Source organism: Sapajus apella, unplaced genomic scaffold, assembly GCF_009761245.1.
Source record: "Sapajus apella isolate SASKATOON/1434 unplaced genomic scaffold, GSC_monkey_1.0 scaffold37, whole genome shotgun sequence".
In the NCBI taxonomy this organism is placed as follows: domain Eukaryota; kingdom Metazoa; phylum Chordata; class Mammalia; order Primates; family Cebidae; genus Sapajus; species Sapajus apella.
The window spans coordinates 9,503,606-9,575,694 of record NW_022436977.1 but is presented as its reverse complement, the minus strand read 5'-3'; the positions used below and the strand labels follow the sequence as shown (position 1 = coordinate 9,575,694).

At 40.1% G+C, this 72,089-nt stretch overlaps 1 protein-coding gene across 1 annotated transcript; it reads right to left on the bottom strand.

Moving 5' to 3' along the window:
- Positions 1-20,688: 20,688 nt before the first annotated feature.
- On the bottom strand, positions 20,689-37,716 carry LOC116564593 (surfeit locus protein 1). The gene is made up of 2 exons (XM_032297874.1): positions 37,684-37,716; positions 20,689-21,498 (listed from the first exon to the last, which is right to left on the bottom strand). The coding sequence occupies exons 1-2, from the start codon at positions 37,714-37,716 to the stop codon at positions 20,794-20,796; spliced, it is 738 nt and encodes a 245-aa protein (XP_032153765.1). The 3' UTR covers positions 20,689-20,793.
- Positions 37,717-72,089: the final 34,373 nt, after the last annotated feature.

The window sequence follows — 72,089 nt, the reverse complement described above, 5'->3', positions numbered from 1 at the left end:
TAAGGGTATAAATAATCATGTCACCCAGGTACTGAACATAGTACCCAATAGTTTTACAACCCTTGTCCACCCCTGCCAGTAGTCTCGCCTATATTGTTGTCATCTGTATGTCCATGAGTATCCAATATTTAGCCCACACTAAGTAAGAATGTGGTATTTGGCTTTCTGTTCCTGTGTTAATTCACTTAGGATAATGGCTGCCTCCATGTTGCTGCAAAGGGCATGGTTTTATTCCTTTTTTTATGACTCCATAATATTTCATAGTGTGTATGTATCACATTTTCTTTATCCTGTCCACCACTGATGGGCACCTAGATTGATCCCATGTCTTTGTTATTGTGAATAATGCTGTGATGGACATATGGATGCATATGTCTTTTGGTAGAACGATTTGTTTTCTTTTGGATATATACCTAGTAAGGGATTGCTGGGTCAAATGGTCTTTTGTTTTCAGTTTTTTTGAGAGATCTCCAAACTTCTTTACACACTGGCCGAACTAATTTACATTCTCATCAACAGTGTATACATATTCCCTTTTCTCTGCAGCCTTGCCAGCAACAGTTATTTTTTGACTTTTTAACGATAGCTATTCTAACTGGTATGAGATGCTGTTTAATTGTGGTTTTGATTTGCGTTTCTCTAATAATTAGTGATATGAAGCATTTTTTCATATATTTGTTGGCTACTTTTATTTCCTTTTTGGGGAAATGTCTGTTCATGTCTTTTCTCCATTTTTAATGGGATTATTAGTTTTCGCTGGTTTAATTGTTTAAGTTCCTTACAGGTTGTGGCTATTAGACCTTTGTCAGGTGTGTAGTTTGCAAATATTTTCTCCCATTCTGTAGGTTGTCCATATAATTTGTTAATAACCTCTTTTGCTGTCTGGAAGCTCTTTAGTTAGGTCCCACCTGTCAATTTCTGTTTTCATTGTAATTGCTTTTGAGGACTTAGTCATAAATTATTTCCCAAGGCCAGTGTCCATAACGGTTTTTCCTAGGTTTTCTTCTCGTAGTCTTATAGTTTGAGGTCTTTAATTTAAATCTTTATTCCATCTTGAGGTAATTTTTTTGTATACAGTGAAATATAGAGGCTTAATTTTATTCTTCTGCATATGGCTAGGCAGTTATCCCAGCACCATTTATTGAATAGGGAGTTCTTTTTCCATTGCTTATTTTTGTCAACTTCATTGAGATCAGATGGCTATGGGTGTGCAGGTTTATTTCTGGATTCTGTATTCTGTTCTATTGGTCTATGTGTCTGTTTTCATTGTGGCCTTACAGCTTGAGGTCAGGTAATGTAATGTCTCTGGGTTTGTTCTTTTTGCTTAGGATTGCTTTTGCTATTCAGGCTCTTTTGAATTTGAATCATATGAATTTTAGAAATTTTTTTCTAGTTCCGTGAAAGATGATATTGGTAGTTTGATAGGAATAGTGTTGAATATGTAGATTCCTTTGGCAGTATGGCCATAATGATACTGATTCTTCTTACATGTTTTTTTTTTTCTTTCTTTTTTGAGACAGAATCTCTCTCTGTTGCTCAGGCTGGAGTGCAACCTCTACCGCCCAGGTTTGAGTGATTCTCCTGCCTCAGCCTCCCAGGTAGCTGGAATTACAGGCATGTACCATTATACCTGGCTAATTTTTGTATTTTTAGTAGAGCTAGGGTTCTGCCATATTGGCTAGGTTTGTCTCAAACTCCTAACCTTAAGTGATCTGCTTGCCTCTCTCTTTCAAAGCGCTGGAATTACAGGCATCAGCCACCATGCTTGGTGATATTTATTCTTCTGATCCATAAGCATGGCATGTTATTCCTAGGTAGTGTGTGTGTGTGGCTATTGTAAATGAAATTGTGTTCTTAGTTTGGCTCTCAGCTTGAATGTTGGTATATAGAAATGGTACTGATATTTGCACATTGATTTTGTATCCGGAAGCTTTACTGAAGTCATCTATCAGTTCCCTAAGCCTTTTTGTGCATTCTTAGGATTTTCTAGGTATAGATATACTGTCAGTGAAGATTTCTTTTTTAGTTTGAATGCCTTTTATCTCTTTGCTTTGCCTGATTGCTCTGGCTACCTGAGGTTTTTTTTTTTTTTTTTAATCAAGAAGGAATGTTGGGTTTGTGTGTTTGTTTTGAGACAGAGTCTAGCCCTGTTGCCCAAGCTGGAGTGCAATGGTGCAATCTCAGCTCACTGCAACCTCCGCCTCCTGGGCTCAAACGATTCTCTTGTTTCAGCCTCCCAAGTAGCTGGGACTACAGGCACCAGCCCAGCTGTTGTTTTTATTTGTAGTGGAGTCGGGGTTTCACCACGTTGGCTAGGCTGGTCTCAAATTCCTGAGCTTGTGATCTGCCTGCCTTGGCCTCCCAAAGTGCTGGGATTACAGGTGTGAGCCACTGTGCCTGGCCGGGTTTTACTGAAAGCTTTTTCTGTGTCAATTGAGATGATCATATTGTTTTTGTTTTTAATTCTGTTTCTGTGGTCAATTACATTACTTGAATTGTGTATGTTAAACCAAACCTTGCATCCCAGGAATGAAGCCTACTTGATTGTGGTGAATTAACTTTTTGATGCGCTGTTGGATTTTGCTAGTATTTTGTTGAGGATTTTTGCATCTATATTCATCAGGGATATTGGCCTGGGGTTTTCTTTTTCTGTTGTGTCTTTGGTAGGTTTTGGTATCAGGGTGATGCTTTGTAGAATGAGTTGGGGAGGAGTCCTTCCTCCTTTATGATTATTTTTTAATAGTTTCAGTAGAATTGGTGTAAGCACTTTGTACATCTGATAGAATTTGGCTGAATCCATGTAGTATAGGGTTTTTCTGGTTGGTAGGATTTTTGTTACTGATTCACTTTTGGAACTTGATACTGGTCTGTTCCCAGTTTCAATGTCTACCTGATTTAATCTTGGGAGACTGTGTGTTGCCAGGAATTCCACCATTTCCTCTATTTTCTCCTTTGTGTGCATAGAGGTGGTCATAATAGTCTCTGAGCATCTTTTGTATTTCTGTAGGATCATTTGTAATAACCACTGTCATTTCTGATTGTGCTTATTTGGATCTTCTCCCTTTTTATTTTGTTAATCTAGCTAATGGTCTGTCAATCTTATTTATTCTGTCAAAACCAACTTTTGGTTTTGTTGATTTCATTTTTGTTTTTGACATGGAATCTCTCTCTGTTACCCAGGTTGGAGTGCAGTGGCATGATCTTGGCTCAATGCAACCTCCACCTCCTGGGTTCAAACTTCTGCCTCAGCCTCCTGAGTAGCTCAGATTATAGGCATGCACCACCATGCCCAGCTTTCTTTTTTTTTTTTTGTATTTTTAGTGGAGACTGGTTTCACCATGTTGGCCAGGGTGATCTCAAACACCTGACCTCAAGTGATGTCTCCACCTTGGCCTCTCAAAGTGCTGGTATTGCAGGAATGAGTCACTGGTCTAAATTTCACTTCGTTTTGCTCTGATTTTAGTTATTTTTCTGCTAGCTTTGTTCTTGTTTTTCTAGTTCCTCTAGGAGTGATATTAAGTTGTTAATTTAAGTTTTTTTCTGACTGGGTGCGGTGGCTTACAGCTGTAATCCCAGCACTTTGGGAGGCCATGGCAGGCAGATCACCTGAGGTCGGGAGTTTGAGACCAGCCTGACGAACATGGAGACACCTGTGTCTCTACTAAAAATACAAAATTGACTCGCTTGAACCTGGGAGGCAGAGGTTTCAGTAAGCTGAGACCACGCCATTGCACTCCAGCATGGACAACAAGAGCAAAACTCCATCTCAAAAAAAAAAAAAGAAAAAGATTTTTTTCTAACTTTTTGATGTAGGCATTTAGTGCTATCAATATTCCTCTTACCACTGTTTTTGCTGCATCCCAGAGATTTTGTTATGTGTGTCTCTATTTTCATTTATTATTTATTTGATTTCTGCTTTAATTTCATTGTTTATCCAAAAGTCATTCTGGAGCAAGTTATATAATTTTCATGTAACTGAGGTTTTCAGAGATCTTGGTATTGATTTCTATTTCTATTCCACCGTGGTTTGAGAGTATGGTTGCTATCTTTTTGAATTTATTGAGGCTTACTTAAGTATATCTTGCTATTTTGCCACTTCTATTTAATAGTACATTATAAAAGTATTATAAATATGACAAAGCATATCGCCCTGCTCTGGCCCCATTTCTTCCTCTTCTCCCCCTCCAGAGGCAACTACAGCTTTTTTTTTTTTTTAAAACTTTTAGTGCATATGCATGTATCCATAAAGAATCCACTAATTATTGTTTGTATCTCTAAATTAAACATAGTGTCATAGTTTATAGGTTCATTTTCAACTTGCTTTTTAACAGAATTTTTTGAATTATACAATTTGATACGTGGAAATTGAGTTTATTCATTTTATCTGTTATTATTCCATTGTATGAATAAAATAGAATTTACCCATTCCCCTACTAAGAAGAGTTAGAATAATTTTGATTTTTTTAAACTAAACAATTTCTATAGTTTTATAGTGCATCTTGACATCTGGACATCTGGGTAGTGCCAGTCCCCTTCAAAATGTCTCTACTATTCTTAGGCCTTTACTATCTGAATTTTAGGATTGCCTTTTCAGATTACATAAAAACCCAAACATGAGTTTGATTTTGATTGGAATTGTATTGCTTACGCAGGTTAATTAGTGATGAACAGCATCTTGATGGCGTTAACTATTCCTACTTAAGAACATGTCTGCCAGGTGTGGTGGCTCACACCTGTTATCCCAGCACTTTGGGAGGCTGAGGCAGATGGATCACTTGAGGTCAAGAGTTCAGGACCAGCCTGGCCAACATGGTGAAACCCCGTTTCTACTAAAAATCCAAAAAATTAGCCAGGCATGGTGGTGTGCCTGTAATCCCAGCTGCTTGGGAGGCTGAGGCAGGAGAATCACTTGAACCTGGGAGGTGGAGGTTGCAGTGAACTGAGATCATGCCACTGCACTCCAGCCTGGGTGACAGAGTGAGACTCCATCTCAAAATAAAAAAGAACATGGCAAACCTTTCCATTTACTTAGGGCTTCTTTAAACTTCAGTAAGTGTTTTACGTGGTATCAATAGAGGTTTTGCATATCTTTTGTGGGATTTATTCATATCTATCTAACCAGCTTGGTTGCTTCTATGAGTGGGATCATTTTCTTTACTAACATTTTCAGATTGTTTGCTGCTAACTATGGAAATGTTTGCTGCTATTGTGTGGAAATACAATGAATTTTGAATATTGTGCTTAAACCCACATTGCTGGACTCTTTAATTAGCTATCATGGTTGTACTATCTTGGATTTTCTGTGTAGATAATTCATGTCCTCTATGAATAGTTACCTTGTGCTCTTTCCTTCCAATCTTTATATTTTTTTCTTGTCTCACTACATTCACTGGTTCTTTCATGACAATTTTGAATAGGAATAGTGATGGTGGGCATCATTGTTTTATTCCTGAGTTTGAAAGTATTATTTCTATTATTTTATGATTAAATATGGTGTTGCCTATACATTTTTATACCTATCTTTTATACAGACCAGCAATTTTCCTTCTATCTCAAGTTTGCCTAAACTTTTTTAAAACTTTGCCTAACTTGCCATCTTTAAATTTAGTACTTGGATTGAAAATATATATTTTAAATACCCTTGAGATTTTTCCCACATCGTTTGCTAATTTCCTACCAACCAAATCACAGACTTACAAGCATAGTACATCATTTCACTTGGTGTCAAATGGTAGAATTTTTTTTCCTGCATTTATAAGAGGATTATATTGTGTTTATCCTTTAATCTGCTAATTTGGGGAACAACATTATTAGGTTCTCCTTGCATTTCTGATACAAATCCAATTTGATCTACAGTAACGTATTTATTTGTAATCACTCTCATGCCACGCACGCATTCTATTAAATCTAGTGGCAGATCTTATTGCCCCTTCCTTCCTTCAAAATATACTCTGAATCTGACCACTGCTTACCATCTCTGCTATCTGAATTCAAGTCATCATCATCTGTTGCCTGGATTGAGTCATGATCCCTTCCCAGTCTGTCTGCTTCCACACTTGCCTCTTTATAGTGGATTCTCAAATTGCATCTGAAATGATCCTTTAAAAATGTGAGTTTGATAATGCTCCTTCTCTACCTGAAACCTTCAGAAAACTTCTCATCTTCCTCAGAGTAAATGCCACAGTCCTTTCAAGGACCCACATCTCCTGTTGCTCTTTGTTGCTCCCGCTCACCCCAGGCACACTCCCACCTCAGGGCCTTTGCGCGTGCTCATTCCTCTGCCTCTGCCTGGGTAGTTCTTTCTCACAGATGTCTATGTATATTCCTATGTTTACATAGTTTTGTCTGTATATATGCTAATAGATGTACACACATAGATTTTACAAACATACATTTAAACACACCTATTTATGTAAACCTACACATACCTCTCAACTCTTAGGTCTTCTTTGCTCAAACATCACATTCTGCATATTTCTGATAACACTATGTAAAACTGCAGTCATGTTCCTCTGCTCCTTTATCTCCTTCCCTGCCTTATTTTTCTCCATAGCAGTGATTGCCACCTGACATACTATGTATTTTGCTTATTTGTTTGCTGTGTTTATCCCTAGTTCGAATATGAATAGTAACTTTAAGGTGGCAGAGATGTTTGCCTGTTTTCTCCATGATAACCCTGGCGAACCCACTCACTCAGTAAATAATCAAGAAATGAAGAGATTATTGTTTATGCTCTGTTGGCCTCAAAATCTGCCTCTATCCCTCCTCATTGCTGGATTCAGTTTATCAATATTTTACATAGGATTTGGGGAGCTGTGTTTCTTACTGTGAATGACTTATAGATTGATCATATTTTGTTTTTGTTCCTCTTTTCTCCTCAACTGTTTAGGAAGTTATACATCTTGTTTTTGTTTTTGCGTTTGAGACAGAGTCTCACTCTGTCGCACCAACTGGAGTGCAGTGCTGTGATTTAGGCCCACTGCAGCCTCAACCTCCCAGGCTCAAGTGATCCTCCCACCTCAGCCTCCTGAGTAGTTGGGACTATAGGCACATACCACCGTGCCCAGCTAATTATAAATCTGATTTGTATTCCTTTGATAGTTATCCTTAATATGTTAACATGTATTATAGACTTAAAATACAAAAGTAATCATTTTTCTAGTCTCATCCAGAATAACACAAGAACCCTGATATCAGGCCCTCCCACCTCACATGTTCTGGTTGCTGGTAAGTTGGTTCTACCTTGTAGATTGTCAATGTGACTCTCATCCGGGTGTGTCCTAGAACTATTATAAAGTAGACACATTCCTTGACTCTTCCTCTCCTTTCTGCATTCTTGCATAGTTTCTCCACCTGAGTAGAGTTTCATCTGACTCTGTACACTCTGGTTTTAATGCCTTTAAATCTTTTACTATCAGTACCTACTGTCTATCACTTACTGTCATGAAAAAAATTTTATTAGCCTACTCACAATAACCAGTATGACTTAGAGTGTTATACCGTCCAGGAGGAATTACATTTCAAATAAACCTATCAATAGATCATAAATGAGGAAGCTTTAATAAAATGCTTATTTATCTGGTCAAGGGCTCCCTAAAAATATGTGATATGAAGCCTGAGCAACATAGACATTGTATTGACAAAATGTAAAACAACTGGACAGGGTAGCACTTGCTGTAGTCATAGCTATTTGGGAGGCTGAGGCAGGAGGATTGCTTGAGCCCAAGCGTCCGAAGCTGTGGTGAGCTATGATCATGCCACTGTATTCCAACCTAGGCAACAGAGTAAAATCCTGTAGAGAAAGAAAAAAAAAGAAAAGAAAGAAAAAGTTATACGTGTTGCTAACTTCTTTTACACGTTGCTTTTGTTTCATCAATAAGAATTATGAAAAACTGATTTGACCTTCTCAAATTATTTTTCCCCTTTATTATTTCTTATTCTTCACTGCTTTTTTCAGTAATATTCTTTTTGACATTTGCTAGCGTTCAAAATATTCTGTTATCTCTGCATTTGTAATACAATATGAAACCAATATATCTTGCCTTCTTAGTTTATTAATGTTGATATGAATTTTGTCAAACCTGTATTTTTTTAAAATCCAAACAGCTGAGCAGCAACAGATGCTTTATTTTTGCACAATAACATTTAAATATCTAGTGTAATAAGTTTTTTTTTTTTTTTTTTTTTTGATATGGAGTTTCATTCTTGCTACCCAAACTGAAGTCCACTGGCATGATCTTGGCTCGCTGCAAACTCCGCCTCCCACATTCAAGAGATTCTCCTGCCTCAGCCTCCTAAGTAGCTGGGATTACAGGTGTGCACCACCACACCCAGCTAATTTTTTTCTATTTTTAGTGGAAATGGGGTTTCACCATGTTAGCCAGACTGGTCTTGAACTCCTGACTTCAGGTGACCTGCCTGCCTCGGCCTCCCAAAGTGCTGGGATTACAGGCATGAACCATTGCACCTGGCTAGTGTCATAATTTTTTAAAACATTGCTTATATATTTTGACAAAATGACACAATCTTAAAACTGCCCAAGTTAACAATTAAAAATGCCTAGTGCTTAAAGCTACCCAAGTTAACAATTAAAATTTAATATTATTTTACTTATACTTTTTCATGTAGCATCATACTCTATTGATTATTTAAAGGACAACCTACTATATATTTATTTGTTTCTTGTTTTGTTTTTTGAGAAAGGGTCTTGCTATGTTGCTCAGGCTCAATTGCAGAGGCTATTCACAGGCCTAGTCCCACTACTGATCAGCACAGGAGTTTTGACCTGTTACATTTTTGACATTGACTGGTTTACCTCTCCTTGGACAACCTGGTGACTTCCCCAACCCAGGAGGTCACCATATTGATGCCAAACTTAGTGCATACACCTGATTGGTGTAGCGTACTATAGCCTGGAACTCCTGGGCTCAGGTGGTTCATCCCAGCCTCCAAGTAGCTGTGACTGCAGGTGCATGCCACCACACCCGGCAAGTCAAGGGCAACCACTCGATCCGGGTTGGAGATTCCATCCCCTCGCCTGCTCTAGCATGTTTCTGCAACTCCTACCTTTATTTCCTGCATTATCAGATTTTCCCTCTCTACTGGGTGTTTTCCCCCATTTAGCACACAAAATACCATTAATGTCGCTCAAGAAACAGCCACACAACAAAAAAGCATCCTTACTTCCCAGTTCTCCTTTCCAGCAAAACAAAAATAAACAACAAAACCCAAAACAAAACAGTCTACACTTGTTTCTAAAAGGTTTCTTCTCATCTTTCTTTCCAAATCTCTTTTTAAACTCATTGTGAACTTATTTCAAATGGTACATACTTAGGTAACAAACATTTTTTTCGAATTTTAAGAATTTTTTTAAAATGTGGGGTACCAGTGAAATAAGGTTTAACAAAAATGTTTATTGTTGCTGAAGCTGCCTGTATTTTTTATTTGTATATATATTTGAAAGTTTTCCACAATACAGTGTTACAGGAGTGTGCATTGAAGTCTCTCTAACACTCTTGCCCCATTCACCTCATCGCCTCTGTCCTCCACGTGAAATCACTTTATAGTTTTTTATGTATCGTTTCAGTGCAGATACAAGTAAAAATGAATGTGCTTTCTTTTCCTTCCTTTTGACACACAGGGCCTCACTCCCTCACTCCACATGCAGACTTCTGCAATTTGCTTTCATCATGTTACAATGCATGTTAATATGCTACCTTGTTTGAGTCACGTGTGTGTGTGTATATGTGTGTATGTGTAGTACAAAGGGTTGTGCACAATATTTCTTTGCTTTTCACTGAGACAAAGTATCAGATGTAAGAAGTCATGTTTGCTCATTTCTGCTTGCCAGCATAATTTCCACAATGCCCCTGACTCTGTGACTTTGTGCAGCCCTCCAAAGGGATGCTCTATTTTTATTTTTATTTTACTTTTTTGAGACCAACCTGTTTTGTCCAGGTTGGAGTGGAGTGGCGTGATCTTGGCTCACTGCAACCTCCACCTCCCGGGTTCAAGCGATTCTCCTGCCTCAGCCTTCCGAGAACTGGGATTACAGGCGCAAATCACCACACCCAGCTAATTTTTGTGTTTTTAGTAAAGACGGGGTTTCGCCATGTGGCCCAGGTTGGTCTCAAATTCCTGGGCCTAAGCAGTCCACCTGCTTTGGCCTCCCAAAGTGCTAGGATTACAGGTGTGAGCCACCGCACATGGCCAGTGCTTTGAAGACAGGATAGGGCACATGGCTCCCAAGTCTCTTGCCTGAGTCAACATATTCCTTAAAAGTTAAATGACCCCAGTCTTTGCCTTTGCCTACACATAAGATAGCATCTGAGGCCAGGAATCGTGGCTCATGCCTGTAATCCCAGCACTTTGGGAGGCCGAGGCAGTGGATCACCTGAGGTCAGGAGTTCAAGACCAGCCTGACCAACATGATGAAACCCTGTCTCTTAAAAAACAAAAAAATCTGAAGGGTTAATGGTACACCTTTGTCATCTATAGCCAGATGTACTCTTCTCCTCAGACTCTGATGTGATTCTGTCTAAATGAAACTTCTGAGCACACACTGAACCTTACTATCAATGGAAACACTGCTTCAGAGCTGTCCCACAGACCCTTCTGACTTTCTCTGGGCTGTAGTCCTCAGTAAGACTTCTGAATACAATGAACTTTAATTCTTTAAAAGCTTGATTTTTGTTTTCCTTTAGCTGACAACATTGAATCATCTTTTAGTCCGTAGTCTACCTTGGAGGAACATCTAGGACTCTCCTTCTTCCCCCTCTGGACTCCTCCTTCTCTACCAGGAACCCTGGTTTTGTTCATCTCATGCTTCTCCCTCAGGCCCAGGCATTGTCCTGTAGTGCTGCAGTTTGATCTCTGAAGTCCTTTGTCTCCCTGGAGCAGCAGTGGACACGTGGTAGAGCTTTTGCATCTCAGGAAGGTTTCATTCCTGCAGGTCCTGAGGAGTGAAGCTTCTCTGAGACAAAGCTTTCCTTTGCAGGTAGTGACCACTTCTCGTAGCCATCTTTGCCACAAAGTCTCACCAAGGAATTATTTCCATTTGAAGGGAAGTGGGGGAAGGGAGGGGTGAAAAGGAAATGAGGATGTAAAGAAGAACAGAGGAGGATAGAAGTCAAACCTAGCCACCTATTTTAACTTAAAATGTTTGGATCAATTTTTATATTCTTTCTATCATTAACTTCTATTTCTGTTTATAGGAAATTTTATAAATCTGTAATTGTTTTATAACTTAAAATGTTACTTTTTCACTAAAATCAACATCTGGAATTATTTTTTGCTTTTCCTTCTTTTTTTTTTTTTGCGACAGGGCCTCACTCTGTCACTCAGACTGGAGTGGAATGGTGTGATCACGCTTCACTCAGCCTCGACTTCTTGGGCTCAAGTGATCCTCCCACCTCAGTCTCACAGATAGTTGAAACTACAGGCCTTCACCAGCACATCTGGCTAATTTTTATATTTTTTGTAGAGATGGAGTTTTGCAATGTTGCCCTGGCTGGCCTCCAATTCCTGGGCTCAAGTGATCCTCCTGCCTCGACCTCCCTAAGTGAAGAAATTACAGGCAGGAACCAGTGCACCTAACCACTTTGTGTTTTTCCGTAAATGGTTTGCTATTTTCTGTAGGAATTTCTTTTGGTATTTTAATCATACTACCTTAAATCTGTGACTATATTTGGAAAGATGCCATCTTTCCCACTGTGTTAATTGTTTTCAACCCAGAGTGTGATACGTTACTGCGTCTGCTCAACTCTGCCTTTACCATAATATTGTTTGATTAGATCTAGCTGGCACTTTGTTAGGTTAATTGTATAAATGCCTTAGCACCTTAGCATGGCTAACATATACTGAATTATTCAAAAGAAATTTGTTAAGCGAAGAAAAAAATCAGAATCAGAATAACATACGGATAGAAATTTCTTAACCATAAGAGAGTTTGAATAATGTTGCTGACAATCCTGACCAGCTTTACTAGGTTGAAGATTCCCATGTCCTCAGATAACACCATTGTGTTAATAGATCGACCGGCAGGCACAGGCTCTGTTAGGACCCCTTATCTTGTGGTCAGGTATTTTGGTGCACATACAGCTTGTTTTGCTGGCCTTACATGATCTCTCCTTAGGCTATATTATTTTGTGATTCAAACCTACTTAGGTTAGGGCTTGGCTGTGCATGGTGGCTCACGTCTGTAATCCCAGCACTTTGGGAGGCTAAGACAGGCAGATTACCTTAGGTCAGGAGTTCAAGACCAGCCTGGCCAACATGGTGAAACCCCATCTCTACTAAATATACAGAAATTAGTTGGGTGTGGTGGCAGACACCTGTCATCTCAGCTAATTGGGAGGCTGAGGCAGGAGAATCGCTTGAACCCAGGAGGCCGAGGTTGCAGTGAGCCGAGATCACACCACTGCACTCCAGCATGGGTGACAGAGTGAGACTTTGTCTCAAATAAATAAATACATACATACATACATACATGAAGATGTAAAAATACCTACTTAGGTTATTAGGGCTGCCATGTAAAATATAGGACAGTTAAATTTTAATTTCAGATAATAAATAGTTTATTTTAATAATAAGTATTCTCAAGTATTGCATATTTGAAGTTTATCTGAAATTCAGATTCAACTAGAGATCTCTAACATTTTTCCTAAATTTGCCAACCCTACCCTAGGTACTACCATTCAGTTTTACTTTCTGGTCTCAGGGTTATACCTACTTCAGAATTAATGTGCTGGTTAGTGAAGAACATTTTGTGGCTGGTCAGGTAATAAAAATTGCATATTTGAAGCATCCAGTGGCTTTCAGTATACACTTTCTAGTATATGACACATCAGGACAGAGACACGAGTCCCATCTTCACATCAGTGGTACAAACATATTGCCCCCATTCCAAACTCTACTAAGCAGCCTGGTTTCTAGTAGTATCCCTGCCTGGGAACTCATCTTTCCCTGTTTCCCCCTGATTTTCTTAGCAGCTGTCCCTCAACAGTACGCTCTTGGTTTGTGTGGGACCTCAGACCTCCTTATTGTCTGTGGCCTCCTGCCATCCTCCCCTACTGCTGGGCTCTCTCACACTCCTTCCAGCCTAAGTCTTGTTCTCGTTTGCCCCATGTGATCTTTAAGAGCTCTGTGCCTCAGTCAAATTTGACTGTGAGAAAGAGATAAGAAGCCCCTGACACTCAGAGGCTGCCCTGGCACCCACAGTCAGGCCTGTGCGTTCTGCTGAACATAAACCATTTCACAGAACACCAGCAAGGCCATCCTACGACCAGGATGAATCAAAAGAGAAATGAGACCACTTTGCAATTAGATCTGAAGATGGACAAAACACGAACATTTTCCTAGCCACAAAAACGACCAAACATGCCCCTATCCTGCCTAACATGAGTGCCTGCTGCTACTTTACCAATGATCAGCTTAGATTTACTCTAGTCTTCCCTCCATCTAGATGAGATTCATTAAGATGCCCAATCTTAGAATTACCTCTGGCTCCTGACAGCCTCCAGTCCAGAGGAAACTCCTACTTCCTTAAACTCTACAATTACCTGGCAAGAGCCCAAATCCTATAGTAATTTGGATGGTCTTTTAAATACCCCACGGTGACAGAGGCATGCCCCAGGGTGTGTGGTCTCCCCCGTTGCTTGGAGCACTAAACGCAACTTTTCAGCTGCAGGGGTGTTCCTGGGGGTCTCTGGCTGCAGAGCATTAACAACACCCAGCAACCCATGATTCAGCCTCCATAGTTGTGCCAAACCTCTATGAGCCTCAGTAGGGAAGGTGCCAGGTTGAAGAGACCAAAGAAGAGACCCAGAACCAGTGTGGGGTTTCTCTTAGGGACTTACGTACAGAGAAAAGAGCCCAGTGGTGATAGAATGGTCCAAATAACTGCAGAGCCCAGTGGCAGGCTGAGTGGGAAAATCACAGCTGCCTGCAAACACCGTGCAGTTCATGCGGCATTTTCACTTCATACCATCCCCTTGACAGTCTCCACCTGGCAATCTTCATTCACCCCAAAACTCTGGGCCTCAGTCCACTGCATGGCCTGTGCTCCTTGGGATGGGATGGGGGCTTAGATGTTCCTCCTAGATAAGGAATGAATCTCTGGGTTGGCCACTCCTGGATTCCCTAGCTTTGAGCACACAGGGAGGTGTAATGTGCCATACAAGGTCAGTCTCACGGTGTGCTCAAGTTACTGCTGTCAGGCAGCTTTACCTTTAAATAGTATTCAAAACCACTCCCAGTATTGAGCAAATGCAGTGGGCATTTTGTCAAGATGTAGGCTGTGTGGTGGTCCCCACAGGTACCTTAGCTCTGACTCCTGCCTCACCAGTAGGGGTTTGCAGCTGGTTTAGAGGTAAGCTACATGTCTGCCCACCTATCAGAGGTCAGCATGGAAGATGGCATCACCATCCCCCTCACCCAATACCACCTGGCTGCTGGGGGCTGCTCCCCACTCTCAATGCTGCTGGTTTCGCTATGATTGGGTGGGGCAAATAATTTTAGAAGAGCTGAGTGCACAGCAGGCATTAACCACCTCATTTAAGAACAGTGGTTTTATACCTCTGTCCTCAGACTCTGGAGTAACAGACGTTTCCTTGGTGGAAGTATCCACTTCTTTCTCAGTGATCAAAGAAGAGTAAGAAGAGATTTAGGCTCGGTATATAATCAAAGTGGGCACAGGAGCATCTATATTATTAAAGTTGAGGAGGGGAGTAGTCCCTGTCTAGGTTATAAAGCTGAAATGGGTACCCTCAAATACCCACCAAAGTCCAGAATTCCACCACACAGATACGATAGTCTTAAAAAGAGTCAGGAGATGCCATGCTCTCCTGAGAATCAGTTTTGATTATCATATCTATGAGGTGAACTCCTCTCTCTGGCTCCAAACATAAACCTACCAGAAATCATCACCTGACCCCTAGCAATACTGGTTGGATTTCATTTTTTAAAAATTACTGCTGGCTGCTGTCTTGTTCCTACCCTATCTGAGAACTTGAGCCCTCAGCCTCTGTTAGGGGATGTGCTCACTTGACTTCTCAGTACACCAACACAGGTCTGTCTGTCTGTCTGGAAACAGATTCCAGCTGGTTTGTTGCTGGCAGCAGGGTCCAGCTGCCCCGACCTAGAGAAGCAGCTCTCCTATCCATGGCTTTGTCCCTGTGGCCCTTGCCCTTGTCTCCATGGACGTGGCTCACCTGCTTTCTTGGAAGGACCCATCCGCAGGATAGTACTCCCCATTTCTCTCTGTTCTTTGTGCACCACCCTTTCCTTTGTTCTCATCTTCTCTCCTACTCAGTTTAGGTTTTCTCCCCCTTTGCCATGTCTTTTCCTCACCTCACTATTTTTTTCATCTGAATTTTCTAGTGTTACTAACATTCAGCTTTTGGGTGGGAAAATAAGTCACTGCATTACTCAGAATTAAACTAGATGATCTCTAAGTTTTCTTTCAACACTACAATTTCATGATCCTTTGGAGCTCCTGTTCTCCCCAACTTCTACCTGCTAAATAAATAATCCAGTAGAACTTTCACTTTAGTTAGTACTTGACTCTATTTAGAGTTAGTTTAGGAGACAGAATAATGGCTCATTAGTTTCTCAGCCTCACTAATAAGCAAAGAAATTCAAATGAAAGCAACATCAGAGATTATTTTCAATCCATCAAACTGACAAAGATGAAAAATATCAATAATTCCCAGGGTAGGAAAAGTCAGTTGGCTGGTACTTTAGAATATATCATTCTAGAAAAGACTTGGGTACATGTATTAATATTTTAAATATGCATATTCTAAGTTTAGGACTTTATCTTCAGGCCAAATAAGCAAAATGTATATAAAATAATGTTAATTGCAGCACTGCATATAGTAGAAAAATTCACAACTACCTAAGCGTCCATCAGTAGGAGGGGTTTTTATGATATATGCATAATACTATGTACATTAAAAAATAATAAGATTGATAAGTGACTCTCATCCCTGACTGCACCTGTGCATCTCCAGAAGCACTTTAAAAAACTCAGAATTCCAGGACCCACACTCAGATGTTCTCATTTTATGCTTGAGAGTGAGTATTTGCATTTTTATAAAGTGTGCTAGGTAATTCTAATGTGCAGTCAAGTTTGAGAACCACTCAACGCTTAACAATATTTGAGATGTTTCTATCAACTCTAACAAGAAAGATGCCCATGATACACTGCAAGTGGAAAAATTAGGTTACTTAATTTGTTGATTATGATTTGTTAAACGGAACTAAAAATGGCCTGAGAAGGACTCTGTACTTCTATATTTGAGTCCTTGTGGACAAACTGTAATCTAACTTAATTGGCAGACAAGATTGAAAACCTAACTTAGGGATACGTGCCTGTAACAATAGTTGGGTGTTGGCCAATCCCAACAGCCGTACTTCAACTACTCATACGCTGCTGAGTGTTCAAACTGTGTTCAAGTAAGGCAAAGGCCAAGCTGTAACCTATCCAGCTGTTTCTGTACCTCACTTCCAATTTCTGTACATCACTTCCTGGTTTGTTTGTTTTTTTGTCTATAAATGTTCTACCATATGGCTGCACTGCAGTCTCTGAATCTGCTATAGTTCTGGGGCCTGCGTGATTCATGAATCATATATTGCTCAATTAAACTCCTTTAAATTTAATTTGGCTGAAGTTTTTCTTTTAATTACATTTATTAACAAATTATACATGTGCATTAAAATATAAAAGTTTATACAGTTACTTTTGAAGAGTGAAATGAATATTTGTAGTGTATTTTCAACCATTATCATCTGTTTCTTTTTTTAAAAAAACTCTCTTCATTTTGAAAAAGTAAAAAGACAGTATAGGCTAAACATGCCAAAAAAAAAAAAAAAATGAAGACTGGCCTTCAGATGGCTTCTGAGTGCCAATAGGGCCTTCCATCCTAAACCAGGTTTTATTTGCATGGCTGACAACAGCAAAGTGTGTACTTAGACAGAATACGGTCATTGTATTACTTTGTTCTCATGCTGCTAAAAAGAACTACCTAAGACAGGGTAATTTATGAAGAAAAGAGGGTGAGTTGACTCACTATTCCACAGGCAGTACAGGAAGCATGGCTGGGGAGGCCTCAGGACACTTACAGTCATAGCAGGAGCAGGCACATCTTCACATGGTGGAGCAGGAGAAAGAAAGTGTGAAGGGGGAAGTGTTACACACTTTTAAACATCCAGATCTTGTGAGAACTCACTGACTATCCTGAGAACAGCAAGGGCGAAATCCACCCCCATGATCTAGTTACCTCCCACCTTTCCCCAAAACTGGGGATTATAATTCACCATGAGATTTGGGTGGGGATGCAGAGCCAAACCATATCAGTCTTCTTTTTTTTTTTTTAATTGCATTTTAGGTTTTGAGGTACATGTGAAGAACATGCAAGATTGTTGCATAGGTACACACATGGCAGTGTGATTTGCTGCCTTCCTCCACATTACCCTTATCTGGCATTTCTCCCCTTGCTATCTCCCCCCAACTCCCCACCCCCTGCTGTCCCTCCCCTATTTCTCCATGACAGACCCCAGTGTGTGATGCTCTCCTCCCTGTGTCCATGTGTTATCATTGTTCAACACCCACCTGTGAGTGAGAACACGAAGTGCTTGATTTTCTGTTCTTGTGTCAGTATGCTGAGAATGATGGTTTCCAGATTCATGCATGTCCCTACAAAGGACACAAACTCATTGTTTTTGATGGCTGCATAATATTCCATGGTGTATATGTGCCACATTTTCCCTGTCCAGTCTATCATCGATGGGCATTTGGGTTGGTTCCAGGTCTTTGCTATTGTAAACTGTGCTGCAATGAACATTCGTGTACAGGTGTCCTTACAGTAGAATGATTTATAATCCTTTGGATATATACCCAGTAATGGAATTGCTGGGTCAAATGGAATTTCTATTTCTAGATCCTTGAGGAATCGCCACACTGTCTTCCACAATGGTTGAACTAATTTACACTCCCACCAACAGTATAAAAGTGTTCCTATTTCTCCACATCCTCTGCAGCATCTGTTGTCTCCAGATTTTTTTAATGATTGCCATTCTAACTGGCATGAGATGGTATCTCAATGTAGTTTTGATTTGCATTTCTCTAATGACCAGTGATGATGAGCATTTTTTCATATGTTCGTGGGCCTTATGTATGTCTTCTTTTGTAAAGTGTCTGTTCATATCCTTTGCCCACTTTTGAATGGGCTTGTTTGGTTTTTTTTTCTTGTAAATCTGTTTTAGTTCTTTGTAGATTCTGGATATCAGCCCTTTGTCAGATGGGTAAACTGCGAAAATTTTTTCCCATTCTGTTGGTTGCTGATTCACTCAAATGACTGTTTCTTTTGCTGTGCAGAAGCTGTGGAGTTTGATTAGGTCCCATTTGTCTATTTTGGCTTTTGTTGCCAATGCTTTTGGTGTTTTGGTCATGAAGTCCTTGCCTACCTATGTCCTGATGGTTTTGCCTAGATTTTCCTCTAGGGTTTTTATGGTGTTAGGTCCTATGTTTAAGTCTTTAATCCATCTGGAGTTAATTTTAGTGTAAGGCGTCAGGAAGGGGTCTAGTTTCTGCTTTCTCCACATAGCTGGCCAGTTTTCCCAACACTGTTTATTACACAGCCAATCCTTTCCCCATTGCTGGTTTTTATCAGGTTTGTCAAAGATCAGATGGTTGTAGATGTGTTGTGTTGCCTACGAAACCTCTGTTCTGTTCCATTTGTCTATAGCTCTGTTTTGGTACCAAAGCCATGCTGTTTTGATTACTGTAGCCTTGTAGTATAGTTTGAAGTCTGGTAGTGTGATGCCTTCCGCTTTGTTCATTTTGCTTAGTAGTGACTTGGCTATGTGGGATCTCTTTTGGTTCCATATGAAGTTTAAAGTGGTTTTTTCCAGTTCTGTGAAGAAGGTCATTGGTAGCTTGATGGGGACAGCGTTGAATCTGTAAATTACTTTGGGCAGTATGGTCATTTTCACAATATTGATGGAATGTTTCTCCATCTGTTTGTGTCCTCCATTATTTCGTTGAGCAGTGGTTTGTAATTCTCCTTGAAGAGGTCCTTTACGTACCTTGTTAGTTGTATTCTTAGTTATTTTATTCTCTTTGGTAGCAATTGTGAATGGCAGTTTGTTTTTGATTTGGCTCTCTGTTAGTCTGTTTTTGGTGTATAGGAATGCTTGTGATTTTTGCACATTGGTTTTGTATCCTGAGACTTTGCTGAACTTGCTTATCAGTTTCAGGAGATTTTGGGCTGAGACAATGGAGTCTTCTAGATATACAATCACATCATCTAGAAATAGAGACAATTTGACTTCCTCCTTTTCTACTTGAATACACTTTATTTCTTTTTCTTCCCTGATTGTTCTGGCTAGAACTTGTAATACTATATTGAAGAGGAGTGGTGAGAGAGGGCATCCTTGTCTAGTGCCAGATTTCAAAGGGAATGCTTCCAGTTTTTGCCCATTTAGTATAATATTGACTGTGGGTTTGTCGTAAATAGCTTTTATTATTTTGAGATACATTCTGTCAATACCTAGTTTATTGAGGGTTTTTGGCATAAAGGGCTGTTGAATTTTGTCAAAGGCCTTCTCTGCATCAATTGAGATAATCATGTGGTTTTTGCCTTTGGTTCTGTTTATGTGGTGAATTACATTTATAGACTTGCATATGTTGAACCACCCTTGCATCCACGGGATGAATTCCACTTGACCATGGTGGAGAAGCTTTTTGATGTGCTGTTGCAATCGGCTTGCCAGTATTTTATTGAAGATTTTTGCATCTATGTTTATCATGGGTATTGGCCTGAAGTTTTCTTTTCTTGCTGAGTCTCTGCTGGGTTTTGATATCAGGATGATGTTGGTCTCATAAAATGATCTGGGAAGGATTCCCTCTTTTTGGATTCTTTGGAATAGTTTCAGAAGGAATGGTACCAGCTCCTCTTTGTATGTCTGGTAGAATTCGGCTGTGAACCCATCTGGACCTGGACTTTTTTTGGGTGGTAGGCTCTTAATTGCTGCCTCAACTTCATATCTTGTTATTGGTCTCTTCAGCGTTTTGACTTCTTCCTGGTTTAGGCTTGGGAGGATGCAAGAGTCCAGGAATTTATCCATTTCTTCGAGGTTTACTAGTTTATATGTATAGAGTTGTTTGTAATAATCTCTGATGATGGTTTGAATTTCTGTGGAATCTGTGGTGATATCCCCTTAATCGTTTTTTATTGCGTCTATTTGATTATTCTCTCTCTTTTTTTTTATTAATCTGGCTAGTGGTCTATTTTATTGGTCTTTTCAATAAACCAGTTCCTGGATTTATTGATTTTTTGAAGGGTTTTTTGTGTCTCTGTCTCCTTCAGTTCTGCTCTGATCTTAGTTATTTCTTGTCTTCTGCTAGGTTTTGAATTTTTTTGACCTTCCTCCTCTAGCTCTTTCGATTTTGACAATAGGGTGTCAATTTTAGATCTCTCCTCATGTGGGCATTTATTGCTATATATTTTCCTCTAGAGACTGCTTTAAATGTGTCCCAGAGATTCTGGTATGTTGTGTCTTCGTTCTTGTTGGTTTCAAAGAACATCTTTATTTCTGCCTTCATTTCATTGTTTATTCAGTCAACATTCAGGAGCAAGTTATTCAGTTTCCATGAAGCTGTGCGGTTTTTTTTTTTTTTTTTTCAAGGTAGAAGGCCCAGAAGTTTTATTTATCCCAAGAGCACATGATCCAGCATAAAGGTAATGTTTTCAAATACGTCATTATTCAGGGATAGGGCTTTAGCAGCTGGTCTCACACACCAGGTGTTCCACATACAAATTTCTTAATCCACAGGTATGATGTAGCTGCAGAGAGTCCATACCAGGTTATGATGTACTGCAGATGCTCATTCCTCAGAGTGACTCTGGTTTGCCCTCCAATGGGTCCTCCGGGGACTGTGCTTTTGAAGTCAGCATCAATGAAGATGGGCTCTGCGCCTGTGATTCTGGCCATAGCCTCCAGGTCCCGGTAATGCCAGTGGTTCCTTTCTGGATTGTTCTTGGGTACAAAAGGCTTCCTGGTTTCTGTCAGCCTCACAGTCCCAACGAGGTCCACTTCTCTCTCAATCTGGCCTTTCTGCCGGGTTTCAGGATTCACTTTCTTCCTGGGAACGAACCCTCTATTTACCAGGATGGTGATTCCCAGGTCGGCGCAGTGGAAGGGAGTGACCACATAGGCCCCAGTCTCGGCTGAGGAGGAGATGCGGCCGGCCTCCCGGGCCTCCCGGGCAGGGTCCACCATAGTCCGGGGCATCATATACAGCTCCTTGGAGTGGTCAAAGCACCCCCTGACTTTCACTGGCCTATACTCCAGATTTTTCAGTTCCACTGGGTCTGTGGGCAGAGGGACAGGCTCGGCCAGAACTCTAGATTCCAACTCTGCAATCAGGTTCAGCTTCCACTTCCGACGCTGGACCTGCCACGTCCCCAAGCCAAAAGCAGTCACGGGGATGACGAGCTGTGTGGTTTTGAGTTAGTTTCTGAATTCTGAGTTCTAACGTGATTGCACTGTGGTCTGAGAGACGGTTTGTTATGATTTCCATTCTTTTGCATTTGCTGAGGAGTGATTTACTTCCAATTATGTGGTCAATTTTAGAGTAGGTGCGATGTGGTGCTGAGAAGAATATATATTCTATGGATTTGGGGTGGAGAGTTCTGTAAATGTCTATTAGGTTTACTTGATCCAGGTCTGAGTTCAAGTCCTGGATATCCTTGTTAATTTTCTGTGTGGTTGATCTGTCTAATATTGACAATGGGGTGTTAAAGTCTCCCAGTATTATTGTGTGGGAGTCTAAGTCTCTTTGTAAGTCATTAAGAACTTGCCTTATGTATCTGGGTGCTCCGGTATTGGGTGCGTATATATTTAGGATCATTAGCATTTCTTGTTGCATTGATCCTTTTACCATTATGTAATGTCCTTCTTTGTGTCTTTTGATCTTTGTTGGTTTAAAGTCTGTTTTATCAGAGATGAGAATTGCAACTCCTGCTTTTTTTTTTTTGTCTCCATTTGCTTGGTAAATCTTCCTCCATCCCTTTATTTTGAGCCTTTGTGTATCCTTGCATGTGAGTTGGGTTTCCTGGATACAGCACACTGATGGGTTTTGGCCTTTTATCCAATTTGCCAGTGTGTTTTTTGATTGGGGCATTTAGCCCATTTACATTTAGGGTTAGTATTGTTATGTGTAAATTTGATCCTGCCATTTTGGTGCTAGCTGGCTCTTTTGCCCATCAGTTGATGCAGTTTCTTTGTTGTGTTGATGCTTTTTACCATTTGGTATTTTTTTGGAGTAGCTGATACTGGTTGTTCCTTTCTATGTTTAGTGCCTCTTTCAGGAGCTCTTGTAAAGCAGGCCTGGTGGTGATAAATCTCCCAGTACTTGCTTGTTCGCAAAGGATTTTATTTTTCCTTCACTTATGAAGCTTAGTTTGGCTGGTTATGAAATTCTGGGTTGAAAGTTCTTTTCTTTAAGGATGTTGAAGATTGGCTCCCACTCTCTTCTGGCTTGTAGGGTTTCTGCTGAGAGATCTACTGTGAGTCTGATGGGCTTCCCTTTGTGGGTAACCCAACCTTTCTCTCTGGCTGCCCTTAGCATTTTCTTCTTCATTTCAACCCTGGTGAGTCTTTTGATTATGTGCCTTGGGGTTGCTCTTCTTGAGAAATATCTTTGTGGTGTTCTCTGTATTTCCTGGACTTGAATATTGGCCTGCCTTGCTAGGTTGGGGAAGTTTTCCTGGATAATATCCTGAAGAGTATTTTCCAGCTTGGATTCATTCTCTCTGTCACATTCAGGTACCCCTATCAAACGTAGATTCGTTCTTTTCACATAGTCCCACATTTCTTGGAGACTTTGTTCATTTCTTTTTACCCTTTTTTCTCTCATCTTGCGTTCTCGTTTTATTTCATTGAGTTAATCTTCGACCTCTGATACACTTTCTTCTGCTTGGTCAATTCAGCTATTGGAACTTGTGTATGCTTTGTGAAGTTCTCATGTTGTGTTTTTCAGCTCTATCAATTCACTTATATTCCTCTCTAAGTTGTTTATTCTTGTTAGCATTTTGTCAAATCTTTTTTCATGGTTCTTAGTTTCTTTGGGTTGGGTTAGAACGTGTTCTTTTAGTTCACAGAAGTTTCTTATTACCCACCTTCTGAAGCCTGATTCTGTCAATTCATCATACTCATTCTCCATCCAGCCTTGTTCCCTTGCTGGTGAGAGTTGTGATCCCTTGTAGGAGGAGAGGCATTCTGGTTTCGGGTGTTTTCATCCTTTTTTTGCTTGTTTCTTCCCATCTTTGTTGATTTTTCCACCTGTCGTCTTTGTAGTTGTTGACTTTCAAATTGGGTCTCTCAGTGGATGTCCAGTTTGTTGATGATGAAGTTATTTCTTTCTATTCATGCCCGTTTTCCTTCTAACAGTCTGGCCCCTCTGCTGTAGGACTGCTGAGGTCCACTCCAGATGCTGCTTGCCTGGGGATCACCTGCAGCAGCTGCAGAATAGCAAGGGTTGCTGCCAGTTTCTTCTTCTGCTATCTTTGTCCCAGAAGGATACCCACCAGATGTCAGTCTGAGCTCTCCTTTATGAGGTGACTCTGAATATACGGGGGTCAGAGAGCTGCTTGAGGAGACAGTCTGTCCTTTATAGGGGCTCAAGTGCTGAGCTCAATCGAGAGAGTTTCAGATTGCTGTTTTTTTGTGGGTGTGGGACCAGCCGAGCCTGATCATCTGGCTCCCTGCCTCAGAGTCTTTTTTTTTTTTTTTGGTGGATGATTGATGACTGTCTCCCAGGTGTTCCAGTCACCTGTTGAAAAGGCACCAGGATCTGTGGGATTTCCCCTGCGGTAACCCACTGTGCCAGCTGAAACAGCTGCGCTAAGATTCGTGGTATTTATCTCCTGGCCTGGCTCCCTTTTTCAGTCCCCTTTTTCATCAGATGAATGGGCAACTCTGCCTTCCCAGAGCTCCAATGGCCAGCTGAAACAGAGCCCAGACCCGTGTATTTTGTACGGAGAACCGTGGCGCCGGGGCACAGGCAAAACAGCTACGCCGGCCCAACCAGCCTCGCTGGTAACCCGTGGGGCCCCCCCGCCTGGGAATCTCCTGGTCTGTGGGCAATAAAAATTCGTCTGGAAATGCGGTGTCCACTCACCCTCTGCACTTTTGCTGGGAGCTGCAATCCTGAGCTGCTCCTCATTGGCTATCTTGGATCCCTCCCCCGTATCAGTCATCTAAGCTCAAGTCAAAAAGACTGGCTTGGCTAAGTAATTCATTATGGTACCCTTCACCATGAAGTTATGTTCTACCAGAAAAGGGTTCCCCCAAACTTGCTTTTTAGGATTTAAGGAGTGTATCTCCTTAAATTTTTTTATAGCGTTTATTTGAAAATGCTTTAAAAACTGCATGCTTTTTACAAGTGATTGTGATTCTTCTACTCAGCCCACTGCCACTGGGTCATGGGGTTCTCCTATCCTGCCCAACCCCACTGTGCTCTCCCGTGTTTAGCCCCCAACACAACCCCATGTCTTGTTTGCTGCCTCTGTGTATATATTTATTAGCTTATTTTGTATGTTAAGAAATAACTTATTTCGTATAAGAGAAATAATGAAATGGAATATGTACATTCATAAAGCACATGTCATCTTGTATTTTAGAAACAAAATGTTCAATCATTTCTAAATTCATACATTAAAAAAGTGTTTGCATACTTGAAGAGTTAAACTTTGTAGAAAGTATCTCATAAGTGAACTGGCTTGTGGGATTTACTGAACTGGCTTCAGTGGGATATACTGAAAATCATGATTTAGGATTTTACCACATAGTAGAATTACATTACATTTCACCTCTCCAGGCATAGTGGCTCATGCCCGTAATTCCAACACTTTGCAGGCTGAGGCAGGAGGATTGCTTAAGAACAAGAATTCAAGGCTGTGGTGAGCTATAATCATGACACTGCACTCCAGCCCTGCCTCAAAAAAAAAAAATTACAACTCAATAATAAAACTGATGTGTGAGTGTGTGTGTATCATTGATTCAGACTGATATTTCTTTCTCCCTTCCTTCCTTCCTTGCTCTCTCTGCCCTTGGGAAAACAAAAACAATAAAAATCCTCCCAGGGACAGTCTACTGAAGAGCTGATTTCTACATAACGCATAAACTATACTATTCATGAATTTTAAAAACTGACTTAAACTCTCAGGTGATATCATCATTATTTTCTTTGTTATTTCTATTGCATAAAATCTGCAGAATGATGAGGAGACTAAGGCTCTATTTACAATAATATTCAGCAGCCAGGAATGGTTAACTATCTTCCTTTTCCCCATAAAGTGCAAGAGAGAGCAATCACCCAAGTCAGGCTAGTAATGTCCCCCATCAGATGCTGCGGTCCCTCCTGCCTCAGTAGAGGAAGGCAGCATGGTTTTGTACTAGGTTATGGGATGAAGGCTGGGATGAATTTTCTGGTTTGTCTGAGGTCAGTCTTCTAGCAAGACTTACTTTATTTTAAAACTTTTTTAACCTAATTTGTTTTGAGACGGTCTCACTCTGTTGGCCTGGCTGGAGTGCAGTGCTACCATGATTGCTCACTGCAGTCCTAACCTCTCAGGCTCAAGTGATCCTCCCACCTCAGCTTCCTGAGTAGCTGGGACCATAGGCATGTGCCACCATGCGTGTTTAATTTTTCAAAGAATCTTTTTTTGCAGAGATAGGGTTTCACTATGTTGTCCAGTCTGGCCTCAAACTCCTGGGCTTAGCCCATCCGCCTGCCTCCTCATCCCAGAGTGCTGGGATTACAGGCATGAGTCACTGTGCCTGGCCAGCAAGACTTATTTTGCTTCAAATTTTGTTTCCAGAACATTAGGCACCAATTCTCAATATAGAATTCTAACTACAGAAGTCACAAGTTATAAGGGATTTTTGAAGCAGTCATTCTTTATGTCCATCTGTGTCTTTCTTTCTCTCCACTAGCATGGATAGTTTGGAGTTAACTATAGAGCAGATACTTAAGAAATTAATCCCACATGATTCAGGTTCAAGGCGAGAAAGAAGGAGAGAGTGCAGTTCTGGTACCTTGATGAAACACTTTATTCCATCTGCAGAAGTGGCTGCAGCTCACATGTGTGACTCATGTTGGAACAGTGGGCTCACATAATAGCATCACGTGCTGGCAAAGGGTTCAGACCACAAGCCAGTTATCTCATTCTGCTGATGCAATCCTGGAATTTCCTGAATTGGAAAACAATTTAGGACCAAAAGGGAGAGACCCTGGGCTGTTTGATTAGGGCATCAACTTTTGCTAATTCTAACCATCCTCCCCCTACCTTATTTTTAATCTTTTTGGCATTTTCTATTTCCTTCTTCCCTTAGGTGTGAGGTAATAATACTAATTGGTAACAGTTACAGTGTGCCATTGTGCCAGGTACTCATCTAACAGTTTTAATGGTCACAACAATCCTAGGAGGCAGGCATCCTATTTTTTCAGATAAGGCAACTGAGGTGCAAAAGTCCTGTGTTATTGCTTTAGGTCACACAGGAGAAAATATAAGGGTCTTCTCTTTGAGATTTACACGTGAGGATCTTTGCTTTTAGTGATAAGATTGTGTCTAAGTTTTCCAAGGAGTCCCACTCTTAGAAATACCATGACTGCCGTAAGCTGTGACAGATGTTGCTACCAAAGGGGGGTCAATGGCTCTGGTCGTCCAGTTTTAACCTCTGTATCAGAACTTTGTTTAAATTATATTTAGCATGTTTTATTTTTCTACTGTTGTTTCAGATTCTTCTTAGTATTTTAAGATTGTCTTTGGTGTTCTACCAGAAAAGGGTTCCCCTACCCTTGCTTTTTAGGATTTAAGGAGTGTATCTCCTTAAAATTTTGTACAGCGTTTATTTGAAAATACTATAAAAACTGCATGCTTTTTACAAGTGATTGTGATTCTTCTACTCAGTCCACTGCAACTGGGTCATGGGGTTCTCCTATCCTGCCCAACCCCATTGTGCTATCCCGTGTTTAACCCCCAACACCACCCCATGTCTTGTTTGCTGGCTCTGCATACTTATTTATTAACTTATTTCATATGTTAAGATTATTTTCAGATAATAGCATATGGTCAGGTCTTAATAATTTTTTATACCACACTATTTTGTTCTGGATATAATACCAATATTTATATAAATAGACCTAGGTGGAAGGATTGCTTGAGGCCAAGAGTTCGAGACCAGCCTCAGCAACAACATAGCAAGACCCTATCTCTACAAAAAAATAAAAAAAATTAGCTGGATGTGATGACGCATGCCTATAATCCCAGCTACTTGAGAGGCTGAGGTGGCAGGATGTCTTGAGCCTAGGAGTTTGAGGCTGTCGTTGTATCACTGTACTCCATCCTGGGAAGCAGATTGAGACCCTTTCTTTAAAAAAAAAAAAAAACCAGACAAGGAATATATTAGTTTGAGAAGTATCTTTAGCTGTCACACAAAAAGTGAATACATCCTTCCCATTCTATCCTCATACAGGAATGGAGAGAACCATAAATATGTAAAAACCTTAGAGCCGTATTCATGATGGATTCCATTAAGCCCTGGGCATTTTGGTGCAACAGTTCCACCTGACAGCTATGCCAATCCCAACCACAGCAGGAAGAGTAGAAACACAGATCCACTAGACATTGATGGTTCAAACTTACTGCCTGGATGCAAGGTGCCCAGAACAGGCATTTCTAACCCCTTCTAGCAAGGGATGAAATTTAAGGCCTTTTATTACTTTTGAGACTGAGAGTTCAACTCTTGGTCTCACATGTTCCTGCAATTATAGAATATTTTGAAGATTAAAGTTATGGTTCTTTAACATCACCTGTAGTTCAGGGGCTCAGAACACTGTCCTTTTAAATCTGACACAAGGCAAGTGCTACTGCAAGACTCTTTTCTTATCTGTCAAGGTTTACCTTCGTGTAAAAAAAAACAAAAACACAAAACACAAAAACAAACAAAAAACAAACAAAAACACCCAGACATGTCATGCGAAGCTCATGAAGGATAGAGAGAACTCTGTGGACAAATTAAATCTATTATCACAGATATGAAATTAACCCAACACAATTGATGCTTTATTGCTTATTTGAAGATAAATTCCTGTTTTGCCCACCCCTTCCTCTACCGAGTACATTTTGAATGTAATCAGTAGACCTAACAAGTTAAGAGTACCCATAAATGAGGATACTAATAGGACTTAGCTGATTTGTCCCACAGAATCCTGAAAGTGCTCATGAATTGGAAGCGCCAGGAATCTCAGAAGGCAGGGCTGTGTAGGGGGTGTGTGTGTGTGTGTGTGTGTGTGTGTGTGTGTGTTAAATGAACCTGATAGCAATAATTTACACATACCCTAAGAATGACCCTGTTTGGCAGGTGCACCTGAATGCTGTTCAGAGTTCCAAGCTAAGGAATCTGGGAGGGGAACTATCCAGAGATTTATTCTTTATCTATAAGGAACATCTGGGCCCCATCCTGTCCTGTGGAATGTGGGCTGTACAGAGCATTGAGGCCCTTTGTTTTGGGTTAAGTGAAAGTTTCCAGGTGGAGATTTTAGGGGACAGGGGCTAAGTGAAAATGATATAAAAACTGCATGCTTTTTGCAAGTGATTCTGATTTTTCTGCTCAGCCCACTGCCACTGGGTTGTGGGGTTCTACTGTCTTGCCCACCACCCCTGTGCTGTCCCCTGTAGTAGCCCCCAATATGACCCCATGTCTTGTTTGCTGGCTCCGGGTGTCTTCTTTGGCCTGTCGAACCTGATGCCATCCCCATTGGAGTCTATAAAGGTTTGGCGCAAAAGTGCGTAAATAGCAAAGTCTGGGACTGTTTGAAGGCCTGTATATGCAACAGTTAGATTCCCTGGTTACTAAACACACTACAAGTAATCAGGTCCCACCTCTTCCCAATACTAGTAATGGAGAGGATACTTGGAAACTGAACCAGGAATAGAGAAGAGTGAAGATGAAATGACTCATTTAAAACAAATTCAGTGATCTGTGTTTGAAATGGTAAAGCCTTTTTCAAGTTCCCTGACTGAATTTCAAAATAACAATCACCAATCATACAACCACAAGCAAGAGGTAGAGAGATGAACAACCTCAGAAAAAATACAGTGTCTCTCTAGAGACATTTGAGGCAGGAGAATAGTGTCTGGAGGCAGGGAATCTACGGTGGATTCCCCCTGACTTGTAGAACTAAATCAAAGGAAAACCGCGACCTCCCACATCTAAGTAACAAAAGGACCACTACTCCCTTTGCAAACCACGCTTTCTTTTCTGAGCAGCAAAGGAAAAATTGAAAGTACTTCTGATTAGTTGTTTTCCTCAATGAGTGTGATTGCTAGCCAAGTCTTCATTTGCATAGAAGTGTAACTTTGTAACTTCACTTTAGCCTCTGGTTGGTTGCTTTCTACAACCAATCAGATGTTTGCAAAGAGTGTAACCTTTGTAACTTAACTTTAGCCTCTGATTCGTTGCTTTCTGCAACCAAACCTCTGATTTTGGGCCACTAATTCATTTACATGAGATGTACACCAAATGGCAAATGGAAACCTCTAGAGGGTGTTTAAACCTCAGAAAATTGTGTAAGTAGGCTTTTGAGCCCCTGTGCTTGGGCCACTCCTGCTCTGTAGAGTGTAGTTTTGTTTTCAGTGAATCTCTGCTTTTGTTGCTTCCTTCTTTCCTTGCTTTGTTTGTGCATTTTGTCCAGTTCTTTGTTCATGATGCCAAGAACCTGGATACCCTCTACCAGTAACACATTGACCTTTGGGGTTACGTGAAGAAAAAGGCAGCTGGCCTCTTGATTGCCCTAGAGTGTGCTATTCAGTCACACTTCTTGAATTAGATGTAAATATACATACAGTCATAGCGATGAAAAACACTGAGAATGAATTTACCAAAATTTATGAAAAAACTGCATTGGAAGGATGGATTAGGGGAAGCTGAGGGAGTGTAACTCCTCTACCATAATAATAGATAACTTGGATAATTTCTAAAATTGATGAATAAATAGCAAAGTTGCATATTTAGAAATATGAAGGTAAATGCTAGAACATGAAAAAATTGAAAACAGTTACCTCTAAGGAGCAGAACAAGAAGATGAACAAAGCAGAGGATCGCTGTTGTTTATTACATACTTTTGATGGTTATATGAGTTTTTAAAACATTATGGACTAGTTATTACTTTGAAAGTGATATGTTATATAGTTATTAGTACATTAGATTATTGACTTTTCAGTTAATAATTTAGAGGTTGCAAACTTTAACATGTCATAAATAAAATAACCCTGTTCCCTTCCAAAAGGAACCATATTGTCTTCTTTCAGGACGCTTCTCATACAGCAGTTAACTCTTTAGGGGAAAACAGAAGTTTCCTGGAAGGAGATTCCAGGAAGACATTAGAACCCCAGAAGGGAAGCGAGAAGGCTGTCTTTCAGTATATGCATCACTTTCTCTATAGGAGCTGGAATATCTTTGCAGTAAATGGCTGTTACTTTTCTAGAAACTGAAAAGCAGTTGCTTTGTTATTTAAGAACATTGTTGAGATATAGTTTGAGGAGATAAACTGTGGAATACCCTACAAACAAACAATACCTTCCTTATTAATTATGCGGGGTAAAAACACTCTTTAAACCTATTTTTAAAACACATTATCTTGGCTGGGCGCCGTGGCTCATGCCTATAATCCCAGCACTTTGGAAGGCCAAGGAAGGCGGACCACAGGGTCAGGAGATCGAGACATCCTGGCCAACATGGTGAAACTGAGTCTCTACTGAAATACAAAAAAAAAAAAAAAATAGCTGGGCATGGTGGTGTGCGCCTGTAGTCCCAGCTACTTGGGAGGCTGAGGCAGGGGAATCACTTGAACCTGGAAGGCAGAGGTTGCAGTGAGCCTACATCACGCCAGTGCACTCCAGCCTGGCAACAGAGCAAGGCTCTGTCTCAAAACAAGCAAACAAACAAAAAATTATCTCTTCTCTAATATTAGGTAATGCCCCAGGCAGAAATCAAGACCAGTTCCAGATACAATAGGGAAAAATCTCCCTGGTCAGGAGACATAGGTCTGGCTTAAGTATTTGGTTATTCGGTACAAAGAGTAATATGGATTATTTAAAGATTCCTTTGAGGAAAAATGGAATTCTCTCTAGAGTCGTCTTCTCAAGAAGTAACTAAATATTATGACCAAAGTGGCGATCTGAAGGAAACAAGCTGTTAAGCAAAGAAAGTCTTAAATTTATTCCACTTCCTCATAAATTTACCAAAACAAGTTTCAGTTCAGTGACTAATACATTCTTGTCTTTCCCTATAAAAGTGTTCTCCCAGTTCAAGTAGGGATTCTCTTTAATGAGATCCAGACTATAAATGATCTTAAAGCATAAGAAATAACCAAATGTCATGAGGAAATTTCTAGGAATTTCGATAAAGCCTTGAAACCATGACTTTGTCTAACATCCATCCTTCCGCAGTGGCTCTGCAAGACCTAACAGTAGGGTTCATCACATATTTTAAAAGTCATGACAGCATTCCTGAAGAAATATAACAGGTAAAAACAAAACTGTATCATCAGCAATAATTTCAAAGCAAACCAAGTCTCAGCTTGTCTCTAAAAGTGTTCTGGAACAGTATTTGGAGATTTCGACCTTACATTTTTTTTATCTCCTAAAATTATACTGTAAGTGTTTGCTTATTGGATAATGGCATCCACTGTTGAGGGCAAACACTGTCTACAAAGAAATAATTTAATGGCAAGGTTTGTTTTAGTCCATTTTCTACTGCTTTAATAGAAAACCACAAACTGAGTAGTTTATAATAAACAGAAATTTACATGCATATCTTGAAGATATTCCAGGTATCTGGAGTATCCAGATATTCATATATATCCAGATGGCTACAATAAAGTGAATAGCATAATAAAGTAAGTCACACACATTTTTTGATTCCCTACAGGATATAAAAGTTAAGTTTACACTATACTATATTCTATTAAATGTGTAATAGCACTATGTCCTAAAAAAGTACATACTTTAATTTTAAAATATTGCAAAAAAATGCTAATGATCATCTGAACCTTGAACAAGTTGTAATCTTTTTGTTAGTGGAGAGTCTGGTCTTGGCGTCGATGGCTGCTAATCAATCAGGGTCATGGTTACTGAAGCTTATGGTGTCTGGGCATTTTTAAAAATAAGATAACAGTGAACTTTGAATATCAATTGACTCTTTTTTTTTTTTTGGAGACAGAGTGTTGCTCTGTCACCTAGGCTGGAGTGCAGTGGTGTGATCTCAGTTCACTGCAGCCTCCCACTTCCTGGTTTAAGTGATTCTCCTGCCTCAGCCTCCTGAGTAACTGGGATCACAGTCATGCGCCATCATGCCCAACTAATCTTTTTGTGTTTTTTAAGTACAGATGGGGTTTCACCATGTTGGCCTGGATGGTCTCGATCTCCAGACCTCATGATCTGCCCACCTCATCCTCCCAAAGTGCTGGGATTACAGGCGTGAGCAACCATGCCCGACCAACTCTTTTTGTGAAAGATTGCTCTGTAGCATGTGATGCTCTTTGAAAGCATTTTCCCCACAGTAGAAAATTTTCAAAACTGTAGTCAATGCCCTCCAATCCTGCCCTGCTTTATCAACTAAGTTTACGGAATAATCTAATCCTTTGTTGTTACTTCAGCAATGTTCATAGCATCTTCACCAGGAGTAGCTTTCATCTCAAGAAACCGCTTTTTTGCCCCTCTATGAGAAGCAACTCAACTGTTCAAGTTTTATTTTGTGATTGGAGTAATTCAGTTACATCTTCAGGCTCCACTTCTAACTCTGGTTCTCTTGGTATTTCTACCACATCTGTAATTGTTTTCTTTACTCAAGACTTGAACCTCTCAAAGTCATCCCTGATGGTTGAGATCCACTTCTTCCAAACCCTCGTTAATGTTGAAATTTTAATGTCCTTTCCATGAATCACAGATGTTCCTAATGGCATTCAGAATGGCAAATCTTTCTCAGAAGGTTTTCAATTTACATACATTTCCTATATCCATCAGAAGAATCACTATCTATGGCAGCTATAGCCTTGTGAAGTGTATTTCTTAATTAATAAGGCTTGAGAGTTAAAATTCCTCCTTGATCCATGGGCTGCAGGATGGATCTTGTCTCAGCAGGCATGACAATAACATGAATCTCCTTGTTTGTCTCCATCAGACCTCTTGATGACCAATAGATTCTATTGAAAATATTACTGTTCACTAACAATACACCTGGTCATCCAGGTATATTGTTAGTGAACAGTAATATTTTCAACAGAATCTTTTTTTTCTAAGTAGTAGATCACAACAGTGGGCTTAAAATAATCAGTAAGCTATGCTGTAAACAGACATGCTATCATCCAGGCTTTGTTGTTTTACTTATAGAGCACAGGCAGAGTAGATTTAGCATAATTTTTAAGGGCTCTAGGATTTTCAGAATGGTAAGTAAGCATGGGCTTCAACTTAAAGTCAGCAGCTGCATTAGCTCCTAACAAGAAGGTCAGCCTGTCCTTTGAAGTTTTGAAGCTGGGCATTGACTTCTCCTCTCTAGCTATGAAAGTCCAAATGGCACCTTCTTCCAATAGAAGCACCTGCCACTTCACCTTGCACTTTTATCGAGATGGCGTCTTTACTTAAACCTCATGAGCCAACCTCTGCTAGCTTAAACTTTTATTCTATAGCTTCCCCACTTCTCTGAGCCTTCATAGAATTGAAAAGAGTGGGGGCCTTGCTCTGAGTTAGGCTATGGTTTAAGAGAATGTTGTGGCTGGTTTGAAATTCTATCCAGACCACTAAGACTTTCTATCAGCAGTAATTGTTTCACTTTCTTATTCATATCTCTACTGGAGTAGCATTTTTAGTTCCCTTCAGGAACTTTTCCTTTGCATTCACAACTTGGCTACCTGTTTGATACAAGAGGCTTCTGACCTATCTCATCCTTGGACATGCCTTTCCCCATAAGCTTAATCATTTCTAGCTTTTGATTTAAAATGAGTGACGTGCCACTCTTCCTTTCATTTGAACACATAGAGGTTATTGTAGAGTTGTTAATTTGTCCAATTTCAATATTTACGTTTCATGGAACAGGGAGGTCCAATGAGAGGGTCAGAGATGGGAAAATGACCCAGTCAGCGGTACAGTCAGAACACTGATCACAGATCATCATAACAAATGTAATCATAATGAAAAGGTTTGAAATATTGCAAAATTTAGCAAAATCTGCCATGGTGACATAAAATGAGCATGTGCTGTTGGAAAAATGGAGCTGATAGATTTGCTCGATGTTGCCACAAACCTTGAATTTGTTAAAAAAAAATGCACTATCTGTGAAGTGCAATAAAGTGAAGCACAATAAAACAAGTATGGTTGCATTTGGTTAATGATTCTAGAGGCAGGAAGCTCAAGATCAATGGGCTGCATCTGGTAGGGCCTTTTTGCCATGTCATTGCATGATGGAAGTCATCACATGGTAAGAGGGGGCACAAGACAGGAAATTGGGCCAAATTTCTCCTTTTTATTAGGAGCCCTCTCCTGGGATAACTAACCCATTCTCAAGATAATGGCATTAATCCATTCATGAGGGCAGAGCCCTTGTGACATTTTCACCTCTTTAAGGTTCTACCTTTTAATATTATCACAATGGCAATAAAATTTCCACATGAGTATTGGAGGGGACATTCAAACCATAGCAGGGTTGAATGGATTTTTAAATTCATACTTGGTAAAGAGTCTGAAATTGTAGCATTTCGTATTTGTTTGAGCCAAGCCTTTGAGAGAGAAAAATGATTCAGTTTTTCATTCAAAGAGGGCTTGGTTCCAAAGTTTAAACCAAATCATAAGATGAGAGTTTAGCTTTATAAAAAGTAACCATAGAGAAGGGAACAATACAGGCTATGACTCATGGGCAATTTCCCATCTTCCTTCTAGGCAGGAAAACCAAAGAAACTTTTACTGAGCTGGGAGAGAGGAATCGGACAAAGAGTAAGAGGGAGAGCAAGAGCTAAGGTGCAGCCTGGTCCTGGGCCCCTATAGTCAAACCCATGGTAGGGGAACTGGTTGATGGAGCTTGGTTCAGTCATCAGAGCAGAAGGAGTCTTGCCTCACTTTCCACGTGGAGCTGTAGGAGGGGACCTACACAGTGCACAGTGTCCTGTTGCACTATGGGTAGCCTCAATAGAGTAGAACTGCTGCCATAGCATGTTTGGTAGATGAAGAGAGCTTGAGTCAGTGCTGCATTGGTCTTCCATAACCTAGAAGACATCTGTGAGTTCCTGCATCAGCCTCAAGTTGAGAGAAAAAACAGGGTGCACAGATCAGGTGTGCTACTTAGAGACAGATGAAGAATAGCTGGTAGAAGAAGAAATAAAGAAATGTGGAATGCTATATTGAAGCCTTCTTTCTTGGATCCTGAATAGTTCAAAGAACTAAACCTCTTTTCCGAGAGATACAGATATAAAACATCAAGCAAAGTCATAAAGCAACTCGGGCCATAAGTGTGGAGGCTCAAGAGACATTTGGAAAGACTGGGCTTTGGAGAAAGAGACAAGATTTTAGAGTGAGGCTTGAAAGAGAACCCGTTGTGAGTGATGCAGAAGCTGAGGCTGACTTGGGAGATAGGGGCAGAGAGGACACGAGGGGAGGACCACACCAGCCTGGGAGAGCCTCAGCTCAGGATATGCCTGTGGCCAGCCGAGGAGGATTCTGTCTCTAGCTGGGAGGAGAGGAGATTTCTATTCAGGAATCAGCCTACACTTTCTGTTTCTCTTAAGGAAAGATAGCTGCTTACCTCTGTTGATATAAATCGAAGCCCACCATGCACACCTTGTACATCCCTGTGAGAGAGTGGTGCATACACAGGCTGGGATGAAAATGATGCCCCTAGGGCTGTAAGATGTACTCTTCCTGCACAACTCTGTCTCAGGGCCCTGCCTAATGCATGCACTGAACTCATCATCCATCAATGGAGGCTCAGTGTCTATCACGGCTGAAGCATCCTGAGGGTAGGGTCAGCAGGAGAATGAAGGAAAGCCACCAATGAAGGGATGGGAGATTTTTACTGAAGGTCAAGTCCCCCCTAGGTAACCCTAAAGGGCTTGAAAACAGAGCTATTCTACACGGAGGCCTTCTTGGAAGTGGGGATATCTAGATCAGAGTAAACATCTTAGTGGGCATCACAGGTCTCCACAAAGAAAAAGAAATGAATTTGGAATTTTGGATAACTTGGAAAGTTGAAACCAAGTTACCAAATTTTTTTCCAAAAATGGTATTATTTGCCCAATGACTGTTCACTCATTAGAATGGCATTCTTTGCTTGAGGGAAAGATTGATTCAGCCAGCAACAAAGAAGGCAATTGAAAGGCTGAAAAAGTGTGTGTGTGTGCGCTTGTGTGTGAGATCTCTGTGTGCATGTGTATGTGTGGTCTGTTTGTTTAAACTCAGAGCAGGCATACTAGCTTGAAACCCTGCACGTGCAATAGGTTTGAAGTCAGATGCAAAGAAATGTAAGTTTATTTGTTGATAAAAATAGCCCCTCATTTCTTTTGAAAAAACATCATTTCTTTTGGAAAAATAACCAATTTAGAATTCAAATTTAATTCAAAGTCAAACTCAATGCTTAGACTTTTAAAAAAATCTCCTTTTCTCTTTGCCCCAGGGCTGTGCTGTGAGTGCAGGTGGCAGGTGGCATGTACCCAGCACTGCACTGGAGAGGAGGGTGTGGGCCCCTGTGACCTCCACTCCTTGCTGGCCTCAGCTACGGTCTGTGTCTCCTGTGTGCACCACTGGCTACTGCTCCTGCCAGCCTGTGCTGTGGAGGCTGGCGGTGCTTGTGCTCAACTCCTGCTCAAGGTGTCTGCCCTTCTCAACTGGAATCCAGTCCTCAGGGCCGTGGCCCTCTCAGAGACCGTGACTCCTGCCCAGAGGCATGTGGCCTCTGAAGCTCACCCAGAACACAGACAACCCCAGAATCCCCATGGAAAACCACTCTCCTAGACTGCTGTTCTACTTAATTCCCATGTCAGTGTGGGGCACTCTTTAAGGCAGTATCCTTCAAAATTACCAGATGGAAATGGTGCATCCCTCCCCTGAACTGTCCCCAGCCCTAACCTCTGGAGGAGTCACCAACGTCAGGTTCTTGCTCCCTACCCAGCCCCATTCACAGAGCTGGAGAGCCCTGTGCTCCTCAGCCTCTCTCTAACATCTTCCTCCCAAACCAGGAAGGGTTTTATTGTCTTTTTGTGTGACGGGAAGTGGCCATGACCTCATATCCTCTACCCTACGATTTACATTAAAAGTTCTCAACTTAGCCCTCTATACTTTGGATCGACATATTTAAAAGCAATGTTTTGTAAGTTAAAAACAGAAAAAACCCTGTTCCATCTCAGATGGTTGGCCTTTGTCATCAGTATGCAGGTCATCAGCCTGTTCTCCAGGCCATCCCTACCCTGCCCCTTCCCAGCGTTCTTGTCTGGGGACCCTGATGCTTGCAGACCCCACAGCAACTGGCTCTGGCTGGGATGGCCACTGTGAGATGCTAGCAGGACATAAAAACAGTGGTGGCAAAGGAGAAGGCTTGGTATTTCCCTCTACTTCCTCTGCAGGAACTGACCCTGTAGACGCAGCTTCCTTGTAGTAACGCCATCTCCTCCCTTGTCTTTCCAGTCTTGCTGGTGTTGTGAATCTCTGGGTGATTTTGCCATCAATTCTTTGGTTTCTTACTTTCTCCATTTAGTTTATACGCAGTTATCTAAGTAATTTTGTAATTTCTCTCTGTCACAAGCTCTTAAAGTGGTTTCTGTTTTCCTGGTTAGACTCTGACTGATATACCTAGCTCTAGCTCTCAAGACTCCTTTTTTTTTGAGACAGTGTCTCACTCTGTCGGATCTCGGCTCACCGTAACCTCTGCCTCCTGGGTTCAAGTGATTCTCCTGCCTCACTTTCCTGAGCAGATGGGACTGGAGGTGTGCGCCACCACACCTGGCTAATTTTTGTATTTTCAGTAGAGGCAGGGTTTCCCCAGGTTGGCCAGGCTGTCTGAAAACTCCGGACCTTAGGTGATCCACCCACCTTGGCCTCTCAAAGTGCTGGGATTACAGGTATGAGCCACCACACAGGGCCATCAAGACTCTTGCTTCTGAAATGGGCTTTAAGAGTTCAACAGTGACCCTTTGCATTCCTGCTATAAAAATCCTAACTATTCTTAAGACATTTTTGCTGCCCAGAATGTACTCCCTGCATGATTATAGCGCCCAGCTCTCAGATGTTGTAATACTCATGTGATCTTTCTTTGATCCTGCACCATGTGTCTTAACTCTTATTTTTGCAGATTATATCCCATTCAATAGCATCCAAAAATCTGGTGCTAACTTTTTGGAGAACCCAGGTTAACGAAGTAGTGGTGTGTATGCTCAGTTGTAACAAAGCAGATTTTACACACTAACCAACGTGGATGCAGTAAAGAGTTTTAGAATATCAGCGTGTAATGACTGATAATGACTAGTTCAGCAAATACCCTAAAGTTCAAAGATCCAAAAGAGTCAACACAGAGGTCACACAAATCAAATGTTGGGCAAGACAGGTGGTATATATGGGAAGGTAGGTCCTATGTGTTACAAAGGCAACATAGGGACTGTGAAATCCAGAGAGGATGTGTGTGATCTCATAGGGAGGTTCTCCACCCAGTGTCAGGTGATTCTGCCATCTGATAATCGGGACCCAGTATGATGTAATTTTTGAATTTTTAAAGAGAAGCCAGAAATCTAAATCGTATGTGAAAATCTCATAACTTGTAAAATAATATCAATTACTTTAAGTAATAGAATTACTTTAGTTAATATTAATTAACTAAAAATATTTTAAAACATTGTGCAAATTTAACAAAATCTGTCTTGAGCTACATAGGATCCCAAGTCACCAGCTTGCAATCTCTATCCCAATTTGACATTTTACGTTGCAGCGATATACATGATGTGCTCAAATAATGCTGCCTTAACATAAAAAAACTTGCAGACATGTTTTAGACTTGCCTTCATAATATGGTGTATTTTTTGGAAGATTCTGATTGGTATGAAACCTATATCCTCTTTAATGGTGGGCCAGATTTGTAAAAATATTCAAAAATAACAATAACATGGATACCTTTTATAATCCGAAAAAATTTGGCCCACCATTAAAGGAGGATATGAAATCAAAATTTGGTGGGCCAAATTTTTTTTTAATATTTATTTTACTTTAGACGCATAGTATGTCTGGCATTTCTCCCCAAGTTATCCCTCCCCTTCCCACCGCTGTCTCTCCCCTCCCCCTCCCCCCAACTATCCCCAGTGTGTGACGCTCCTCTCCCTGAGTCCACATGTTCTCATTGTTCAGCACCCACCTGTGAGTGAGAACATGTGGTGTTTGGTTTTCTGTTCTTGTGTCAGTTGGTGGGCCAAATTTTTTATCCAGAAAAGTATTCCAGTAACTTCCCATTGCTCTTGGCTCCCAAGCTAAATATATCTAGCACAATGCTGGAGATTCAAAGACATACTCAAAAAAATCTCTGACTTCAAGAAATTCACATTCAACTCCTTCCAGGAGGTAGAAGGCTATGACTGTGGCAGCAGGGCATTCCAGCCGCCTGAGGGAAGGAATGTGGAGGAGCCTGGTTCACATATTTAAAGCGATATAGCCCCGTACTACTTCTCAGATGTTATCTCTGCCAAGAAAGCTGCACTGTTTTTCTGCCTTTGTGTGTTTGTGCATCACACTCCACTTCAGCCTGCTGAAACATCATTTGAACTTCAAAACTCAAATACGCTGTATCCAAAACTCTGTTCCATACAACATTTTGTTTGTATTTTGACATTATTTTGTACTTCGAAATGCAGTTTCTTGAGTTCTTGTCTTAGTCTTCCTAGACCACAAAGACACTTAAGGTATCATCTACATAGGGTCTTTCATCGTGGTAGGGCCTAGCAGGATGGCGCACACAAAGTGGGCACTCTTAAGATTTGTCTTGCTTAGAAGATGCATTCTCCATCTAGTGGTAAAACTGGAAAACTGCATGTAACTTTTGCCTTCTCTAACACAACTATGATGTAAAACTGGAAAAATACCAAATAATTTAAAAACAAAATAGTGCCTCATTGATACTACAGATTGTTCAAGCCTTAATCTATTTCGATAAAACTGTGAAAAGGTATGTTACTTTTCAAGCTGACTTAAATATTTTTTATAGCATTTTTTATTAAAGCACTTTATCCAAGCTGGGTGTGGTGGCGTCTGTCTGTAGTCCCAGCTGCTCAAGAGACTGAAGCGGGATGATCACTTGAGCCCAGGAGTTCAAGGCTGCAATGTGCTGTCATCATGTCTGTGAATAGCCCCTGTGCTCCAGCCTGGGCAACAAAGTGAGATCCTCTCTCTAAAACAAACAAAACTTTGTCCGAGAAATTTCTCTAGATCAGGGGTCACCAAACCCTCGGCCGTGGACTGGTTCTGGTTCGTGTCCTGTTAGGAACTGGGTGGCACAGCAGGAGGTGAGCTGCGAGTGCGCATTACCGCCTGAGCTCCATCTCCTGTCAGATCAGCAGCAGCATTAGATTCTCACAGAAGCACAAACAGTATTGTGAACTGCTCATGCGAGGGATCTAGGTTGCGCACTCCTTATGAGAACCTAATTAATGGCTGATGATCTGAGGTGGAACAGTTTCATTCTGAAACCTCATTAGCCCCAACAATCTGTGGAAAAATTATCTTCTAAAAAACCAGTCTCTGGTGCCAAAAAAGGTTGGGGACTACAGGTCTAGATGATAAAAGATGATAAACACAATCACAAGATTCCTTTAAATAAGTTTACTTTTTATATCAAGCTTAGACAAGGATTAGTCACTGTTGATTTCTTTCTTTCTTTTTCTTTTTTTTTAGATGGATTTTTCTTCTTGTTGCCCAGGTTGGAGTGCAGTGACTCGATCTCGGCTCACTGCAACTTCCACTTCCCAGGCTCAAGTGATTCTTCTGCCTTAGCCTCCCAAGTAGCTGGGATTACAGGCGTGCACCAACATGCCTGGTTAATTTTGTATTTTTAGAAGAGATGTGGTCAGGCTGGTCTCGAACTCCTGATCTCAAGTGATCCCCTCTCCCTGGCTTCCCAAAGTGGTGGGATCACAGGTGTGAGCTTACTGCTCCTGGCCTATCACCACTTCTTTCTGACTCGTGACTAAAGGTAGATATTCTCAGACACTTCTAGTTCAGCAAACTTGTATTTGTGGAATTCATGAACTAAAGGATTTTCTACAATATCTGGTTCTTAGTAGAATTCAAGCTATTAATCACTCAAGGTTAATTCCAGAAAAGTTAAGGCTAACTCTAAAAATTGTACATTTTTACAGTAGTGTTTACAGTACTATTGGCAGTAGCTTGGGCCCTGCCCAGGAATCTCGGGGTCTTCCCTGACTAAGCTTCATGCATTTGCAGCTTTTGTATTCCAGTTTCTCCTTACTCTCCATTATCCAGGTTTAACAGGATTTCAGGGGAAAACAGTTCTTACCAGGAATGGTGTCTACCCCGGTTAGTTGGAGACCTAGCTTTAGCATTGGTAGTTTTATTTAAACTGGCTTCCTAAAAGAAGAAAAATGAAAATTAAGGTACTTTTGATATTCAGGCTAAAATAAAATGATGATATAATGTTCTCAGAGGTTGAATTTTTAAATGTCATATGTTATGTAGACCAACAATCCCCAAGCTTTTTGGCGTCAGGGACTAGTTTTGTGGAAGACAGATTTTCCATGGACAGGGATGGGGCGGGGGTGGGGTGGGGGTGGGGGTGGAGGCTGGGGGAGGGGTGGTTGTGGTGGATGATTCTGGATGAAACTCTTCTACCTCAGATCATCAGGCATTAGATTTTCTTAAGCAGCATGCAACCTAGATCCCTTGCATGTGCAGTTCACAGCAGGGTTCCCGCTCCTATGGAAATCTGATGCCTCCACTGATCTGACAGGAGGCAGGGCTCAGGCAGGTGATGCTCGCTTGCCTGCTGTTCACCTCCTGCTGTGTGTCCAGGTCCTTAACAGGCCACGGACTAGTATGGGTCTGGAACCCAGGGGTTGGGGATCCTTGGTGTAGAGTCATTCTAATTTTGTTCTGTTCGGCTCTTATATTCTTAAGCAAAAAGTGTCTGGCATTAACTACAATTATTGTGGTACAGTTTGCCCATTGGCAATAGATTGAAAAACATGGCCACCATATTTTGCAGTTCTTTTCATCAATAGGTAGAGAAACTACCGGTTTTCTACTAGTTCTCCACCTCTTGAATCTAGGTTGACCATTTGACTTGCTTTGACCAATAGAATGTGGCACAAGTGACAATGTACAAGTTCTAGAGACTCAGCTTCAAGGTGCTTAAGGGCCCTAAAATCACTATGTAAGGAAAATGGTCTAGTCTACTGAAGAGGAGACAACATGAGGGAGAGAACTAAGATGTCATGGTTGACAACTGGTGCGAACCACCAGTCCTATGAGTGAAGCTATTTGGATCTTCCAGCCCAGCTGAATGCAGCCAACTGAGTGAGCGCACGCAAACCCAGAGGAGGAACTGTCCAGCTAACCCACTGAGCATGTGAAGTAAGATAGATGTTAGTCAAAGCCAAGCCATTGGGCCAGCTCAAATTCAAGGGAAAGGGAGATAGCTGATATGTGGAACTCAAAAGAATTTGCAGTTATTTCCATCCATCATAGTATCTATGTTTTATTTATCTGTTGCTTTGTAACTAGCTATCCCAAAGATTAGTAATATAAAACATACACCGCAAATGTGTCCACAATTCTGCAGTTTGTGTTTGCTGGACTTATGACAGTTTACTGCCTGCAGCTGGGAATTCAAGATCGTTTTATGAACATGTCTGGTGTCTCACTGTGATGGCTGGGACATCTGGAGCTTGGCATCTTTCTCTCTCTACATGCTCTATCCATCTGGGTAGCTGAACCTGTTTCCATGGTGGCTTGGGGCTCCAAGAGGGCAAAATTGCAAGCTGCCTGGTCTTTTAAGGCCTGTACCCAGAATCTGCAGTGTCACTTCTGCTGCATTCTGTTTGTCAAAACAAGTCACAAAGCCAACCCAGATTCAAGAGGAGAGGAAATCAACTTCATGTCACAATGAGGGGAATAGAAAAGATTTTATGCTCATCTGTAATCTACCATAGTTTATTCTTTGGCCATAGATTATTTATGTTTATTCTACATGGAAAATATATTCATATCCTCCCAAGAAGCCCCAGTTGGATCTCTCATTCAATATGAAAGCAGTTTACTGTTCAGAATCTCACTATCTGCTCAGGTCTAGATGTGGATTAGACTGCTTGGGTGCAGCTTTTTCTCGGTCTGGAAGATTGTGAATTAATAATTCAAGTTATCTGTCACCATCACCACCCTCCCCCAGCCCCACAAACCATGATGTGAAAGCAATGAGATAACTGTAAGAGACACTCCCATTCCCGAGGGAAGGAGATGGAAGGTCCATGGCAGGCACAGGTTCTTCGCAGTTCTGAAATCCAGCCAGGCACATGTTGCCAGTTCCTGTGACTCCATAGGCAGGACTGTTTCTCAGTGAAGTCTTGTTTCTGCTCCTTGCTAATGGTCACTTAATTCACTGTATTTTGGCTGTTGGCTCCATCCTGAGACCTTTTCCCTTTTCCATGACAAATGCTTCATCTTTGCAGCTGAGTAATTCTCAGTTGGTGTCTCGCTCATGGAAAGTGGGGAATCCAGAGGTCTCTCTTCGTTTTGAATTGCCTTTGTTCCTTTAAGTCTGTGTACAACTCCTTTTAAGAAGTGGGTTTTCTATATATTACAGCCTACTCCATTAGGCAAGTCACACCTACATCCACACATCTCTTGGAGCGGGATCTCTCTGCTTTGAACTGTGAGGTCTTATAACAGGTCTTACAGCCCCACCCTCAATTTAATCTTGTAGACCAAGGTCACATTTTGTCAGGAGGTTCCTGATACCATTTCTTACATTGAGAACCCCTGGGGAGAGAGTTTTATTTTCCAGCTCAGCAATCTGTAGGCTGGAAATCCTTTCTTTACATTATCCTTGGAAATTGAATTGCTCTTCTTCTTGGTTCATCTCTCCTTCCTGTGTTTTATCATATGCAGCTAAAATAAGCAAATGAGCCCCTTTGGCATTCGACTTGGAAATCTCCTTTAGCCAGATCAAGTTTTCTGTCTTCCATGTTACTGTAATCATCAGCTTCACTAACTGTCCCCCTACTCTGAAACACAGATGACCATCTTTGTAGCCTCCATTAACAATGTCCGTGCTGCCTTGCCATGCTGTGATCCTTCCCCATGGCTCAGTCTCAAAATCACCTGTAGTAGGCTTCAGTTACAGCAGCACCCCACTTCCAAAGACTAATTTCTGTTTTAGTTTATGTTTTTAGTAAAAAATCACCCCAAAATTTAATGGCTAAAAATAACTTTTTTTTTTTTTTTTCTGAGACAGCCTCACGCAGTTACCCAGGCTGGAGTGCAGTAGCGTGATCTTGGCTCACTGCCACCTCTGGCTCCCAGATTCAAACATTTCTCATGCCTCAGCCTCCTAAGTAGCTGGGACTAGAGGCGTCTGCCACTGCGCCTGGCTAATTTTTGTGTTTTTTTTGTAGGGACAGGGTTTGGATAGGCTGGTCTTGAACTCCTGAGCTCCAAGGAATCTGCCTGCCTCGACCTCCCAAAGTGTTGGGATTAGAGATGTGAGCCACTGTGCCTGGCCCATGTTTTTAACATATCATGAATGAATGAATAAATAAATGAATGAAGTAACCAAATCTTACTGAAAAGGGATTTATAAGTAAACATGTTTACATTAACAGAAGCTATCTCAAAGTTTTAAGCAACTCTTGACTACTAATAACCAGGAATAATTAACAAAATTTGAAGGGGGAACTGGTCTTATTGTTGGATATAGCTTGCTGAAATGTTTAAAAGAAATGATATATTTAGGATTTGCTTTAAAATAATTTGGAGAAGTGGGAAAAATGGGTTGAGGTGTAGATGAAATTGACTATGAGTTGACAATTATTTAAATTGGGTTAAAGCTACATGAAGGCTCATTATGCTCTTCTGTTCATTTTTATACATTTGAAATTTCCATAATAGTTTTAAAATTTCATGTAGAATATTAAGGGGCTGAAGAGCATTAGAAGATTTGTGTATATTTTTTGCAATGATTAATTTATTAATATTCCCACTTTTCCTACTTTAAAAAAGAGATTTCTATCTTCATATGATGGAAAGGAGGTATTTTAAAAGATCATCTGGAAACTTCTTTTGTATTATCTTCATTGACTAGACAACTTGAGCATACGTCGATGTTGCCTTTAACATGTAATAGATCTCATTTTAAGATATTCCTGTAACTCTGAATGCATACCAAATTTCTGTAAAGCAAATCATTTCCCAGTTGATTTTCATTCCATTTTGAAGACATGCTCTCATACCTCCTGTTGACTTCCCTGTGTGCTAATTATAGCTCAGGGCAGGAGATGGAAACTGCAGAAGCTCATATAAGCCCTAGCATTTTGTCTTAATCTGAGGCTCAAGGCAGGTATCTGATGCAATGAGTTTTTATGTTCTCTGCCTGGATCAAAAAGAAGCCAGGAAGTGCAGGAGTCTGCTCCAGCAGATGCCACCCTCAAGCTGACACCCGCTTTGCTGGCTCCGATAAGTAGTCTGAGGAGTTGCTCATCTGCTGGTAGAATTCAATGAATACAAGGGTTTTAATTATTATACATCTTCCATAGACATGTTAATATTGGGGAATATAAAAGAAATAAAGCTTGGTGCCTGGTATCAATGAACCTAAAGACATAAAGGGCCCGGGAACAAATACAGCTTTAAAGCGTAATCTGATACTTTCTACCCAAGGCAACACTGGAACTAGAAGAAAACCGTTATGAGTGTATATCCCAAGCATTTGTTTAAAGAATCAGGACTATGGGCCAAAATCATCCAGTGACAAAGTCCTGCTCCTGAGTGAGCAGTGGAATAGATGATGGAGTTGTTTGTGCAGAAGACAGGTGGCTACTAGCCTTTAGGCAGGGCAGAATGCTGCTCTTACACCCCTAAATGCACCTAGAGTTATAACCAGGGAAATCCATTCAAGAAGAACCATTTTTTCTGGCATTTCTGCCCCTGGAATAGAGAAAAGGAGCCAATTGTAAATTTGTTTTAATAGAATTCTCTTTTTGGGGGCATTTGTCCTCATCCACAGTTCATATACACCCCACGTAAAATGCTGCCTGATTACAAAAGGTGGTTGGAAAAAGGTCAAGAAACAAAAATGCAGGATACTTGGTTTCTAGTCCCAAAGGCAAAGAGCTGGAAGTTGCAACTTCATCCTACAACTAGTAAATAGCTGAACCGATTGAAAAATTAGCTACTATTCTTGTATCCACAGGTGAGATGAGGACACAGGACAGACTGCTGCCCCCTAAGACTGGAGAGATAAACAGGTGCAGACAGGGAGTCAAGGCTTCCCAGGTGAAGACTCCTGAGTGGAAAACACCGTTGGGACCAGTGCCAAGGTAGGAACACCTGAACTGTAACTGATGAATTGGTGGAGATTCAGTCTGAACATAGCCTGAGAGTTAAAAATAACTCTAGGGGAACCCAGTCATAAGGGAACCCTCATGATTTTATGAGTTTTACCTCCAGGAGCTCAACCAGGATCTTATAGTAAATATCAGATAAAAATCTCTTTGTGCTTCTGGCAAGGGATGGGAGAGAAGGAAGCATTTTGAAATATTCCAGAGCATTCTCTTCTTCTTAACATATTCTCCTGTCTGGAGAAACTATTTAACTAGAGCCTAACCTGCTGGGGTTTTATCAGAACAGAACTCAACTGAGAAAAAGAACATACCTAACTCCAGCCCACTCCAGCCATCATCTTTCACTAAGGGCAGAGGTAGGGGTAGCAGAGAACCGAGAAGCACCTGTGAAGTTCACAGTCCAGAGGTCTAGGCTCACCGAAAGGCTGAGACCTAAACACAGCAGTAAACAATGCTTTCCTTTCCCCCACACCATATCACCACATTATTAAGGCCTGTTTACAGCTGTTCATTTTGCTATATACATCATGTCCAGTTATCAAGAAAGTAATTACACCAGCCAGGGTAACATGATGAAACCTTGTCTCTACAAAAATCACATAAAATTAGTCAGGCATGGTGGGGTGCATCAGTACCCAACTACTTGGGAGGATTTCTTGAGCCTGGGTGATTGAGGCTGCAGTGAGCCCTCTAGCCCAGGTGACAGAGCAAGACACTGTCTTAAAAAAAGAAAAAGAGCATTTTTTCATATGTTTGTTGGCCTTATGTATGTCTTCTGGGAAAATGTGGCACATATACACCATGGAATATTATGCAGCCATCAAAAATGATGAGTTTGTGTCCTTTGTAGGGACATGGATGAACCTGGAAACCATCATTTTCAGCAAACTGACAGAAGAGAAGAAAATCAAACACCACATGTTCTCACTCATAGGCGGGTGTTGAACAATGAGAACACATGGACACAGGGAGGGGAGCACTACACGCTGGGGTCAGTTGGGGTGAAATAGGGGAGGGACAGTGGGGGGTGGGGAGTTGGGGAGAGATAGCAAGGGGAGAGATGCCAGATGTAGGTGATGGGGAGGAAGGCAGCAAATCACACTGCCACGTGTGTACCTATGCAACAATCTTGCATGTTCTTCACATGTACCCCCAAAACCTAAAATGCAATAAAATAAATAAATGGAAAAAAAAAAGAAAAAGAAAAAAATTTGCAAGGCATTCTAAAAAGCAAGCAGTACAATTTGAAGAGACAGAATAAGCATCAGAGCCAGACATAACAGGGATTTGGAATTAACTTAAAACAACTATGATTAACAGGATAAGGGCTTTAATGGATAAATTAGGGCAACATGCAAGAACAGATGAACAATGTAAGTATCTCTACTGAAATGAAAATCCTGAAGAAAAAATGCTATAGATAAAAAACATTTGTAACAGAAATAAATAATGTCTTTGATGGACTTACTAGTAGACTGAATGTGGCTGAGAAAAGAATCTCTGAGCTTGAGGATATCTCAACAGAAATCTCTAAACCTGAAAATCAAATGGAATAATGAATAATCATAAAAGAGAGCATAATATCTAAGGACTGTAAGGCAGCTACAAAGGTGTAACACATACACAATGGGAATACTAAAAGGAGAAGAAAGAGAAAAAGGAATTGAAGAAATATTTGAAACAATAATAACTGAGAGTTTTCCCAAATTAATGTTAGATGCTAACCCACAAGTGAAGGAATCTTAGAGGACAGACACCAAGCAGAATAAATGCCAAAAAAAAAAATCCAAATCCCCAAACACACAGAAATGACAAGTAGGCATATTATTTTCAAACTGCAAAAAATCAAAGAAACAAATCCTGGAAGAAGCCAGAGGGAAAATAAAGTACCTTACATATAAAGCAAGAAAAACAAGAATTACATTTGACTTCTCAGAACCATGCAAGCAAAAAAGGGAGTAGAATGAAATATTGAAAATGTTTAAGGGGAAAAAACCCCAATCTAGAATTCTGAACACTGCATAACTATTCAAAAGTGAAAGAGACATAAAGACTTTGTCAGACAAGCAAATATTGAAGGAATTTGTTACCAGTAGACCTGCCTTGAAAGAAGTGTTAAAAGAGGTTCTTTAAAGAGACAAAAAATAACATAGGTCAGACACTTGGATCTACATAAAGAGCACTGAAGAGGAATTTGTGAAGATAAAAGAAAAACCTTTATTTTTTAAAATTCTTAATTTATCTAACAGATAAACAGGGTCTACATAAAGAAAGGAAGAGTACTGAAGAGGAATTTGTAAAGATAAAAACCTATGGCTTTCTTATTCTTTATTGACCTGAAAGATAAGTTCAAAATAACAACAATGTATTCAATTGTATATACTGATAAATATCTCTATATGTATGTGTATCTATATGTCTTGAGGAAAAAACAAATATAGGCTAGGCATGGTGGCTCACACTTGTAATCCCAGCACTTTAGAAGGCTGAGGCCTGTAGATTGTTTAAGCCCAGGATGGTAAGATAAACCTGGGCAACATAGTGAGACTTCGTCTCTAGCAGTGTGTGCCCATGGTCCCAGCTACTTGGGAGGCTGAGGTAGAATGATCAGTTGAGCCTGGGTGGTTGAGATTGCAGTAAGCTATGATTATGCCACTGTACTGCAGCCTGGGTGACAGAATGAGATCTTGTTTAAAAAACCCAAATATATATATAAACATGTGCATATATATGTATATACATACATACACTTATATATAAGTGAAATAATGGTACAAGAAATGTGAAGGAGAAATTAGGAATATTTTGTTATTATCAGATACTCATAATACCTGTGAAGTCATATAGTGTTATTTAAATGCAGGCTTGAATTAGTTGTAAATGTATATCACAAACTTGAGGGTAACCACTAAAAAAGTTTAAAAAGAAGTATAGTTGGCTGGGCGAGGTGGCTCACACCTGTAATCCCAGCACTTTGGGAGGCCAAGGCGGGTGGATCACCTGAGCTCAGGAGTTTGAGACCAGCCTGGCCGACATGTTGAAACTCCATCTCTATTTTAAAAAAAGTATAGCTAATATGCTGAGAAAGAATAGAGAAAGGAATCATATAAAATGCTCAAAGCCGCGACAGACAGAAAAGAATGAAGGCAAAATTAGGAACAAAGAACAAGGGGAAAAAATAGAGAATGAAAGAAATGTCGTAGGTATTAATCTAACTATGTCAATGATCACTTTGAATGGCAGTGGTCTAAATGCACCAATTAAAAGACAGATTGTTAGAGGGGATCAAAAAATGAGACCCAACTATATGTTGCCTGCAAGAAAACCACGTTAAATATAAAGACAGTTGCAGAGTAATAGTAAATAGATGAAGAAACATATAGCATGCCAACACAAATCAAAAGAAAGCAAGGGTTACTATATTAATTTCAGAGAAGATTTCAAAGCAAGGAAAATTATCACAATAATGAAAAGCATTGCTTAATGATAAAGGAGTCAATTGTCCAAGGAGCCATAATAATCCTTAATATGTATGTGACTAACAACAGAGAATTGAACTATGTGAGGCAAAAACTAATAGAACTGCAAGGAGAAATAGACAAACACATTATTATAGTTGGATTCTTCAACACTTCTCTATCAGAAGTTAACAGATCCAGCAGGCACCTAATCTGTAAGGACAGAGTTGAACACTATCAATCAACTGAATGTAATGAAAATCTGTGGAGCACTTCATCCAACAACAGCAGAGTAAATATAAAGACACTTACATTTAGTTTATATTTACAGAGTAAATATAAAGATTCTTCTCAAGCTTACACAGAATGTTTACCAAGATAGAACACATTCGGAGCCATAAAACACACCTTAATAAATTTAGAAGAATAGAAATAATACAATGTTTGCTTTTAGATCACAATATAATTGAACTAGAAATGAAAAAAAAAAAAAAAGGCTCGATGAAGTGGCTCACATCTATAAACCGAGCACTTTGGGAGGGTGAAGCAGGCAGCTTGCTTGAAGCCAGGAGTTTGAGACCACCCTGGGAAATACAGTGAGACCTCTGCAAAAAAATTTAAAAATTAGCCAGATTCCTATAGTCCCAGCTACTAGGGAGGCTGAGGCAAGAGGATCACTTGATCATTCAGAAGTTTGAGGCTGCAGTGAGGTGTGATCATACCACTGCACTCCAGCCAGGGTGATAGAGCAAGACCATCTAAAAAAAAAAAAAATAGCTGGAAAACCCAGTATATGTAAGAGGAGAATAAATAGCATATTTCTTTTTTTCCTGTTCTCATCAAAATCTTTTATTTATTTATTTTCCTTTTTTAAAATTATACTTTAAGTTCTGGGGTACATGTGCAGAATGTGCAGGTTTGTTACATAGTTATACGTAAGCCATGATGGTTTGCTTCATCCATCACCCTGTCATCTGCATTAGATATTTCTCCTAATGCTATCCCTAACCATATCCCCCAACCCCCTAACAGGCCCCATTATGTGATGTTCCCCTTTCTATGTCCATGTGTTCTCATTGTTCAACTCCTGCTTATGAGTGAGAACTTGCTGTTTGGTTTCCTGTTCTGTGTTAGTTTGCTGAGAATGATGGTTTCTAGCTTCATCCATGTCCCTGCAAAGGACATGAACTCATCCTTTTTTATGGCTGCATAGTATTCCATGGTGTATATGTGCCACATTTTGATAGACAATTGGGTTGGTTCCAAGTCTTTGCTATTGTAAACAGTGCTGCAATAAACATACATGTGCATGTATCTTTTAAATAAAATGATTTATAATCCTTTGGGTATATACCCAGTAATGGGATTGCTGGGTGAAATAGTATTTCTAGTTCTATATCCTTGAGGAATTGCCACACTGCCTTCCACAATGGTTGAACTAATTTACACTCCCACCAACAGTATAAATGCATTCCTATTTCTCCACATCTTCTCAGGCATCTGTTGTCTCCTGACTTTTTAATGATCACCATTCTGACTGGTTGGAGATGGTATCTCAATGTGGTTTTGATTTGCATTTCTCTAATGACCAGTGATGATGAGCTTTTTTCATGTTTGTTGGCTGCATAAATGTCTCTTTTTGAGAAGTGTCTGTTCATATCCTTAGCTTGCTTTTTGATGTTTTTTTTTTTCTTGTGTATTTGTTTAAGTTCTTTGTAGATGTTGTATATTAGCCCTTTGTCAGATGGGTAGATTGCAAAAATTTTCTCCCATTCTGTAGGTTACCTGTTCACTCTGATGATAGTTTCTTTTGCTGTACAGAAGCCCTTTAGTTTAATTACATCCCATTTGTCTATTTTGGCTTTTGTTGCCATTGCTTTTGGTGCTTTAGTCATGAAGTCCCTGCCCATACCTATGTCATAAATGATATTGCTTAGATTTTCTTCTAGGGTTTTATAGTTTTAGGTCTTAGGTTTAAACCTTTAATCCACCTTGAGTTAATTTTTGTATAAGGTGTAAGGAAGGGGTCCAGTTTTGGCTTTCGGCATATGACTAGCCAGTTTTCCCAACACCATTTATTAAATAGGGAATCCTTTCCTCATAGCTTGTTTTTGTCAGGTTTGTCAAAGAACAGATGGTTGTAGATGTGAGGTGTTATTTCTTAGGCCTCGGTTTTGTTCCATTGGTCTATATATCTGTTTTGGTACCAGTACCATGCTATTTTGATTACTGTAGCCTTGTAGTATAGGTAGAGGTCAGTAGCGTGATGCCTCCAGCTTTGTTCTTTTTACTTGGGATTGTCTTGGCTATGCGGGGTCTTTTTTGGTTCCATATGAAATTTAAGGTGGTTCTTTCTAGTTCTGTGAAGAAAGTCAATGGTAGCTTGATGGGGATAGCACTGAATCTGTAAATTACTTTGGGAAGTATGACCATTTTCACGATACTGATTCTTCCTATCCATGAGCATGGTTTTTCCATTTGTTTGTGTCTTATTTCCTTGAGCAGTTGTTTGTAGTTCTCCTTGAAGAGGTCCTTCACAACCCTTCTAAGTTGTATTCCTAGGTATTTTATTCTCTTTGTAGCAATTGTGAATGGAACTTCACTCATGATTTGGCTCCCTGTTTGTCTGTTATTGGTGTATAGGAATGCTTGTGATTTTTGCACATTGATTTTGTATCCAGAGACTTTGCTGAAGTTGCTTATCAGCTTGAGGAGATTTGGGGCTGAGATGATGGGGTCTTCTAAATATACAATCATGTCATCTGCAAATAGAGATAATTTGACTTTCTGTTTTCCTAATTGAATATGCTTTATTTCTTTTTCTTGCCTGATTGACCTGGCCAGAACTTCCAATACTATGCTTAATCAGAGTAGTGAGAGAGGGCATCCTTGTCTTGTGCTGGTTTTTGCCCATTCAGTATGATATTGGCTGTGGGTTTGTCATAAATAGCTTTTATTATTTTGAGATACATTCCATCAATACCTAGTTTATTGAGAGTTTTTAGCATAAAGCGCTATTGAATTTTGTCAAAGGCCTTCTCTGCATCTATTGAGATAATCATGTGGTTTTTGTCTTTGGTTCTGTTTATGTGATGGATTACATTTATTGATTTGCATATGTTGAACCAGCCTTGCATCCCAGAGATGAAGCCGCCTTGATTGTGATGGATAAGCATTTTGATGTACTGTTGGGTTTGGTTTGCCAGTATTATATTGAGGATTTTTGCATCGATGTTCATCAGAGATATTGGTCTGAAATTTTCTTTTTTTGTGTGTGTGTGTGTCTCTGCCAGGTTTTGGTATCTGGATGATGTTAGCCTCATAAATGTGTTGACAAGGATTTCCTCTTTTTCCATTGTTTGGAATAGTTTCAGAGGAATGGTGCCAGCTCCTCTTTGTACCTCTGGTAGAATTTGGCTGTGTAACTGTCTGGTCCTGGACTTTCTTTGGTTGGTAGGCTATTAATTGCTGCCTCAATTTCAGAACTTGTTATTGGTCTATTCAGAGATTCAACTTCTTCCTGGTTTAGTCTTGGGAGGGTGTAAGTGTCCAGGAATGTATCCATTTCTTCTAGATTTTCTGGTTTATTTGCATAAAGGTGTTTGTAGTAATCTCTGATGGTAGTTTGTATTTCTGTGGGTTCAGTGATGATGTCCCCTTTATCATTTTTTATTGCATATATTTTATTCGTCTCTCTTTTCTTCTTTAGATTCTTCTCTCTTTAGTCTTCTTTATTAGTCATCTATTTGATTCTTCTCTCTCTTTTTCTTTATTAGTAGCAGTCTATCTATTTTGTTCATCTTTCCAAAAACCAGCTCCTGGATTCATTGATTTTTTGAAGGGTTTTTTGTGTCTCTATGTTCTTCAGTTATGCTCTGATCTTAGTTATTTCTTGTCTTCTGCTAGCTTTTGAATTTGTTTGTTCTTGTTTCTCTAGTTCTTTTAATTGTGATGTTAGGGTGCTGAGTTTAGTTCTTTCCTGCTTTCTCTTGTGGGCATTTAGTGCTATAAATTTCCCTCTACACACTGCTTTAAATGTGTCCCAGAGATTCTGGTACATTGTGTCTTTTATTTCTACCTTCATTTCATTTTTTATCCAGTAGTCATTCAGGAGCAGGTTTTTAAGCTTCCATGTAGTCCTGTGGTTTTAAGTGAGTTTCTTAATCTTGAGTTCTAATTTGATTGCACTGTGGTCTAAGAGACTGTTATGATTTCTGTTCTTTCGCATTTGCTGAGGAGTAAAAACACCAGATTTGTAAATAATGCGAGTCAAGAAAATCTAAAGAAATTAAATAATACTTTGAACTAAATGAAAATAAAAACACAACTTATCAAAATTTGTGGGATGCCACGAAAGCAATGCTTAGAGGAAATTTATAGTGCTGAATGTGTATCTTAGGAAAGAAGAAAGATCTAAATTCAATGATCTAAGTTTCCACTTTAAGAGACTAGAAAAAGGCAAATTAAATCCAAATCGAGTATAAAAATAATAAAAGTTACAAGAAGAAATCAGTGAGTATTTTTTTAAAAATAGATATGAGGTTTCACTTTATTGCCCAGGCTGGCCATTAAAGGATCACATGGCCATTAATAGGATAATAAACATATACTATGAACAACTCTATGTTCATAGGTTTGAATAAGCTATGTGAAATGAACCAATTTCTTTAATGACACAATCTACCAAAATTCGCACAAGAATAATCCATCTGAATAGGTCTATATTTCTTAAAGATATTGACTGAATAACTGATATCAAAGCAACAGGCCCCGATGGGTACATTGGTAAATTCTCCACACAGCTAAGTAAAAAATTGTATCAGTTATCTACAATGTCTTTCAGAAGATAGAAGCAGAAGGAATACTTAGTAATTTATTCTATGAGGCCAACATTACCCTAATACCAAAACTAGACAAAAACATTGCAAGAAAACTACAGACCAAGTTCTCTCATTCAAAAATATTTAACAAAGTATTGGCAAATTCAATCCAACAGTGCATAAAAGAAGTATACATGATGACCAAGTGAGATTTGTCCCAGGTATGCCAGCTTGGTTCAACATTTGAAAGTCAGTTAATGTTATCTATCACATCAACAGGCTAAAGAAGAAAAGTCTCATGATTGATTAAATAAATATAGAAAAAAACATTTGATTAATTATAATACCTATTTGTGATAAAAACAAAACAAAACGAAAACTTCTCAGTAAACTAGGTATAGAGGGGACTTGCCCAGCTTGGTAGAGAATATCTACCAGAATCTGACAGCTAGCATCATATTTTATGGTGAGAAACTCAAACCTTTCCCACTAAGATTAGGAACAAGGCAAACAAAGCAAGGAGGTTCCATCTCACTGCTCATTTTTAACACTGTATTGAAAGTCCTAGCTAATACAGTAAGACTAAAAAAAAAAAAAAAAAAAAAAAGAAAAAAAAAGAAAAAGAATACAAATTGAGAAGGAAAAATTAAAACTCTTTCATCATGAATGGCATGATCATCTGTAGGGTAAATCTGAAAGAATCAACAAACAGACATCTGTAATTAATAAGCAACTCTAGCAAGGTTGCAAGATATGAGATAAATAAGGTCAATTGCTTTCCCATATATCTGCAATGAACAAGTAGAATTCAAAATAAATTTTAATTCAAAATTAAAAACACAGCGTTAGCACCCTTCAAAGTAAAATACTTAGGTGTAGATGAAACAAAATATGGACAAGGCTCTATATGAGGAAAACTACAAAACTGATGAAAGAAGTCAATGAATTAAATAAATTGAGATATATTCCACGTTCATTGATAGGAAGACTCAATATTGTCAAAATGTCAGTTTTTCCCAACTGATCTATAGATTGAGTGGAATCACAATCACAATCTCAGCAAGTTATTATGTTGATACTGACAAACTGATAATAAAATTTATATGCAGAGGCAAAAGTCTCAGAATAGCCAAGACAATATTGAAGGAGAAGAACAAACATGGAGGCCCGACACTACAAGACTTAAAGACTTGTTATACAGCTATAGTGATGATGACAATGTGGATTGGTGAAACAATAGACAAATACATCAATGGAACAGAAGAGAGATCCCAGAAATAGACACACAGAAATATGGTCAACTAGTCTTTGACAAAGGAACAAAGGCAATATGATCGAGAAAAGATAGTCTATTTAACAAATGGTGGTGGAACAACTAAATATCCACATGCAAAAATATGTAGCTAGACATAGACCTTACACTCTTCAAAAAATTAAAATAGATGACACATCCGCATGTAAAATGCGAAACTAAAAAACCCCTAGAAGGTAACATAAGAGAAAAAAATCTAGATACCTTGGGTTTGGTGGTGACTTTTTAGTTGTAATACCAAAAGCACAGTCCATGAAAGAAAGAACTGGTAAGTCTGACCTTATTAAAATTAAAAAAAAATTCTGTTATCTGAAAAACATTGTCAAGAGCATGAAAAGGTAAGCCACAAAATGGAAGAAAATATTTACAAAAGAAAATCTGGGCTGGGTGCGGTGGCTCACGCCTGTAATCCCAGCACTTTGGGAGTCTGAGGCGGGTGGATCACAGGGTCAGGAGATCAAGACCATCCTGGCTAACATGGTGAAACCCTGTCTCTACTAAAAATACAAAAATTAGCCCTAGTGGTGGCGTGCACCTGTAGTCCCAACTACCTGGGAGGCTGAGGCAGGAGAATTGTTTGAACCCAGAAGGCAGAGGTTGCAGTGAGCTGAGATAGCACTACTGCACTCCAGCCTGATGACAGAGTGAGACTCTGTCTCAAAAAAATAAAAAATAAAAAAGCTGATAAAGGGTTGTTACCCAAAATATACAAGGAAAAAAAAACTCTTAAAACTCCACAAGAAAAACACGAACAACCTGATTAAAAAATGTGCCAGGCCAGGTACAGTGGCTCACACACGTAATCCCAGCACTTTGGGAGGCTGAGATGGGGAGGTCTCTTGTGCCCAAGAGTTCAAGACTAGGCTAGGCAACATAAGGAAACCCTATCTCTCCAAAAAATTAGCTGGGCACAATGGCACATACCTGTAGTGCCAGCTATTTGGGGGACTGAGGTGGGAGGGTGGCTTGAGCCCAGAAGATTGAGGCTGCAGTGAGCCAAGGTTATGCCATTGCACTCCAGCCTAGGCAACAGAATAAGACTCTGGTCTCAAAAAAAAAAAAAAAAAAAAAAAGCACAAAAGACCTTTACAGATACATCACCAAAGAAGAAATATAGATGGTAAATAAACATACGAAAATATGCTCCACATCATATGTCATCAGGAAAATGCAGATTAAAGCAACGCTGAGATATCTCTACACATCTATCAGAATGGCCAAAATCTTGAACACTGACAACACCAAATGCTGACAAGAATGTGAAATGACAGGAACTCTCATTTCTTGCTGATGGAAATGCAAAATGGTGCAGCCACTTTGGAGGACAATTTGGCTGTTTCTTAAAAAATTTAAACATATTCTTACTATACAATCTAATTGTGCTTCTTGGTATTTACCCAAAGAAGCTGAAAAGTTATTTCCACACAAAAGCAGCACATGAATGTTCATACTAGCTTTATACATAATTGTCAAAACATGGAAGCAACCAAGATGTCCTTTAGCAGATGAAAGGAAAAATAAATGGTGATACATTGAGACAATGGAGTATGATTCAGCACTAAAATAAATGAGTTGTCAAACCATAAAAAGACATGAAGGAACCTTAAATGCATATTATTAAGTGAAAGAAGGCAATATAAAAAGTTACATGCTGTTTGATCCGACTGTATGATATCCCGGAAAAGACAAAACAAGGCAATAAAAAGATTAGTTGTTGGCAGCCAGGGGCTGGTGGAGGAGGGGGAAGAATGAATGGGCAGAACACAGAGGATTTTTAAGGGAGCGAAAATACTCTGTGTGTTACTATAATGATGGGTACCTGTCTTTATACATTTGTCTAAACCTATTGAATGTGCAACAGCAAGAGTGAACCCTAGAAAACTATGAATGCTCATGATGTGTCCATATAAGTTCAACAATTATAACAAAGGTACCATGTTAGTGGGAAATGTTGGTAATGGGGAAGGCTATGCATGTGTGGTTTCATGGGGTATATGGGAAATCTCTAATCTTCCTGTAGATTTGACTATGAACCTAAAATTGCTCTTAAAACATAAAATCTTTTTTTTTTCCTTTTTTTGCAATAGTCTTGCTCTGTTACCCAGGCTAGAGTGCAGTGGTGCAGTATCTCGGCTCACTGCAACCTCTGCCTCCTGGGTTTAAGCAATTCTGCCTCAGCCTCCCGACTAGCTGGGATTACAGGTGCATGCCACCACACCCAGCTAGTTTTTTTGTATTTTTAATATAGATGGGGTTTCACAATGTTGGCCAGACTGGTCTTGAGCTCATGACCTCATGTGATCCATCCGTCTCAGCCTTCCAAAGTACTGGGGATTACAGGCATGAGCTACTGTGCCTAGCCAAAAAATAAAATGTTTTGAAAATTTTCATTGTAAGTGAAAAAAAAAAAAAATTCTACAGGGGAAAAAAAAACCAAACAGAAATGGAAATAGGTGGAAGAGAGAAACCTAGGGTAAGAGAAGCCCATCAGTGTAGCATGCTCTCTGCTTCAAGTGGCAGTGAACTGTAAGTGGAGATCACTTCATCTAGTCTAACCTCCCCACATTCTCAGGGAGGCCCTGAACAAGCACTGCGCCAGGGACCAAGCAGGCTGAATATTGGCCTTGACTCATTAATTTCCTCACCTTTCCAAATCCCACTTCCCCATTTGAAGACAGAAGGGGGTGGTCTAACTTCCTTAAGATATAATCAGGCTCTCAAGGTCCAATAATCAATATAGGCTGAGGTGAAAATTTATAGAATGTTACAGAGGGGCTTAGGAGAAATTTTGTATTTAGGGCAGATAGAGAAACTAGGCCTCTTGTGGGTGGGTAAGGGCTCATCCAGAAGTGGGAGAAACTAGTTCTTTACTTTGCATTTAAGTTCAAAGCCTCAAACTGACTTTGGCTTTTTGCAATAGATTAAAGGAAGGTATCTCCATAGTGCTCCATGGCTGTTAGTCTTCTGCCCTCTTCCTAAGGTGAAGCCCTCCTTCCATATGGAGGACCACCTCATGCAGATAAAACATAGATACCCTTCTGCTTTACAAATGCAAACGCAGGCCTACTTCAAGATTTTCCTTAAAAGGTTTATTTTAAAAATGTAAAAATACATTTGCATAACATAATTTTACAAACACTATAGTAGACTCCAGTCAGCAAGTTAAAAATAAAAGTATTATTTGTTTATTGAAATTAAGTTTGATTTGAGGCCGTTTCCATTTACAGACTCACACACCAAAATAGTAGCTTAATCAAAGATTAGTTTAATGCAAATATTTGGCATCCTACCAGAAAGACCATAAGGCTATTGTCAAATCAGTTAAATTTCTGTTACAAGTAGTAAGGGTGGCCATCTGCTACAGTTGGCAAAGAAATTAACATATTTCAAGATGCAAACACATTTCAGTCTCCCCTTACAGATCTCTAAGCAGTGGTCTTTGGCTATAGACAATTTGGGTCTGATATCTAGTCTTTAAACTGATATCCATTGTCTTTAAATAGGCCAGAGATATCAGATAATGAACGTTTTATTTATTTGCTATTACGAAGAACAACAATTTCTTAGGTTAATGTTTTGTGCTTTCTTGAGAAAATCTATCTGAGAATCAGCATCAATTCAATTCAGCAAACGTGGATTTTGCCTTTGCTGTAAACAAGTCTTAGGGGTTTGTGCTTTGATGCAAGCAATGAAAGGCGCCTTTAAGGAACTTCTGGTTTAATGGGGCACATGGATACATGTGTATTTTCCCATACAAGGCAAAATGCTATCATGGAAGCCTGAATCAGGTGCCACCAGAGTCTTCTTGCGCTAGGTAGGGATTGGCAAAGGCTTCCCCTCCAATGGCACTTGTGGATTTTGAAGGAAAAGTATTTTTTAAAAAATGGAACAGCTTGGGTGAGACTTAGAGGCATAGCATTGTTGCTTTATTCTGGAAACAGCAAGTGTTTCTGTTTGGCTAGGTAGAAGACATTTTCTTTTTTTTTTTTTTTTGAGATGGAGTTTCACTCTTGTTGCCCATGCTGGAGTGCAATGGCGCGATCCTGCAACCTCCAATCTCACTGCAACCTCCGCCTCCTGGGTTCAAGTCATTTTCCTACCTCAGCCTCCTGAGTAGCTGAGATTACAAGCACCCGCCAGCACGCCTGGCTAATTTTCAGGAGTGAGCCACCACACATGGTGGTTTTTGCCATTACTTTCAATGGCAAAACTACAAATACTTTTGTGCCAACCTAATAGGTGCTGATGCCCATCATCTAGTTCAACTCATTAGGGGCTGAAAAATGATGATATTCCATTTGTGTCATTCCTTCCTCATTTATTAGCTAGATTTTTTTTTTTTTTTTGAGAGAGAGTCTTGCTCTTGTTACCCATGCTGGAGTTCAGTGGTACAATCTCAGTTCACTGCAACCTCTGCCTCCTGGATTCAAGTGATTCTCCTGCCTCAGCCTCCCGAGTAGCTGGGATTATACTTGTGTACTATCATGCCCAGCTAATTTTTTTTTTTTTAATTAGAGATGGGATTTCACCATCTCTAATGGCCGGGCTGGTCTCGAACTGCTGGCCTCAAGTGATCCACCCGCCTCAGCCTCCCAAAGTGCTGGGACGCTAGAATATTTCTCACTAGAGCACTCCTGGTTATGTATTATTTCATTATCCACTGGTTCAGCTCACATAGGAAAGGCAGGATAAATATTTATTTCTTTCTCTTTGTCAATTAAAATAAGTTGATCACCTGTCATCCTCAAAAGGTGACCAGTTAATTTTTTGGGATCATTAAAACTCATGGACTTAAACATATTGTAAGTGTTTTGATCTGCTAACGTTATCATTCTTACTGAGCTGACATTGTTCCATCTGTGGCCAGTGGCAGCTTCTGTTGGCTCTTGAGAGTCTTTTCAACATAACCTCTGTAGTCTTTAGAAGCTTCCTTGCTGTGGTACACCAAGATGTTCCATGAGTTCATGCTGATACTTCCATTTCAAAGGCAGGACTGCAGGGTTTTTACTTAAAACTTACTTCTTACACAGGCATATCCTTGCTTCTGAGAATCCAGGGTCTCAGGGACCTAATTACTATAAAACTGGAATATCGCACAATTAGTTTGCATTGTCTTGCACTACATATACAACAGTCTCAGTGAAATCACCTACTTTACCAACACACATCTTATTGAAAAAGTTAAAAAGTTATTTGCATAGGCTCTTTCTACTTTCTTTAGTTGTATCTACTGTATTTTCAGATGATGTGTCCAATATGTAGTATATACTCTCTCCTCTTTAACCCTCATGCTGCCTTAGTTTTCCAGTAGGTATTTAACACTCAATGCCAGTCCTTAGGCTGACTTCTCTTTAGTCATTTGGATGTCCAAAATTTGTTGTCTAGCAAATTCCTTAGGAAATGTGCAAGAAAACAATGTAGAACGCCTGTGTCTCACAGTGTTTCCCACAGAGGATGGCGTCAAATTTAGATTTTCGCAAATCTGTTAAGTAAGCTATCTTGGTGTCATTTTAATTTGTATTTCTCTTACTATGAGTCAGATTAAGCATTTTTTTTTCCACGTCTAAGTATTACTGGAAAGGACTCCTTAGCCAGACCCCAAGAGAGGGTTCTTGGATCTTGTGCAAGAAAGAATTAGGGGTGAGTCTACAGGAGAAAGTGAAAGCAAGAACAGAAACTTTTCAAAAGAAAACATATATGAGGCCAGCAAACATATGAAAAAATGCTCATCATCACTGGTCATTAGAGAAATACAAATGAAAACTACATTGAGATACCATCTCACACCAGGTAGAATGGCGATCATTAAAAAGTCTGGAGACAACAGATGCTGGAGAGGATGTGGAGAAATAGAAATGCTTTTACACTGTTGGTTGGAGTGTAAATTAGTTCAGCCATTGTGGAAGACAGTGTGGCGATTCCTCAAAGACCTAGAAATAGAAATTCCATTTGACCCAGCAATCCCATTACTGGGTATATATCCTAAGAATTATAAATCATTCTATTATAAGGACACACACACATGAATGTTCATTGCAGCACTGTTTACAATAGCAGATTTGGAACCAACCCAAATGACCATCGATGATAGAATGGACAGGGAAAATGTGGCACATATACACCATGGAATACTATGCAGCCATAAACAACGATGAGTTTGTGTCCTTTGTAGGGACATGGATGAACCTGGAAACCATCATTCTCAGCAAACTGACACAAGAACGGAAAATCAAACACCTCATGTTCTCACTCATAGGCGGGTGTTGAACAGTGAGAACACGTGGACACAGGGAGGGGAGCATCACACACTGGTGTCTGTAGCGGGGAACTAGGGAAGGGACAGCAGGGGTGGGGAGCTGGGGAGGGATAACTTGAGGAGAAATGCCAGATACAGGTGATGGGGAGGAAGGCAGCAAATCACCCTGCCATGTGTGTACCTATGCAACAATCTTGCATGTTTTTCACATGCACCTAAAACCTAAAATGCAATAAAATATATATATATATAATAAAGAATAGCACTTAATAGACAGAATAGGGTACTGCCAAAAGCAAGAGGAGAAACGTGTTTGCCTTAGGTACATTGCTTGTTTGTATATAAGATAACAAAGCAAAAAGTCATGGGGAAATGCACTCTACTACGATGGCTTGTCACAAACGATTGCTAATCTTTGTATAACTGTTGTCTTCTGCAAGAATCTATGTTATTATGTTTAAAGCAAAACTTAAACTAAAAGTGCTTTTGTTTTTAAGATACTGGGACATCAAGACATTTCCTGGGTCTGTTAAGTCCTGGGTCAGTTCAGTAGACATTATTAACCTGTTCCTTTAACATTATTAACCTGTTTCTTTAACCATAAATATCCTGTGGCTATGAATGTCTAACCTGTTGGGAATGTGGCCCTGCAGGTCTCAGCTTCATTTTCCAAGCTCATGTTCAATATGGAGTTGCTCTGGTTTGAACACCTCTGACACAATGACCATTTCTTTTTCTGTGAGCTGTCTGTTAATATCCTTTCTCCATTTTTCTATTAGATTTTGGCCTCTGCCTCCCATGATTTTATGGCTTCTTTCCATGTTATGGATATTACCCCTATATGGATATAAAGGGGTATGTATGTGATATAAGTTGCAATATCTCTTCCTAGTTTGTCATTTGTTGTCTGACATTACTTCTAGGGCATTTTTGCCTTGTGACTCCATATTTAATACCTTGTTGGGCTAGCCCTTCAGATATTATTTTCTTTTCATATATTTTTTTTCGGCTATACTTACCTGTGTTCTCATTTTAAATGTATATCTAATTTTTCAAGCTCTAGAAAAGAAAAGAGTTGGCATTTTTGTTGGAATCATGTTAAATGTATTAAGTAACTTATGGGGCCCTGATGTCTTTATGATGTTGACTCTTCTCATCTAAGTGCTTTTTAAAAATTATACTTTAAGTCGTGGGGTACATGTGCAGAACATGCAGATTTGTTACATGGGTACACATGTGCCATGGTGGTATGCTGCACCCATCAACCTGTCATCTACATTATATATTTCTCCGAATGCTAACTCTCTTCTAGGCCTCCACCCCAGCAACAGACCCTGGTGTTTGATGTTTTCCTCCCCGTGTCCATGTGTTCTCATTGTTCAACTCCCACTTATGGGTGAGAACATGTGGTGTTTGGTTTCCTGTTCTTGTGTCAGTTGGCTGAGAATGATGATTTCCAGCTTCATCCATGTCCCTGCAAAGGACATGAATTTATCCTTTTTTATGGCTGCAGAGTAATCCATGGTGTGTATGTGCTACATTTTCCTTATCCAGTCTATCATCGATGGGTATTTGGGTTGGTTCCAAGTCTTTGCTATCATGAACGGTGCTGCAATAAACATACATGTGCGTGTGTCTTTATAGTAGAATGATTTATAATCTTTTGGGTATATAGCCAGTAATGGGATTGCTGGGTCAAATGGTATTTCTGGTTCTAGATCCTTGAGGAATCACCACACTGTCTTCCACAATGGTTGAACTAATTTACACTCCCACCAACAGTGTAAAAGCATTCCTGTTTCTCCACATCCTCTCCAGCATCTGTTGTTTTCTGACTTTTTAATGATCACCATTCTAACTGGCATGAGGTGGTATCTCATTGTGATTTTGATTTGCATTTCTCTAATGACCAGTGATGGTTAGCTTTTTTTTTTTTTTTTTTTCCTGAGACAGAGTCTCACTGTGTCATCAGGCGCCAGCTGGAGTGCAGTGGCGCAATCTCAGTTCACTGCAACCTCCGCCTCCCGGGTTCAAGCAATTCTCCTGCCTCAGCCTCCCGAGTAGCTGGGAGTACAGGTGCACACCACCACGCCCAGCTAATTTTTGCATTTTTAGTAGAGACAGGGTTTCACCATGTTGGTCAGGATGGTCTCAATCTCTTGACCTCGTGATCTGCCCATCTCGGCCTCCCAAAGTGCTGGGATTACAGGCGTGAGCCACCGTGCTTGGCCGAGCTTTTCAAAAATATGTTTGTTGGCTGCACAAATGTCTTCTTTTGAGAAGTTTCTGTTCGTATCCTTTGCCCAATTTTTGATGGGGAAGTTTGTTTTTTTTCATGTAAATTTATTTAAGTTCTTTGTAGATTCTTGATATTAGCCCTTTGTCAGATGGGTAGACTGCAAAAATTTTCTTCCATTCTGTAGGTTGTCTGTTCACTCTGATGTTAGTTTCTTTTGCTGTGCTGAAGCTCTTTAGTTTAATTAGATTCCATTTGTCAGTTTTGGCTTTTTTGCCATTGCTTTTGGTGTTTTAGTCATGAAGTCTTTGCTCATGCCTATGTATGGAATGGTATTGCCTAGATTTTCTTCTAGAGTTTTTATGGTTTTGGGTCTTATGTTTAAGTCTTTAATTAATCTTGAGTTAAATATTGTAAAAAGTGTAAGGAAGGAATCCAGTTTCAGTTTTCTGCATATGGCTAGGCAGTTTTCCTAACATCATTTATTAAATAGGGAATGCTTTCTCCGTTGCTTGTTTTTGCCTGGTTTGTCGATAATCAGATGGTTGTAGATGTGTGGCATTATTTCTGAGGCCTCTGTTCTGTTCCGTTGGTTTTTATATCTGTTTTGGTACCAGTACCATGCTATTTTGATTACTGTAGCCTTGTAGTATAGTTTGAAGTCAGTAGCGTGATGCCTCCAGCTTTGTTCTTTTGGCTTAGGATTTTCTTGGCTATGCAGGCTCTTTTTTTGGTTTCATATGAAATTTAAAGTCATTTTTTCTAATTCCGTGATGAAAGTCATTGGTAGCTTGATGGGGATAGCATTGAATCTATAAATTACTTTGGGCAGTATGACCATTTTCATGATATTGATTCTTCCTATCCATGAGCATGGAATGTGTTTCCATTTTTTCGTATCCTCTCTTATTTCCTTGAGCAGTGGTTTGTAGTTCTCCTTAAAGAGGTCCTTCACATCCCTTGTTAGTTGTATTCCTAGGTATTTTATTCTGGTTGTAGCAATTGTGAATGGGAGTTCACTTATGATTTGGCTCTCTATTATTGGTGTATAGGAATGCTTGTGATTTTTGAACATCGATTTTGTATCCTGAGACTTTGCTGAAGTTGCTTATCAGCTTAAGGAGATTCTGGGCTGAGATGATGGGGTTTTCTAAATATACAGTTATGTCATCTGCAAACAGACAATTTGAGTTCCTCTCTTCCTATTTGAATACCCTTGATTTCTTTTTCTTTCCTGATTGCCCTGGCCAGAACTTCCAATACTATATTGAATAGGAGTGTTGAGAGAGGGCATCTTTGTCTTGTGCTGGTTTTCAAAGGGAATGCTTCCAGATTTTGCCCATTCAGTATGATATTGGCAGTGAGTTTGTCATAAGTAGCTCTTACTGTTTGGAGACACGTTCCATCAATATCTAGTTTATTGAGAGTTTTTAGCATGAAGAGCTGTTGAATTTTGTCAAAGCCTTTTTCTGCATCTATCAAGATAATCACGTAGTTTTTGTCTTTGGTTCTGTTTATGTTATAGATTGCATTTATTGATTTATGTATGTTGACCCAGCCTTGCATCCCAGAATGAAGCTGACTTGATCACAGTGAATAAACTTTTTGATGTGCTGCTAGATTCAGTTTGCCAGTATTTTGTTGAGGATTTTTGTATCAATATTCATCAGGGCCATTGGCCTAAAATTTTCTTTTTGTGTGTGTGTCTCTGCCAGTTTTTCATATCAGGATAATGCTGGCCTCATAAAATGAGATACAGAGGTGTCCGTCATTTTCTGTTGTTTGGAATAGTTTTAGAAGGAATGGCACCAGCTCCTCTTTGTACCTCTGGTAGAATTTGGCTGTGAATCCATCTGGTTCTGGACTTTTCTTTGGTTGGTAGGCTATTAATTACTGCCTCAGTTGCAGAACTTGTTGTTGGTCTATTTAGGGATTCAACTTCTTCCTGGTTTAGTCTTGGGAGGGTGTATGTGTCCAGGAATTTACCATTTCTTCTAGATTATCTAGTTTATTTGCCTAGAGGTGTTTATAGTATTCTCTGATGGTCATTTGTATTTTTGTGGGATCAGTGGTGATATCTCCTTTATGATTTTTTATTGTATCTATTTGATTTTTCTTTTTTCTTTATTAGTCTGGCTAGTGGCCTATTTTGTTGATCTTTTCAAAAAACCAGATCCTGGATTCATTGATGTTTTTTGAAGGATTTTTGTGTCTCTATCTCTTTCAGTTCTACTCTGATCTTAATTATTTCTTGTCTTCTGCCAGCTTTTAAAGTTGTTTGCTCTTGCTCTTCTAGGTATTTTAATTGTAATGTTAGGTTGTCAATTTTAAGTCTTTCCTGCTTTCTCTTGTGGGCTTTTAGTGCTATAAATTTCCCTCTAAACACTGCTTTAGCTGTGTCTCAGGGATTCTGGTAATGTTGTGTCTGTTCTCATTGGTTTCAAAGAACTTATTTATTTCTGCCTTCATTTTGTTATTTACCTAGTAGTCATTCAGGAGCAGTTTGTTCTGTTTCCATGTAGTTGTGCAGCTTGAGTGAGTGTTTTAATCCTGAGTTCTAATTTGATTGCACTGTGGTCTGAGAGACTGTTATGATTTCCGTCCTTTTGCATCTGTTGAATGTCTTACTTCCAATTATGTGGTTGATTTTAGAATAAGTGTGATGTGGTGCTGAGAAGAATGTATATTCTGTGGATTTGGGGTGGAGAGTTCTGTAAATGTCTATTAGGTCCACTTGGTCCAGAGCTGAGTTCAAGTCCTGAATATCCTTGTTAATTTTATGTCTCATTGATCTGTCTAATATTGACAATGGGGTGTTAAAGTCTCCCACTCTAATTGTGCGGGAGTGTAAGTCTCTTTGTAGGTCTCTAAGAACTTGTCCTATGAATCTGGGTGCTCCTGTATTGGGTGCATACATTTAGGATCGTTAGCTCTTCTTGTTGCATTGATCCCTTTACCATTATGTAATGGCCTTCTTGTCTCTTTTGAACCTTGTTGGTTTAAAGTGTGTTTTATCAGAGACTAGGATTGCAACGCCTGCTTTTTTTTTGCTTTCCATTTGCTTGTTAAATATTCCTCCATCCCTGAATTTGGACCTATATGTCCAATTTTTTTGCATGTGAGATGAGTCTCCTGAATACAGCACACTGATGGGTATTGACTCTTGATCCAGTTTGCCAGTCTGTGTCTTTTAATAGGGGATTTAGCCCATTTACATTTAAGGTTAATATTGTCATGTGTGAATTTGATCCTGTCATTATGATGCCAGCTGGTTATTTTGTCTGTTAGGTGATGCCGTTTCTTTGTAGTGTTGAGGTTCTTTACAATTTGGTATGTTTTTGCAGTGGCTGGTACTAGTTGTTCCTTTCGATGTTTAGTGCTTCCTTCAGGAGATTTTGTAAGGCAGGCCAGGTGGGGATAAAATGTCTCAGCATTTGCTTGTCTGTAAAGTCTTTTATTTCTCCTTCACCTATGAAGCTTAGTTTGGCTGGGTGTGAAATTCTGGGTTGAAAATTCTTTTCTTTAAGAATGTTGAATATTGGCCCCCACTCTTTTCTGGCTTGTAGGGTTTCCGCCAAGATATCTGCTGTTAGTCTGATGGGCTTCCTTTTGTGGGTAACCCAATCCTTCTCTCTGGCTGTCCTTAACATGTTTTCCTTTGTTTCAACCTTGGTGACACGATTATGTGTCTTGGGGTTGCTCTTCTTCAGGAGTATTTTTGTGGTGTTCTCTGTATTTCCTGCATTTGACTGTTAGTCCTGTCTTGCTAGGTTGAGGAAGTTCTCCTGGAGAATATCCTGAAGAATGTTTTCCAACTTGGTTCCATTCTCTCTATCACTTTCAGGTACACCAATCAAATGTAGGTTTGGTATTTTCACATTGTCCCATATTTCTTGGATGCTTTGTTCCTTTTCATTGTTTTATGTCTAATCTTGTGTTCACACTTCATTTCATGAAGTTGATCTTCAGTCTCTGATTTCCTTTCCCTGCTTGATTGATTTGGCTATTGATACTTGTATATGCTTCACAAAGTTCTCGTGCTGTGTTTTTCAGCTCCATCAGGTCATTTATGTTCTTCTCTAAACTGGTTATTCTAGTTAGCAATTCATCTAACCTTTTTTCAAGGTTCTTAGCTTACTTGCATTTGGTTAGAACATGCTCCTTTAGCTCAGAGTCCTTTGTGATTACCCACCTTCTGAAGCCTGCTTCTGTCAATTCATGAAACTCATTCTCCATCCAGTTTTGTTCCCTTGTTGGCAAGGAGTTGTGATCCTTTGGAGGAAAAGAGGTGTTCTGATTTTTGGAATTTTCTGCTTTTATTGTGCTGTTTTTTCTCCATCTTCATGGATTTATCTACCTTTAGTCTTTGATGTTGGTAACCTTTGGATGGGGTTTCTGAGTGGACGTACTTTTTATTGATGTTCATGCTATTCATTTCTGTTAGTTTTCCTTCTAACAGGCCCCTCTGCTGCAGGTCTGCTGGAGTTTGCTGGAGGTCCAGTCCAGACCCTTTTTGCCTGGTATCTCCAGCGAAGGCTGCAGAATGGCAAAGGTTGCTGCCTGTTTCTTCCTCTGGAAGCTTCATCCCAGAGGCGCACCCAGCAAATGCCAGCTGGAGCTGTCTTGTATGAGCTGTCTGTTGGCCCCTGCTGGGAGGTGTCTCCCAGTCAGGAGACCTGAGGGTTAGGGACCCGCTTGAGGAGGCAGTCTGACCCTTAGTCGAGCTCAAACGTCATGTTGGGAGATTCACTGCACAGAGCTAGCAGGCAAGGATGTTTGAGTCTGCTGAAGCTGTACCTACAGCTGCCCGTTTCCCCAGGTGCTCTTTTCTAGGGAGATGGGAGTTTTATGTATAAGCCCCTTACTGGGGCTGCTGCCTTTTTTTCAAAGATGCCCTGCCTAGAAAGGAGGTACCTAGAGAGGAAGTCTGGCTTCAGTGGCTTTGCTGAGCTGTGGTGGGCTCTGCCTAGTTTGAAGTTCCCTGGAGTTTTATTTATACCCCAAGTGGAAAACCGCCTACTCAAGCCTCAGTTATGTTAGACTGCCCCTCCTCCACCAACCTCAAGAGTCCCAGGTTGACTTCAGACTGCTGTGCTGGCAGACAGAATTTCAAGCCAGTGGATGTCAGCTTGCTGGGCTCAATCAGTGTGGGATCTGCTGACCTAGACCACTCAGCTCCCTGGCTTCAGCCCCATTTCCAGGGGAGTGAATGGTTCTGTCTCGGGCGTTCCAGGTGCCACTGGGGTATGAAAAACAAAAACTCCTGCAGCTAGCTCAGTGTCTGCCCAAACAGCCACCCAGTTTTGTGCTTGAAACCCAGGGCCTTGCTGGCATAGGCACCTGAGGGAATCTCCTTGTCTGTGGGTTGCAAAGGCCATGGGAAAAGTGTAGTATCTCAGCTGGAATGTACCGTTCCTCATGGCACAGTCTCTTGTGGCTTCCCTTGGCTAGGGGAGGGAGTTCCCCAACCCCTTGCACTTCCCACCATGCTTCACCTTGCCCTCCGTGGGCAGTATGCACCGTCTAACTAGTCCCAGTGAGATGAACCAGGTATCTCAGTTGGAAATGCAGAATTCACCCATCTTTTGTGTTGATCTCACTGGGAGCTGCAGACCAGAGCTGTTCCTATTTGGCCATCTTGCCAGGTCTCTCATCTAAATATGTTTTCCTGTTCCATTTGCTCTGGTCTACCTTGGGGCTTTCAGTAAAAGTGTTTTTTTTTGTTTGTTTGTTTTTTGTTTTGAGATGAAGCCTCACTCTGTCGCCCAGACTGGAGTGCAATGGTGCGTTCTCAGCTCATTGCAACCTCCACCTCCAGAGTTCAATCGAATCTCCTGCCTCAGTCTCTGCAGTAGCTGGGATTGCAGGCACCCACCGCTGTGCCTGGCTAATTTTTGTATTTTTAGTTGAGATGGGGTTTCACCATGTTGTCCAGACTGGTCTCGAACTCCTGACCTCATGTGATCCACCTGCCTAAGCCTCCCAATGTGGTGGATTACAGGTATGGGCCACTGTGCCTGGCCAGTAAAAATGCTATAAAGGTGTTCTTTATATAAGTTGTATATATTATTTAAGTTCATGCTTGGATATTTTATCTTTTTTATTTTTAGCATAAAAAGGGTCTTCTCGTGCATTATATTATCTAACTGGTTATTGCTTGTATCTAGGAAGGCTGTTTACTTCTGAATATCAAAGGCTTTTGAGTTAAGGATTGCTATGATGGCATTGTACATTGTACAGAAATTATTACAGAAGTTATAAATAATTTGGTATTTCAAGTGAGAATCCATCAACCAAGGCAGGGTTAAGAGGGAGAGGGAAAAAAAATAGATATGTACCTTACATGTATAGGACTTAGAAACTCATTTGATGTTGAGGAAAAGGGTGAAGGAAAGAGCATGTGAGCTTTTCTTTTCTTTTTTTTTTTTTTGAGATGGAGTCTCACCCTGTCACCCAGGCTGGAGTGCAATGGCCCAATTTTGGTTCACTGCAGCCTCAGCCCTCTGGGTTCAAGCAATTCTCCTGCCTTAGTCTCCCAAGTAGCTGGGATTACAGGCATGCACCACGATGCCTGGCTAATTTCTGTATTTTTAGCAGAGACGAGTTTTCACCATGTTGGCCAGGCTGGTCTCGGAATCCCCATCTCAAGTGATCCACCCACCTCGGCCTCCGAAAATACTAGGGTTACAGACATGAGCCAGCGTGCCCAGCCATGTGAGCTTTCAACCGATGACTGCAATAATAACACTGTTAACAGAAAATAGGAAGAGGAGAAGGTTGGAGAAAAGGAGAAGGTATTTCAGTTTGGGCATTTAGATTTTGAGACTGGAAGTAAATATAGAGGTCAAACGTGAAAATTTAGGTTTGGAAGCCATCAGTACAGCTGTAGGAGTTTCTAAAATGACTAGGGAGAGAAAGAATAATAAGAGCCAATGACAGAATGTTAAAGAATATCTATATTTAAATAATAGGTAGAGGAAGCTGGTCCCTGAAAAAGACTGAGAATGAGGGATCTGAGAGTTAGGAGGTGAATGAGAATACCAAGTTCTAGAAACCAAAGGAACAGGGACTTGGCTTATCCATTATAAAAGTACCAGTACTTTTTTTTTTAAAAGTACTTAAGAAGACCAGTACTTCTTAAGACAGCAGTCTCAGAACTGTTATGAAGGTGAGCTAAGACTATGAAATATTCAGTAAAGAGTTATGTTGACGAGGAATAGATTTGTGGTAGCAAATTTAAACTGTGTGTTTCAAATACGTGAAGTCGTACAAGAGGTCTCATGATTTGAATAATCTATGTTGATATATGTTAAACATATATGCTCAGATATAAACAGCTTGGTTTAAATT

Coding starts and splice junctions, on each gene's coding strand:
- LOC116564593 (XM_032297874.1), bottom strand. CDS start 37,716: ATGGCGTTACTACAAGGAAGCTGCGTCTACAGG. Junction 21,499..37,683: donor AAGGAAGCTGCGTCTACAGG/GTCAGTTCCTGC, acceptor AAAACCACACAG/CTCGTCATCCCCGTGACTGC.